Consider the following 72089-nt stretch of genomic DNA (forward strand, 5'->3'; position numbering starts at 1 on the left):
ACTCACAAGGGGAACCCCTGGGAAAGCAGTGGGAAGAACGATCATAAACCTGTACAGGACTGGGCCCTACATCTAGACCATGGGGTCAGATTCTGTGTTTCCCCTTTAGGAAATACAGCCCTGGGTAGTGGGGTGGGCATGTTAGCTTTAAGCTGCCTGTGTGCTCACCGAGTTGCTCCAAGCACCAAACAGGCCCCAGTGTAATCTAGATGTTCCAGAGGCTGCTCTGAGTTATGGTAGCCTGTCACTGGTGATGATGTTGGCTTGTGGTACAGTCCTGTTCCCCTCCTGCCCACTCTTGTCTGAGCACACCCCTATGCCAGGGCCATTATAGCCAGTGCCAGCGCCAGGGTAAAAAGGTATCATCTCTCAACCCATACATGCCATATATAGACAAAAAATGGCAGGTAGGAGAATCTCCTTGGCAAGAAATGGTTGCACATCTAAAGTAGTATTTGTGAAAGCTTTTCTTTGAAGGAGTCATACAGTTCACACATCAGCCTTTGGGCCTGGGTGCTTTCCCATTTTCACAGATCTTTCCTCTATATGGCCACATGTCGTGATTCAGACACCCACTGAGTGGTAACTGTTGGCAAATGCTATAATGGTGACCACTGCATATCATTTAACCCCGTTATTCAGTGTTACTAGCAGCATCACCAAATTGTGTGAGATGCAATCAAGAAGAGGTAATGAACCCATAATGAGCTACATTTGCCATCCACTACCCAATGTCAGCTAGCACTTCAGATCCCTACTATGTGCTTCCAGTGGTGAAGAAGTAGGTTGAAGGAACAATGAACCTCTAATGGTGCTAACTGCTGAACCTGGGTAGCTCATCAGCAGCTACTGGTTTATTAGATGGTCCCCCAGAGGCACAGGGCATACCCCAATAATTATCAAGTTAAGTTACCAATCATTCTGGCTACCATTTCCTCAGACCTCACACTAGCCAAAATACTAAAAAACATAAACTAGGTCATTTAACCCATTTCTTGGCATTGTGGCAGGCCTGATCTCATTATTCTTTAACAGATGGCTGTCTAGCCTTGAATATCTGCTCTGATGCTGATTCACATCCTCCCTTGGCGGCTAGCTCCATTGCCTCTTTTTTCTTACAAAGTTTTTCCTTAATATTTAACGTAATTTCTCCCTGCTGTCTTGGAAACTCGCTTCTTATTCTGTCCCTAACAACGAGAGGGAATAATTGATTCCTGTCTCCTTTATAACATCTTTAACCATTCCCAGATAATTGCCATCTCAGTTTTTCTCCAGATGCACACACACAGTTCTTTTAGGATTCACCTCATAGACCTCATTTTCCAAGGTTTTTATGCTAGTCACTCTCTACTGAACTCTCTCCATTCTGTCTGTCTTATTTGAAGGAAGAATGCAATGTTGTTTTTTTAAAAGAGCACCCCATAGATAACAGTCTGTAAGGTCCCCAAAGAAGAAGAAAGTATAAAGCTATTTTAAAAGGAATTCGTTTGGAGGTGTGTGTTAAAATCTGACAAGTCCCTTCATAATACCTTAAAGAATCTGAGCAGACAAAAAAAAAAAGCACCCAGCTTTACAAAGAAGTTTTCAGGGCAGAATTATAGGGTCCCTTGAAATATGGTGCCCAAAATTAAATGCTGTTCTCTTCCAGAGACCTAAGCCAGTATCAGGAGGCACTGTGTACTTCCACCATTAATATACCCGATAGATTTAGATGCAGTGTAAATGAGATCATATACCTCACAATGCAACTCTTAAATGCAGCTCTGCCTAAGAGATGCATGAGCTGTATGAGGAGTGTGTCTGTACTGAACTACAGCGGCTTTGAGTAGCATGGAAAAATACACTAGATACGTCTCATTTGAGGTTGTACTTCCTAGGTGTAGCTGAGGTGTAACAAAACCTACGGATGAGATGCATCTCAGCTGGGCTGTGTGCTTCAGAAAGAGCAAGGAAATGTGGGATAATGGCCTTGCTTACCTTTGATGCTTTGTCGTCCTCTGATCGGGGTAAAGATTCTAACATTGACTCTGTGACACTGGCAGTCTGCCCTGGGGTTGGTACTCGCATTCTTGAGTCACTTGAGCCAGCTTGACAGACTCAAAGTGAAAGGCCCCTCCTCCATGCAAAGCCTGGGTATGTAGGCCGCATATGGAGGAGAAATGCAGGGGCTGGAGGGAGGAACGGAGCACTTTGGGGCTTCCAGAGTAATGGGGTGGCTGGGAGGATGAAACCCTCCGTCTTGAAGGAGGGGAAATGAGACTTGTGACTCCTGGGACTGACTAATACAACGTTTCTCTCACTGACCCAGACTCAGCAGAGAATGAGGTTGCGGGCGTTATCTTGGCTTTGTGGTTTCCCCCTTTAGGGCTTGCTGTGCTCTTCCTTACAAAGACTAGAGGAGAGGCATGAGCTGTGCAGATGAGGACTTCACTAAGAAATGCAGCACAGGGAAAGGAAGCAGGTGACAAACTGACAGGAGAAGCAGAGAAGCAGCGAAACTGCTCACTCATTCTCTCATCAGAGAAAGGCGGTGGGAAGGGGAAAAACCCCTTGTCCCACTCACCACCTAGCACATTAGCATGCAAGTGTATTACAGAACAGCAATTCCAATCCAGGGTGGAGACAGAAACTAGTAGAGGGGGAAATAAAGTACAAACAAAGCAGCCTTCTAACCTCATCAGTCAAGCCCTGTCAGAGCCGGGAAAGCTGTTAGAAATCCTGCCCATTGCTGGGAAGTTCGTGTTATAAGGCATAGATATGGCAGCACTTGTGTGTCTCTTGGCCAGTCCAGGTTCTCTCCTTGCACATTCCTAGCGTATGAGTCAATAGGCCGGAAAACACCTCCGCTCATGTACATACTGCACAACACATTTTCAGATGGCATGTTTAGAAACTTCAGCTGTTCGTATTCAGCCTTGTGAAGCAGCAATAAACAGCATTTGGGATGGCTGAAAGTTGCAGCAGAGATGCATCGTTTTGTATTGAACTATGCAGAGAAACAGATTTCTCGTTTGCTTGATTCCATAGGTGTTGCTAGAGGAACCGGCTCTGCCTTCCAAGTTGATTCACCCATTTCTGGCAATGACATTGTCTCAATTCCCCATGGAAACTTCTACACTTCCTGCCCCCAAAACTACTGTGTAGTGTCGTTCTCCACCCCCAGAGGTGACTGTAATATGATGAGTGGAACTGGAGAAAGAGAATCAAGTTCCAGGAGGGACCTACTTCAGCGTGACACAGGTCATGAGGAGGTGTGGGGAGAGCCTGAGCGAGCATAAGTTGGGCCAGCTCTAAAACACAAGGGCCTTGGATAGGCAGGCTGGAGCAAGACTGATTACAAAACTCTAGAGGTTCAGCATGTCACACAGGCCTCTTAGCATATGTAGTAAAGATCTGTTTCCTACAACTCTGCCTGCTTGTCCCTTGTTGCTAATGAAACAGTCACCAAGCAGGAGTAGTGGAGGGAGCGATGCATGTATAGCTTGCAAATCACATTGTAAGTACTTTGAGTTCCTTCTCGAGGAAAGATCTGCTAGAAGTGGAAGACGTTTTCCTTTTTTACTAGGATTTATTTACTTTGCAGGGAACTCACAAGCATTTCTAAAAGGACGTGATGACATTGCTCATGCTCTCTATGAACATTGCCCCAACGGAAACAATTAATAATCCCTGACTCTTCTGTGGGCCACCTACCACAGGATATACAGTCTTGCATTGCTACATGCCGCTGGGCCAGTGGTGACTCATATGACCTCTCGGCTACTGCCCTGGCTGAGTGGGAGCTATATAATACTCTACAACTTCCTGAAATGTGGGGCCAGATTTCTGTATACTCTAGCAGCATAAAGGAGCCAGGATGCTGGCACCCCTGGGAGATGCCCCTCCCCGGATGTAAGGGGATACCTATCTAGCACAGACCTGTTGGAATGGCTCCAGGGCTCCACCCTTCAGATGTAGGGAGTGTGCCAGGGGCGGGTAGGGAAGAGAGGGTGGTGGCTGGGGTACTCTGCGCTCTGGCTGTTCTCAGCTTTGATGGGGTCAAGGGCAGCTCTAAGACTGGTCTAATTTTTCCATAGGCCCTGGCAGGGCTAGGAATATGGAATGCAATGGCACGGCAAAGCCACTCCCCCTTTGTTCTTGTGATAGATGTGGCACAAGATGAACTGAGCATCTGGCCCACTGCTATTTCTTTACCAGCCAGGCGCCCATTCTGCTTGGACCCCCGACAGGGAGAGGAAGGAGGGGATAGAAAGAATTGCCATAGAAGAGCAGTGACTCCGCAGTAATAAGAGAGTGAAAAGGAAGAGCTGTGAAGAAAGGGAGACAACTGTTTGTACCCTGGGGTTTACTACCGAGCTCCATTCAGGTCACATTGGTGCCCGGTCAGCCTTAAATGGAGTCCGGCCGGTTAAAAATCATATTTAAAAGAAACAACGTCCCCTTCGACGTTACTAATAAATCCTGAGATTGACTAACAGTAACTGAATGTAGGGGGGAGGTTTTTCTAAAAGCACCAAGGATAGTGAGGCCAACTACCCCTACTGATTTTCAGTGGAAATCGCACACATAAATTATCCTTGTGCCTTTGAAAAATCTCATTTACGTCCCACTGTTTTGTAAGTTTATTTCCCCTTTGCCTTCCTCTCAGTTTGGACGCTGAAAACAGCCTAGTCAGTTTCACTTTTCTTTATCTCCAGTTTTAAGCCAGTTTCCCTTTCTTGCTCTCCTACTCGAGTATAGCTCACTGGTGAATGTACTAACCAGTGCATCCCACCAGCGTGGTGCTGTGGTATTTGGGTTACAAACACATGGGGAGATTTGTCAACTGGGGGAGAAAAGGGCTAAAATGGTTTCCACTGGGACTGTTGAAAAACAAAAGCAGTTGAAAAACAGTTTATTAGTCTTAACTTCAGTAAAACCTTTTAAAAACAAACAAATAAAAAAGAAACCTGAAGCTGGGGCAAATTTCACCCAAGAGTGTCCCTTTAACAGGATAAGCATAATGTCTTTTGATTAAACTTCCACAAGATGTTGACCTGAATATCAACCCATAATGATAAAAACACCCCGTTAAAAAAACAAGGAAAGGAAATTTGTAGATTAAAAATAAATTTTAAGTAAACAGATCAAACTAGACTACATCAGGGAACTAATTTAAATCCATAAAATCAATGAGATCCCGAATTAAGATTGAAACTGCATTCTTAACCCTTCCTGTGCACCAACAGAGTCACTGAAATAATAAGAATAAAACACACATAAGCCCTTTACCAACATTAACTAATTAACTAATGCGCATGCCACTCCTGTGCTATAGGAGAGCAATACTATTGCCATTTTAATCCTTCAACATTTGTGCAGAGGTTGCTTTGTAAGTTCTAATTGCTGTACCACAGTGAGGTAGATATTCGCTCTTTTTCACACATGGGAAAGCTGAGACATTAAGGGTGAGATTTTTAAAAGTGCCTAAGTGAGTTAGGAGCATAAACCCTAATACCTTGTGCTCCTACCTCCTGTAAGTGCTTTTGAAAATCCCCCCCGATGCCAAAAGTTTCAAACCCGGCTACCTAATGGTATTTAGATTGGATATTCATGATCTGGAGTGGTCTGAGCAGTGGATACTCAGCACTTCTGAAAAATTTGTCATTTGTATTTAGCTACTCCTATATTGCCTGGCCTTAAATAGCTGGGATGGACAATGTTGGCCTAAGTGACTCACCCAGGGTCATACAAACAAGAAATTAGTGCCCGAGCCAGAAATGGAACTCAAGAGTCCTTATTCTAGTCCCATTTTCTAGCCATTAGATCACACTGGCTCCTTGAAAGCTAGGTTACCTGAAGTACGAAACAGGCTGCGATATCACAGCTACCACAGCGTGTGCTAAGCACAAATATTTCAGCTTTAGCTTGGGATGACTCAGCTTTTGTTGTGTTTAAGTTAAACTCTTATCATGAACTGAACGCGCCGCTTGACATATGTCTTGTAAGATAACATTTGCCTTGACATCACATGGGCACTTTGCGTCTCTGCTCTCTACCCTGGCAGGAAATGTCTTTATATACAACTTAAAACACTAAGATGAGGTATAAACCCAGGAGATGGAGAAGTGGCTGCAGGGTAAACAAAAGGGGCACACTAATCTGAGATGCACAAAATTCCCTAACCCTACCACCCTCTGAAACAATTGTAGGACACTGATCTGCTGTTCCATATATTTTTTTAAAATTAAAAAAATAGATACATATTCTTCTAAAATCCAGCTCCTTCCTCTTCCCAGCCACCCGTGCTAGAGAAACGCCCTTCCTCCTCAGTCTCTGCTGTTTACTGAATGGAAGCATCTTTGCTTTCCCTGTTTGGAATTGGGGAACGGGGTTGGGGAAAGGATCGACGGTTTGGACACTGCATTGATTTCAATATTCTGGAAAGTTGCTTGAGCCTCCTCTCTCTCTCTCTCTCACCTCATTCTGTCTTCTTCACTTGTTTGTGAGGCATTTTTAAAAGGCAAATGCGGCCCGCTTCACCGATTAGTAATGAGCAGAGGTTCTGAGCTACAAAGGGAAGTCAAGGGACACTTTTGAAAAGACCCAGGTTGGCTGCTGCTCTGGCTCAGGTGGGGGAAGGGCCAAACAGACAGCTCCATTTGGATGGTGCTCAGGGCATCCTGTGGGCGAGTTGAGGGTGCTCACTGCCTCCCAGGATCAGGCTCTAAAAGAGGAAGGAGGGGGAGAACTGAAGCGGAATCTTTTGTTCTAAGAATCTCTGCGTCACACTAGGAGATTTAAAACTGCACTTTGCCCTCCGTAAAAGTCAGGGGCCCAATTTCTCTGCAGGAGAAACTCCACTGACTTCAATGGAGTTATGCCAGTAGAGGATTCGACCCAGGGCTGGGCAATTTTCCTTTGGCTTGGCATGACTTATCGTTCACTTTCCAAGCCTTAGTAACAGAGACAAACAGAACTGTGTGTTTGACTGTCTTAAAAGGGCATTTCTTCTGTATCAGTGCACAGTGCGCTTGGCTCATCTCCTCTCTCCCACACGGTAAATAGGACACACTGCAGGCAGGTTCTCAGGGACTCAGATGCAGTGAAGGAGAAGGAAAGTCTCCTGTTGCCCCGATGCACTGCAACTGCAAATGCCAATTGCAGTTACAATGAACCTCTGCTCAGAGCAAAGCCACTCTGTGAAACAAACGATTAAACTATGCAGGCTGGTTATTCCCAATACCTCCCTGCTGCTTTCATTTTTCACACCCTTCCCCCTTATCATACTGGAGGCATATTTCAGTGGTTGTCATTTCCATTGCTCCTGTTTGCTCCGGCCCCAATTCAGCAAAGCGCTTAAGCACGTGTTTAACTTCCTCGATGTTAATGAAGCTCAGCTGGGGCCTGATTTGCAATGCCTGGAAATGATCATATCCAAGAGAGAGAGGCATATGGATTTCACTGCTGGAACAAAGGTTTGTTTTAGAATTTCTGCTCTATTTTTTTTTCTCTGAGTTGTTGGAGTAGGAAGCATCCGGGTGAAATGATGCTACAAGCAAGCAACAGCACATTCAGCAAATGTCATCCTTTTGCTCTCATCACAAATTGTCCACCAGCAGTATGATTTCATGCAAATTAGGCCTCAGTCCAGCTACAGAGTTCCCCCTGAAGGATTAGAGCTTTGTTCTCTCTTTGCACTTGAACAGCAAGTATGTTTATTCACAAACTGGGTTATTCACAAACTGTTCATTGCTACTATTCCATTGAGTATCCAGAATTCACTGCTTGCTAGTTGAGCTTTGCCATGGGACAGCTGAGCACATGTCCCGCTCCCATCTGTGGTTACTGATCTGATTGTCAAAGGTGCTGAGCAACCACAAGTCCCAGCGAGGTCAGTGGTTGCTGCTGATGACTAGCACCTCTGAAAAACAGGACACGTGTCTACTTTTTAATTTACTGCAAGGAACCCCGTTGCCATGGCAAAAGTTGCCATAGAAATGCATCAAATAATTAATGATAAAGAAAAGAATGAACTATAAAGCAGTCAAAATCTCTTTTTCATGTCAAGCCAACCAAAATAAATGAATATACCAAATTAAAAGAAAAATATGAGACCAGCTTCTGATTTCAGTTACATTCAATTCCAATTGCTCTACTGTGAACCCGGAGTAACCCTTTTGGGATTTACACCAGAGTAAGTGAGAGCAGAACCGGACCTATAACAAATAAATGAATATCTCAATTATAAATGGGATGGATTACATGTCTTTAAACAGCTCACATACAGCAGGCATGTATGGTGTCCTTATGCAATATGGTAAGTAGTAGTGGACGCTGTAAGATATTTGTAAAAATCATTTATCTTTACCTCCTAAGAGAAAAAAGAATACACTGCTAGGATTAGCAACTCAAATGGAGGCATTCATAAAAGATGTCAGTTGTTCGAAGAAAGAATGAGATGTAGACCAAAGCTGATGATTGAGGAGCTACTGATCCCTTTTCCTCAGCAAAAATTTTATTAAATGGCCACTAGAAAGATAATCAGTGGACTGATAGTTAAGTAAGAACAGATTTTTCCAATGCTATATTACTATTTTCAAGGGAAATGACTGAAAAAACCAGCAGTAATTCTCTGGGAGTGAAATTCGTTCCTGTGAGCTGACCCAGCTCAAGACCTATGCATCATCTAAACCTTAAAAATAGGGCTTTAATGGTGCACAGACATGGGGTGATTTTCACCTTGATGAGAGCTCCATAGCATTCCACTTGGTAATACCAAGGATTTGAGAAATCGGCAAAAAAGATTTGAAGATCAATGCTGGGCCTCTGTCACTTGTAGGATAATTACTACTGCTTGTCAAATGCATTTAAAGGAAGGCATATGCCATTAATTATATCAAACAGTTCATCAGTATAACAAGACACTGACTGGATCCAAGACGTTATTCCCACTGCCTCCTACTCCCAGCTGCTGCTCTTTCACCACTCCAACAGAATCCCACTGTAGAGTCCCCCTTTCCCAACTGCTGCTGCTGTCCTCTGCAGAGCTCCACCCTTAATTCCCCGCTGCTGCTTCCCTCCACATCCATACTCACGACTGGACTGTTACATGCTCCTCAATCCCACGGTGAGGTCTGCACTCGGCAACTTTGTTAGGCCGACACTTAAAAGCAAAGCATATGCTTCAGCGCTTCCCCGACTAGGCCTGTACTCAAGCTCATGGCAGAACTAGGATGTGAGAGGAGGTAGGTGTGAGAGGAGCAGACGGAGAAGTGGGGAGGGTATGAAGATAAACAAGGCTTGTGGTGTACACTGGAGTAAATACATGAAGTATTTTAAAAACAACAACAACAACAAAGAAGATGGTTTTGAATTGCAACCTGAAATGACTTGGGAGCCAGATGAGGTGTCTGAAGATGAGGGGTGAATGGCCACCCTGTTCTGCGTGTATGGAACAGTGGGGGGTGGCACTCGGCACTGGCTCTGAGGAGACAATAGCGAAAGGAGCCGTGATAACGACTATTAGAGGGAACCAAGGCACGGACAACCGGGCGAAACCCTGGCCCCATTCAAGTCAACAGGCATTTTGCCATTGACTTCAGCAGAGCCAGGGTTTCACCCGAAGATTTTAGCTGAGGTGGGATCAGGATAGTGATATATACAGGCGAAGCAGTGGAGGTGGATATAATCAAGTCTGGAGACAAAGGAAATGTGGGAGGAGAAGGTGACAAAATCAGTGGTGACACTTAGGTTCAGAGAGCAGAGGGAAATGAGGGTGGAAGGTAGGAACAGGAGTTGCAGCTGTGGTCAAGGACACTTCCCAGCAGAGGCACTTCTGCCTTTGGATCATTCAGCTGAAGAAAACTAATAGGGGAAAAAGCAGAATAACTCTTCCAAAGCATATAAAGGAATCAGAGAAGTCTCGCTCATTTTTCAATCCTTGATTCCAACACGCCACAGCTGCCTTATTTCCCACAGTGCAGGGCTGACCTTAAAACCTTAGCTAGCATTTCCTAAATGCAGCTCAGCTGCCTGTGCAGCTCCAGCTGCCTAATTCTATTTTAAAACCCCAGGTTGCTTGGTATTTTCTTTTACCGGCTTTCATCCAGTGAGAGCTGCAGAAGCAATAAGGTCCCATTTAACATTCACTTTAGTCTAAGAATCTAAATTGCAGCCAGCGAAGTCGTAGGACTGAGCTTCTGTGTAAATAGGGATGATAAATGCAGAACCCACTACAATGCAGTTCCGAACCTGGAAACCTTCAAGCAGCTTTTAGGTCGGGACAGGCTTAAAAAGAAAACATGTATATTAAAAAGCTAGTCGTTTTCTATATTCCTATCAGAGCTGGTTGCAAATTTTCCATTGATACTTTTTTCAATTAAAACTGGATTTTTGACAAAAAGGAATTTTTTGCCAATAAAAAAATAGGGTTTTTTATCAACATTTTTTCATGGGGGGAAGAGGGGCATCATTTCCCTACTAGCTCCAGTTACTATTAATATTTTGGCAGCTATTGGTGTGTGTGAGTAGGAGAGATTTCTCTCTCCCAAGCCAGACTTCCTTGTTCCTTGCTTAAATATAAATAATAATAGGAGGTATACCAATCTCCTAGAACTGGAAGGGACCTTGAAAGGTCATCTAGTCCAGCCCCCAGCCTTCACTAGCAGGACCAATTTTTGCCCCAGATCCCTAAGTGGCCTCCTCAAGGATTGAACTCACAACCCTGAGTTTAGCAGGCCAATGCTCAAACCACTGAGCTATCCCTCCCCTCACTGCCACATGTGTCTGACGAAGTGGGTATTCACCCACGAAAGCTCATGCTCCACTACATCTGTTGGTCTATAAGGTGCCACAGGACTCTTTGTCGCTTTTTACAGATCCAGACTAACATGGCTACCCCTCTGATACTTGCCTGATTTTGCATTTTGGGGCATTTGCCGTTCATTGTGGCCCTGAATTTTATTTTATTTTGGCAAGGGACTGGTTTTTCTTAGTTTTTCTGTTTGGTTTTTGCAAGGGAAAAACTGTCACTTTGGCCTGTGTATTTAATAACTAAAGTTTGACTGAGCTGTTAGGTGTAGCCCTAAGTATAAGGGGACAATGTTCAGTATTATCAGTTCTTATGACTGCATTGTGAGTCTCATCATTTTTGTGATTTTATTGAATGTCCAAGCTCCTGGATTCATGTGATTATATGTGACTCTCAACCCTTAATTTTTTTTAGGAAACTCTAGCCCTCATGGTTGTGGAGTAAAGCTTGAAAAGGTGACACTCCCAACTCCTATCCCCAAAGGATCCAAAATGAGAAGGAAAATAATAAAAAGACTCCCAACATTATTAAATATTGTGGGCATCCAGAGAGTAGGAGCTGTGTTCCAAACCATATCTGGATCCAAGATCGGTGTAAGCCTTACTTGACTGAGCAGAGGGATTGGAGAGAGTTTACTCCCCTCTATACTGAGTAAGACAAGGGCACAATCTAGCCTTGAGGCTGCAATTGCTAATTGCATATAGCTGTGACCCAAATCAAGTCCTCAGATGTGCGCATGCGCACACACACACACCCTCGCACACTCCCCATTGAGTTCAGAGCAGGTTGCACAGGTATCTAACCATGCAATTTGGACCTCTATGAACAACACTTTGAAAATGACAGGGTGTGTTTACACCTTCTTTATCATGCCATAGCCACTGGCTATTCACAGAAATTGCTTGTTCGGTTAAATGTTCCAGAAGTTGCAACACATTAGGTTCAGATCCTGTGTTCATTGTGCCTGCAAAACTCCCACTGAAGGCAATGGGATTTTTACTTGTTGCAGGGATTGGGACCTTTGTGGCAAAATCATTTCACGTGGCTTATGTTTGGAATAAATGTGTGCTGTTGAATGTCCACAGCATTGAAATGTAACAATGATTTCAATGTTTGAAATGAGACAGGAAACAACTATTATTATCATGAAACCAAAGTCAAGGCTCCTTAACAAGATAAGACATAAATGATTAACAGGACAAACAATTCTTTTAGGAAAGAAAAGGTTATTGTTAATATAAAGAAAATCCCACCACAATAATTAACCAGGATAAAGATTTGACTGAGATCTTTGAATTCCATTTCTGTTAGGCCAAGTATAGAATTTAGGAATTGACCCATTGGTGGCTTTTATTCCTTATTGAGAAGTCCTCCCAGTTTTGTAATATTCAAAATTTACCTGGAAAGCCTTGGTTTGTTTCAATTAATGAGTTAAAATAATACTCCTATAATACTCTTAAAGGGGATATTATTACAGAACAATTAAATTAGATATTCACACAATTAGAAATACGCAGGACTCAACAAATAAGGCATTGAAGGATTTGCAAGCTGAACATATTAGTTAGGACTTCCTTAGGATGTTCTATCTCTGATGGGGGACTGCAGCAAAAAGGCCTGGACTGATATGACAACCACTTGTTTTTACTTATATATGTATAAGCTTTTCTGTGGTGTTCATTCCTATAGCGTTTCAGCACCTCACAATCATTATTTAATGTATTGTCACAACATCCTTGTGAAGCAGCATTATTCCTGATCTCACAGCCTGGGAAATTAAGACAAGGGGTACATCGAGTGACTTGCCCAGTGCCACATTGGAATTCTGTGGCAGAGTTAAGTGTAGAATTCAGGTGTTCTGAACACCAGTCCAGTGCCTCATCCTTAAGAATATCCTTAATTGATGCAAGTTCCTATTGGGATCTGTGTTATGTTGATTTATTTTAAACCAGCAACAACTGAGTCTTTGAGACTTTACAGGGCAGGGCACTTTGACTCGCCTTTGGCTAATAACACTGTTCCCCTATGACACATTTAAATTATGACAGTTTATCACAAGACTAGACAATCACAAGACTAGGTAAGTTCTCAGATACAGTGGTTGCCTTTAGAAGCATGACATCGTTCTTACAAATCACACATATGACGGCATCCATCCAGGGTTCCTAAAGCGTTTGCCACTTTTAAAAATACAAAGGCATATACAAAAAGAAGTCAATCCATCGGCCCTCCAAAGCCATGAAAGAAAACAAAAACCACCCCAGTCCCCAAATCCCAGCCCTTGACACACGAATTCCAGCCCTCAACGTACCCCGTCAAAAGCCTAGGTGAAGAGGGAAACTTTGCAGCATGCCTTCAAAGAATACAGAACTGGCTGCTTTGAGGAGAGGATTCCAACAACCAAGGGGCCTGTCACATCCTGGGGTGCAACGCAGACCAGTGCGCAGTTGTGTTGCTGCCTGCCCTGTAACCCTGAATGCTTCAAATGCTATGCTGTTGTGGCTCACAGCATGGACCCCAAGAACCAGCAGACAAGCATCCAGTGAGTATCCGAGTCCTGAGCAGCTCTGGTTGAGCATGCTGATCAGGGCCGGCTCCAGACCCAGCGCGCCAAGCAGGCGCGTGGGGCAGCATTTCGTGGCAGGGCAGCATTTGGCTCCGGCGGACCTTCCGCAGTCATGCCTGCAGGAGGTCCACCGGAGCCCCGGGACGAGCGGACCTGCCGCAGGCATGACTGCGGAGGGTCCCCTCTTCCTGCGGCTCCGCTTGAACTCCCACCAGAGCCGCGGGACCATCCGCAGACACTTCTGCCCCGGCCGCGGGACCGGGGAAGGGCGGCGCGGTGCGCCGCCCTGCTTGGGGCGGCGTAATTTCTAGAGCCGCCCCTGATGCTGATCCAGCAGCCTGCTTGTTATACCCCAGAAGCACAGTGGTATCCACCAGCTTTGGTTACTACTTGCCAAGTGACCCCAACATGCACCCAGCCCTGAATTTTTCCAAAACTGCCTGCTCTGCAAAGTCCCACCCTTTCCTGGACCATGTGGCCTCCTCTACAGAGACAAAAAGCACATCTTATTCCTTTAACTGAGGTTAACAATAATTTTAATTCAAACACAGCCCTGGGTTGGTTTAGATTAAAAATAAAACAAGTTTCTTAACAAAGGGAGATAGGATTTTAACAGATTTTCAAGTATAAACCATTAGAAATGGTTACAAGAAAATAAAAGTGAAAAAACTTTCTAGAGACTAAGACTAAACAAAACGACAGTCTTGGTTCAACGTAAGGTTCTTACCACATTTCCTTCCAGCAAGATGGCTGACTCCTGCCTTGGTTAGGATCTCTCCCCAAAGACAAAGTGCTTGGTTCCTTTTCTTTTTAGGTGAAAGCTTACTTGGGATACTTTGCCCCTCTCTTTTATAATCTAGTGAATTTTTGACATGGGATTCTTCTGCAGGCAAGCCCCCAGAGTAAAGTTCATTCCAGCAGTGAGGAAGGAGACATGGAGACTGGAGGGGAAGGAAGTTCCATGCTGATTTACGCCTCCCCCCCCCACACACACACACTGGTGTTTGCTGAAATGTAAATTGACCCGCTGTGACGTTATTGATATAAATTGGGACCATATAGAACATGGGTTGCAACCAAGGTCCTGTAGTGGCACCAAATCTTAGGTAAAGGGGGTCATATGAGGTGTCTAAGACCAGGTTGTGGGTTGCTGGTTATGGTTATGCTGTCTGTGTGCATGTATCATTTTTAGTTGAAGTTATGTATATTGGCTCTATACTGTCTGTATTTCAAGTTGGTGATGTGCTTCTGGGTGATATCCCAGACAAGTTGGTGTTAGCTCTGCTTAGCCTGCTTGATGGCCCATTAAGGACCATCAGCTACACAATTGACCCATGGAGAGAAGGCAGACACGCCTTATGACTCAGCGAAGTATGCAGGGACTGGCCCATGTGACTCCAGACTCCATTTTGCTGTAATTTTCCACAGTAAGGACAAAGAGGTTCTTACACCTGGAAAAGCCTATATAAGGCTGATGCATCATCTCCATCTTGTCTTCAATCCTGCTTCTTACCTCTGGAGGGACTTTGCTACAAACTGAAGCTCTGCACAAGGGACTGAGGACCCATCCCAGCGGGGGATGTTCTCCAGAGACTTGATTTGAACCTGCAGTTTATGCCATCACTGCTGCAAGCCTGAACTAAGAACTTTGCCATTACTGTATGTAATTGATTCCATTTAACCAATTCTACCTCTCATCTCTACCTTTTTCCCTTTACGAATAAGCCTTTAGATTTTAGATTCTAAAGGATGGGCAACAGCGTGATTGGTGGGTAAGATCTGATGTGTATATTGACTTGGGTCTGGGGCTTGGTCCTTTGGGATCGAGAGAACCTTTTTCTTTTATTGGGGTGTTGGTTTTCATAACCATTCATCCCCAGGACGAGTGCACTGGTGGTGATACTGGGAGACTGGAGTGTCTAAGGAAATTGCTCCTGTGACTTGTGGTTAGCCAGTGGGGTGAGACCGAAGTCCTTTTCGTCTGGCTGGTTTGGTTTGCCTTAGAGGTGGAAAAACCCCAGCATAGGGCTGTGACTGCCCTGTTTGAGCAATTGGTCCTGATTTGGCACTCTCAGTTGGGTCCCGCCAGAACCGCACCGTCACACCCGCACCTGCCCTCTTCCATCTAAATGAATGGCCACTTGTCATGTGATTGCCAATCAACTCTGATGCCACATGGCTGGTGGCATCGGTTTGTCCTTTGTGTGGTATAACTGTGTTCATCCAATCTCCAGACGTGTCTCGTAAACACATTTCAGTTCCATGTTTCCTTTGTATGTGTATGGTCCCTTGGGCATTTCTCGTGCAGACACCGTGGGCGAATATTAATGATCAGCAGTGATCTAACTAGGGAGGTCCGGTCCGGTATGCCATGCCAGTAAGATATTTATAGCCGGTACACCATACCAGAAAGACACAGGATGAGCAGAAAATGGACCCACTGGGTGACCCCACGCCAATAGTTTCTCCAGCGCAGCTGTACTGCCTCCAGCCCCGCTCCCAGCCTTTCCACGCAGCTGTGTCTCCTGAGTCCTGTCTGGTCTCTGTAAAACATCCCCACAGGAGGACAGGGCAGAGGGCGGGTCTGGGGGTGGTACAGCCACACAGAAGGAGTCACGTGCTCTCCCCCCCTCCTTTTACCTGGTGCAGTGTACTGAAAAGAAATTAATTCAATTTGCACCACTGATTATCAGTGTGTTACTAGTTTTCTAGTGATGCCTTACATGACACATGTCAGATACAGTGGATGACATTAATGAATTGGGGTACACTGAACTGGTCAGGCCAGCTGAAACTCACTAGCCGATGCCAGTGAGCCTTGCACTGGGATGCTGCTAGGGTCACAAGCTCCCTGGCAGAACATGCTGCCAACAGTGATACTCAAGCATCTCCACTGAGGGCAGTTGGGGGTGGCATACCATGGGGACAGAGGCAGTCTCTCCAATAGGCATGTCCCAGGCCATTTAGGGTCTTATAGATCAAAATCAGTGCTTCAGATGCCACCTGGAGATCAACAGACAGACAGCGCCCAGCACAGAGCACTATCACAGCAGATATTAGAGAGCTGGGATCTGATTCTCATTGACAGTAAGAGTCCCTTTTCACCACTCCAGCATTGCAAAGAGGCTTTCAAGGGGGTGTGAATGTAATTTACTGTCACTTTAAGGCCCCTTTCGATTGCCAGAGCAGTGTTAAGGGGCGTTAGTATCAGGGCCGGCTCCAGCTTTTTTGCCGCCCCAAGTGGTGAAGGAAAAAAAAAAGATAAAATCGCTTCATTCTTCAGAGGCAATTCAGCGGCCGACCCTTTCCTCCAAGACCCGTCGCCAAAGACCCAGACATGCCACCCTTTTCCATTGGCCCCCCCAAGCACCTGCTTCCTGCGCTGGTGCCTGGAGCTGGCCCTGGTTAGTATAAGCATGAATCAGACCTCAAGCGATAAAAGATTGGCATATTGCAAGCAACCTCTCTTGCATGCAGTGATGACGTGAGACTTCCCCAACTTTGAATCGGGTACAAACAGCTTTATGTTCCTGCGATACAAATGTCCCCCTGCCTTCCACCATGCTCAGAGATGGTGAAATTCATTCCATTCCCTCCAGTGATTGAAATTTCACACACAATGTTAACAGGAGGCTGAAAGGTTCCACTTGGGTAATAAAGGCTGCAAGATGGAGTTGGTGGCCTGCCTGAATTGATCTCAGGCTGCTGTCTGATTAAACTCATAAAATGAAATGGCGCAACATTAAAAAGTCAGAGCTGCCCCAGGGCGAGCGCATGTGTGCTGCAGCCCGTTTATAGCAACATCCACTCAGTGGTCAGACTGCTACTTGCTAGGGCTCCAGAGACTCTTTCAGGAAAAAAAAAGCGTTAACACTTCCAGCAATTGGACTTAACGTCAGCCTCTTGGCCAAGTGCTGCTGCCCGCCCCCTTGATTATGAAGAAAAAAAATTGGTGTGTGTTTTCAATGGCAAAAACACATGAATCAGTTCTCCAATCCCCCTGCCCTTCACACACACCTTGGTACGGGGAGTTTATCACAGACAAGGGGGGGGGGCAATTTTGTGGGGCTCTCTTCTTTTAAATGTTAGCAACATATCTTGGGACAGTAGCCAGAAAGGAGGGAGTATGGGAAAAGAAGGGAACTGAAGAAGAGGCCTGAGAAAGGTGTGATATCAAAGAGGATAGATGGGATCACTGTGCTGATCAGTTTTCATGTGTCTCGTGACTCCTGCTTTCAGACAATAATAGAAACCGAACAATGGCAATGGTGGAATAAAAGTAATTCATGGCACATTTTTTAATCTGACCAACCAGGAAGTTGAGGAAATCTTACTATAAAATTGGTTTATTGGTTGTTGTTTCATTCTCTTCCCTCCCCTCCCCACCCCTGATTTCCAACATGATTTGGCAACCAAAGATCTCTCTGGATCATAGTGATATGCCAATTGAGCTCCTGGAGCCTATCTGTGTAACTTAACGAAGAAGTTTAAGGGGGGGACAAGATCACAGTCCGTATGTATCTACATGGGGAACAAGTATTTGATGATGGGCTCTTCAGTGTAGCAGACAAAGCTATGACATGATCCAATGGCTGAAAGTTGAAGCTAGACAAATTCAGACTGGAAATAAGGCATACATTTTTGGTAGTGAGGGTAACTAACCATTGGATCACTTTTCCAAGGGTCATGGCAGATTCTCCATCATTGGCAAGTTTTAAATGAAGATGGGATGGTTTACTAAAAGATCTGCTCTTGGAATTATTTTGGGGAAGTTCTCTGGCCTGTGTTACACAGGAGGTCGTAAGAACATAAGAACGACCAGGCCAATGGTCCATCTAGCCCAGTATATTGTCTTCCAACAATGGTCATTGCCAGGTGCTCCAGAGAGAATAAACAGAACAAGAATCATCAAGTGATCCATCCCCTGTCACCTATTCCCAGCTTCTGGCAAACAGAGGCGGGGGACTCCATCCCTGACCATCCTGACAAATAGACTAGAATAGGTCAGACTAGATGATCACAGTGGTCCCTTTGGGCCTTAGAATCTAGGAATCATAGTTCTTGAATCGCAGAATACAAGTTCTAATTCAAAGAGTCAAAATAGTCAACCCTTCTGAGGCCTGATTCTTTCCTGATTTTCATTGGTGTGACTCAGGAGCAGCTCCCTCAAAATCAATGGAGTTAAACCCAGTGAAGGTGAGAAGAGAATCAGGCCCTCAATACAATTGATATATTATTCAGTTGCTCTGTTTCTGTGGGCTTGTGGTCTACCTTGTGTAACCGTTTCATCTTAGTTACAGGACCAGATTCTTGGCTGTTGTTAATAGGTGTGGCTCTGAGTTACATCCCTTTACACCAGTTGAGGATTGGCCCTAGTATATTTAAGGGAGGATTGGGTACATAGACTCCATAAAAGTCCTTCTGCCCTAAAAGAGGTATCCAGCTCTAAAGAAAAAAAATCCACTGAGCTATGTCTAGTAGTTCTTGAGAAAAGACGCCTCTTTTATACAGCTAAGGCAGATCATTATAAGGCATGGACTGTATCTTCCTGAGCTTCACATTTGTAAAGTAACCCCAGGACACAAGTTCATCCCTTCTATTTATCAGCATCACAGAAAGTTTGTGGTTTATTTTCACCAACAATGTGCATGGAAGTTGTGGTTTTCACTGACTGCAAATGGTCTGCTTTCATTTTATAGGAGAATGAATGTTTGATCTTCTGTTTGCCCATGGCTGCGGTGAGGGAAATGGCAGGGGATTCGTTTTTAATGCTGCTTATACCTGAAAGCTCTTGAAATCAACTATGCGAGCTTTTTATGAACTCTGAATCTGAGCTAGTCACAAAATGTTCCTGTACCATCATTTTCATTGTATCCTCTGAGGATAGAACAAGGAGCAATGGGCTAAAGTTGCAGCAAGGGACATTTAAGTTGGACATCAGGGAAAACATTCTGTCAGGGTGGTTAAGCACTGGAACAAATTGCCTAGGAAGGTTGTGGAATCTGCACCATTTGAGGTTTTTAAGAACAGGTTCCAACACCTGTGAGGAATGGTCTAGTTATTACTTAGTCCTGCCTCGAGTGCAGAAGACTGGACTAGATGACCTATTGAGGTCCCTTCCAGTCCTACATTTCTATGAGATTTTGTACACATGAATGGGTGGAGAAGGACTGTTCTTCATATAAATGCCCAAGTTCTTGTGCAAACAAGAGTGTTTCCTAGTCTTTATTTGTTGTTCATAACAAACTATTCACTGTCTGTTGCTTGCTTTTCCTTATTTTCTTGTTTAAAAATTGTCAGTCCACCAGTCAAGAAGGATCAACAATACTATGTGATTTAAGTGTCATATCATCCCCCATGAACAGTGAATAGCAAATAGTCAATATGATCAGACAGCAAACATCCCATAGGTTGAAATGTGTTCAAATAACCTACTTTGACTAATATCTTTGCAGAAATAAGAGTTAGTTTGTGAATCATTCAAAATGAAACAGAAAAACTAAATCCAGTGGGACAACTTATCTAAAATAAGCAAAAGCACTGCTGCATTTAATTTTTATAGATACACACATACTTGTACCTCAATCAACCATCTTTATTCAAATTACTGTGCACCACCTTCTGCTCCCTAATATATATGAGAGAATAGAAGTCACGGGCTTTGCAGAGCAAAAGAGGAGTTTGCATGTGTAAAACAACGTAACTTGCTTCAGAAGAGTTGATACATTCTGTACGAAACTTGGGTTGAATTAAAATTGGCGCTAATACAAACTTTAGAGAAATTTGCCTGCCTACATCCATTGTGTGTGTGTGTCTGTTGTGAGGATAGCAGTGCACATTGCCATGGAATATTCTGTTGAGCGCTATATTTGCACATGGCTGTGTGGGAGAATGATAAGGTATTTCTATAAAATAATACAATAGTCTATTGAACCAGAAAGAAGAAAGGTGATACTGAAATACAAGTGAGACTAGATCATAATATTAAAACATTGGCTATCTCATTCCTTTGCCATGCCTGGGAGCAAGAAAGGGGATTTTATTTACAAGTATCTTATACTTACTGATGTGTGTTTGCTCTATGTACAATGATCCTTGATCTTTTTTAAAAGAGGAACAGGGCATCTCAGTAAGGGCATGATCCAAATTTAATTGAAGTTAAAGAGTATCCATTGGCCTCTCTGATTAGGAGCAGGCCCCAAAATCCTGAGAGAGTTGAGAATTTGTGTTTCAACTTTTTCTATACTGGCTGTTACAAAAAGTCTATGGTTTGGAGTTAAGACAAGTGCTGTGAGACTACAAATAGTCACATTACTGGTTTTATGGCTCATTCCAAAAAATGTCACCTATAGCACATGCCATCATGCTGTGGTGCTGATCCCGAAGGAAAAGTGGTACAAACTGAATCACCAACACCCTGTCCTGCAGCATGTTTAATTTCACTGGATGTTTCCATCCGATATGATGACATGGTTTTTATTGTTTGTATTACTGTAAGACCTCGAGGCCCCAATTGGTATCAGTGCTCCATTGTGCTAGATGCTGTATATACACATAGAAACAGACAGTCCTACCCTGAAGAACTTCCGTTTTACAGGTAAGAAACTGAGGCACAGAGCGTAAAATCTTGTCCTCAATGAAGTAAATAAACTCATAGAGGCTTCAGTTAGGCCAAGATTGCTTGCAGAGAGAGTAAGTGACTTGGCCAGGATCCTCCAGGAAGTCTATGACAGAGGCAAGAATTGAACCCACCCTTTCTGAGGCCTAGTCTACTGCCTTCACTACAGGACCATCTTCCTTAGCTTTGGGAAGCCCCCAGCCTCCGGTGGTATAATCCAGTGGTTCCCAAAGCCGGTCTGCCGCTTGTTCGGGGAAAGCCCCTGGCGGGCCGGACCAGTTTGTTTACCTGCCATGTCCGCAGGTTCGGCCAATCCCTTGGCCTGCGTTGCTTCCCGCCGCCCCCATTGGCCTGGAGTGGTGAACTGCGGCCAGTGAGAGCCGCGATTGGCCGAATCTGCGGACGCACGGCAGGTAAACAAAGCAGCCCGGCCCGCCAGGGGCTTTCCCTGAACAAGCGGCGGACCGGCTTTGAGAACCACTGGTGTAATCCACATTGAGCTAATTTTTACATATCAATCAATCTGTTAATATATAGGTTGCATTTTACAATTTGCCATTAGAAATTGTGTAAAAGACCTAATTCATCCCTGTCAGGGAGGATTCATATCCGAAGTAAATTCTTTCCATAACAGGAATCAATTTATTAATAAATAGGGCCCGGCCAACAAGGTCAGATGAAACAAAACCCAACTCAAATCTTCACAAAAAAACTTGAACCAAACCCAAACGTTGTTTAAGTCCAAAAGTTTGGGCTTTTATTGTCATTTTCCCATGTGTCTCTGTGCACTTCCCAGTTTCAGCTGGGACAGGAAGTACAAATGCCAAGCTACTTTGGGAGCTGATTACTAGCTTTGTTGTGGGTTTTTTTTTATTTTAAGAAAATACTTAATCCATGAATTGTAGTTGGTGGACAGCTGGTGCAGCTTGTGTATATGTGAATACAATGGCAATTTCCTGCCCTGTTGGCTTTCTTCATATTGTGTTTCAAACGCCTTTCTTTCCTTCGTGTATATGTTTTAAGTATATGTGAACCCAAGTGAATAAGAATCTAAATTTAACTTGCCGCAGGATTTAACAATGTGATTCAGATATGGTGATGGTAAGGTGCCGTCTCATAGCCTGAGCAGAGAACTAATCCCGGCTGCAGTAGAATGTGCTTTTTGAGAGACCCAGTAATAGACCCCACCAGGTTGGGTCTGGACATGGTTCATGCAGAATGATCTCTAAGCAATCTACAGTGAAGATCTGTTTATTAGCACCAGCTGGGTTGTGCCTGTGTAGGTGGCCATGTCTACTCAGGAAAGTTACAAAAGTTCAATTGAAGTCAGTTTTCAATCTGGTTTAGTTAAATGTTGCAAACCCCTTGTGTGGATGCTCCATTTTCAATTTATTTTGAATTAGTTTAAACCTTTTACCCCCATTGACTTAAGCTAACCTGAAAATGTTACTTTTAAACAGAAATAACGCGAACACAGGGGATTCCACTGGTTTAACTAGATTGGTTTAAATTCACATCTTAGGTCAAACTAGTGCAATTTTATCATGCAGACAAGGCCCATATTAGTTGTCTCTGTGTCCAATACCAATCTGGGGATTTCACACTGGCTCTGCCACTGATTTTCCCTCTAGCCTTAGTCAAGACAGTTAATGACAGCATGCCTCTGGTTTACCATTTTATAAAATGTGGATAACAATGTTTACCTCCATGATAAGGGTGTTGTGTGGGTTAACTAGCTAAGGCTTATAAAGCACTTTGAAGATAAAGAGCTATAAAAGCACTAAATTAGGAGGATAATACAGGAGTACCTAGACTGTACAGAGAAGAATGAATGGCAGCTGTATTTCTCTGAAAGGTGAGTAATAGAAAGGCATTATTTTCTGGGAGAGAGTGAACAGCTCACTAAAAATATCATACAGGTTCTTGATTCTGATACAGTATAACAATGGGAACGAGGAGTAAAGGAGAATTCTCCAAGGCTATGTTGATGGTCTGGTTCAGTGTTTCTTAATGAGTGAGTCACAACCTCCAGGGGTCATGAAAGGCCATCGGAGGGCTGTGAGGTGTTAAAATGTTATTACAATGTAAAGCAAAGAAAATCTCACTCCCCTATTCCCCACACGCCCGTAACCTTCCAGGTCAAATTTTCTCTATCAGCCTCTCAAAACACACGGACACATACATCAGTTATATCGGCATTTTAAACTCTTATGGCTGGCGTACACTGGGAACTTGCATCGTCACAGCTATGTTGCTCAGAGCTGAGAAAAATCCACACCCCTGTGCAGAGTAGTTAAACTGACCTAATCCCCGGTGTAGACAACACTAGGTCGATGGAAGAATTCTTCCATTGACCTAGCTACCACTTCTCTGGGAGGTGGATTAACTATAACAATGGGAGAACCCCTCTCATCAGTTTAGGTAGTGTCTACACTGAAGCACAAACACTGTAGCTTTTGAGGTGTAGACAAGCCCTCACTTTTAGAATAAATGTAAAGGGGGGTTGAAAAATGTTGGACTTCGAATAAGGCGTCACCAACCTGAAAAGGTTGAGAAACACTGGTTTAGATGACTACCCAGTTTGGGGAGGGACTGGCAGACACCCTTTGGGGTCAGGTATCCGCTGCAGTCCTAATCGTTACGGGAGGTTTCTAAACTTGTCCAATTCATTTCCATTTGAGAGCTATTACATGCAGAGCAGAAAGATGGTTTATCAACAGCTTCTCTTTTAGAACTTGAGCCACCACCAACCATGGGAATCTGACTATTGATTTCAATGGACATTGGTACCCTCATGACTGTGTGTTTGTGTACCTGACATTTGTCCGTGTACCCAGTACCTACTACTGCATGTCAGATTTGAATCTGTTTACTGTGCACCCTCCTAATATTTCATTTTAATTGGAATACTGAGTACTATAAGGGTCTTTGGCAGCACAGTCCAAACTACTTGTACTATGAACAGAACGGGAAATTATTAGTAATTATAGCCTTGACTTGCATTGTTTAGAAACGGCCGTTCCCAGTGGGGGTTCCAAGTATTTTGAATTCATCGTTAAGCTTTTCCGTTTCCACAACGTGGAACTCTGGTGCTTTATTTAGCTATTTAGATCCACAAATAAATATAGGCATGGCCGAGCTCAGCATCACCACGCCTGATTTTAGGCGCCTAGAAAATCACCCAAGTCTGAGTTCCGCACCTGTGCTTCCTATGCAAGGAACGGGGAAAGACAGGCGTCGCAGAATGGGATTCACAAAAGTCAGCACATTAGGCAGCTCCTTGCCTACGCTAGCCAATGGGAGATGCCAAGGAGAGGAGTGTGTCCTATGCCCTTCCCTTCTCACAGAGATAGGTGCCAAGTTCCCAGCTGCAGGAAAACACCTCCCTCTGTTTGGCATTCCCAGCTGCAAACCCTTTCCTGTTAGGTGCCTGTGCCATTTTTTTTTGCAGGAAGTGGCAGGAGGTGGAGCAGCTGCCTTATAACTTTTAGTCCAGTGGTTAGGGTCCTCAGCTGAGATGTGGGAGACTCCTGGTTCAAGTCCCCCTCCCACCCAGGTGGAGGGACTTGAAGGGATTCGAATAGGGCTCTTCCACTTTGCAGGTGCATGCCTTACGAGAGGGCTTTGGCAGACTCAGCTGTGGGGGCTCTCACATTCCCAGCTGTTGCACTGGGGGGTGAATCATTGGACCCGAGAGAAAGAATGACCTTGTAGCCTGGTGGTTAGAGCTCTCACCAGGTCCACCCGCTCCAATGACTTTTTTTAAATTATTTCTCCACAGAGGAAGAGCTTCAATGGGAGAGATAGAGGGAGCCTCCCTACCTTCATCAGAATATCCCATAGCCCAGTGGCAAGGGTACCCATCAGAGATGTGGCAGATCTCACCTCAAATCCCTTTTCCCCTACAGATGGAGGAGGAATTTGAAGCAGGGGTGTCCTACATCCCAGCTGAGCACCTTCACCACTGGGCTTAATGTTGTGAGGGAGGGCGCCTCCTGCTGTCCTTTTGTGTCAGCTTACCTAAGAGACCCCAGTCTGCTAAGTGACGTCTGATCGTGCTCATGGGATCAGGCCCCATAGGCGAATTGGGCTGAGGAACGCCTATGTTCCACTCATTTGTGCATCTTTCTGGAGCTTAGTAGTGTTGCTTCCTCTGAGAAGCAGAAAAAGCAGCCATTGTACCAGCAGCAGCAGCCTGACCCTCTTCTTCCTCGCTCAGGTGTCCCCCAGCAGCCTGACCGACCCTCCAACGCAGACAGCGGCGCACGTGGGGAGCTGGGGGTGGCTCAAGACCGCTTTGCCTCTTATCTTCTTCACTCGTCATTGCATTCCGGGCCCCTGTCAAACTCACCAGCAGCTAGCAACATGGGTGGCCTCATAACAACAAACCTACCCACCTGCTGCCAACAGAGTGACTAAAGAGCCTGCCTGGGAAGGAAGGGAAGGCAGCCAGGTTCTCCAAAGTAGGCCGGGGTCTTGAGTATTTCTTTCCCTACTTCACCCTCAGAGAGGCAAAGGGCAAAAAAATCTCTTTAACCAACAAGGCAGTACAAAAACCAGCCACCTAACAACCCATGTCCTGCAGAGCCAGAATCATAGGTGCCTATGGCACTTTTACTGCAGAAATTTAGGCACCGAGAAAGTTTAGGTGCTACAGAACTCAGGGGCAGCTAAGCAGCCGTTTTGTGAATCTCGGTGGGGCCTGATTTGGGGATTTAGGTGCCTAACGTGGCAGTTAATCACCGAAGTCGTTCAGTGAATGTAGCCCACAATTTCCAAGGGGCTGTACTGGGGATTTGCAATAAGTGCAAATTCTGTTGCACTGAATAAAGACATTCATAACAATAGTAATAATAATAGAAAAAAACCCACGCTGTAATTCATTTACGTTGATGTGCCAGCAATGAACCCTTTGCAAGGAAAACGATCATGGTAATGTGCCAAGATTTGCACTGGGGAAGTGGTTATTTTCATATTTTTTACTACTAAAAACATCTTTTATTAATATGATTGTATTAAGAATCATTACCGACGTACAGCGGCCGATGTGTGCTAGGCTCACTACACAACAAATAGAAGGGTAATGTCCTGGTCTCAAAGAGGAGAGGCCCAGTGGGAGTTAGGCATCTAAATATCTGTGAGGATCTGGGGTTCACAGCCCCGTTTTACATGTTCAGGGCCCACGAGCCGCTTTACATTCTGGGCTGAGCCAGGGGCGGACCAGAAAACAAATTGTCACTCCTGGAGTCAGAATTCTTCTCTACTACCCCTTGCTTTGAGCAATGAGTAAGTTACATCAATCCTGTTGGAGAAGCTTATCCCACCGCTGTGTACCTACCCCACTACGCTGGCCAGTGTGTCGGGGTGAATAAAGCCAAAACTGCTCTTACTTCCTGCTTCTCTCTACCCTATTCCCGACAGACGCCTCTAACAATGAATGCCTTTCTCCCTCTGATACTACATGTGACATTTTATAATATTTAATTCAGACAGATGCTTATTTATAATAAAACAGTAATAATAAAATAATAGTAATTATAATAATAATAAATTATTAATTTTATTATTATTATTTATCATTTATTATTCAGTAACACATAAGGCCCCAATCAAACTCGTAGCCCCCCTGTCCTAGGTGCAGTACAAATTCAGAATAAGAGACGATCCCTGCTCCCAAAAGCTCACAATTTAAACTGGGCCTCCAAGGGCAGGAGAACAGAACTATCATCCTCACTTTATGGGGTTGTGGGGAGGAGAACTGAATGACGCCATACACAATGACGTTGCACTGTATTGGATGGCAGGTTAAAATCAAGAATCGTGATCAGTTAGTGTGTTAGTACAACTGCTTTTGTTTATTTCTAAACTGATCCAAAATCCGGCCATGCCATATTTACATAGATAATACATGGGATAATATACCAAATGTGAATGCAAGAAAGAAAAATGTATTCCACGTTTGCTTATTTTTTTAAAATTTTATGTGCTGTACATGTACTGAGCTGCCTGCAACTTTCATATCCATTGGAATCTTGTTTTGGCTCTATGATCAAAACTGCTTCATTAACATGAGAACGGATCAATGGTGATATCGAGTGATTGGTTGGGTGAATTGGAAGTGTGCAGTTTTTCATATAGATACACCCCAGGCCTCATTTCTTATTTCAAGGTGATAGTCTAAGTATGGAACAGGTATATTAGTACGTATCTGCTTCAAATATATTCTGCAGTTAGGATACACAACCATCTACAATTGTGTATTACTTAGGCAATACAAAGTAGCACAAAAATAAAAACAGAAAATAGTCTTACATATTTTTGTGTTAGTTTTCTCTCCATTTCCAGTGCCATTTATTTTGCCTAACATTTACCGCAATCCTTTTCCTTTGTTTTCTTCTTCTATTTTCTTACAAAACAGTTTATTAGTCTCTTAATATAAAACATATATATATAAATCCAGGAAATGACCCCAAAAATATGTTTAGGTTCAAAAATTTATTTTTGCCCATTTAGAATATACTCATATACTGAGTATTTGCATATTCTGTGTTACATTGTCCCTGAATTTCCCAGTATTAGCTACTCAAACAAAGTGTGGTGGGATTTATTTTTTGCCATTTTGTTTTAAGATGCACAGTTGTATATGCAAGATTAACAAAAGCAGCTGAGTCACAGGACTAGGCAAATCCTGTTTACATGCTAACGAGGTGTTGTTCTCATTGCCATTGTTATAGCTGCATTCCAATTTGACTTCTAGTTATTAGTTCCCTGGAATCCGAAAATTCAGATTTCGTTTTATATCTGCTGGTTGCATCGAGGTTGTGCAGGGAGAACAAAAGATTGGAAGATGCAAACATTTCTGGCGCTTGCAGATTTGATGCTTGCTGAGAGCATTGGTGGTGCAGTGATTTGGGGCTCGCATGCAGTCTAGCAAGCTCAGACATGTTCCATATCACAATTTAGGTGCATTTATTTCTAAAGGATTCTTTTGTGCCAACAACTGGAGAGAATATTTTCATGTGCTTATTATGCGTCGTATTTTAAGTTAAAACTTTCTGTCTAGTAAAATCCCCATTATGGGTACAGACAGATCATGTGTCCTAGCATTCCACTGTCACAGCACTTACACTGGTGATTTGAATGTCATGATCATATATGGAGACATTGAGGGAACGATTCCTTCCCATACAGTGCCATAAACCTGGGGTTTCAGAATTTTAACTTCACCCGCTAGCTCATGCACAAGTGTCTAGTGATTTTGGCCTCAAGCCCATTGTACTTAAGAGCCAGATAGTAAAGGCTAGGGTGAAAGGGGGCAAGGAAATGGAAAACCTGAATTAAAAACCTTCTGGAAATACTGCTTGTGTGTTTACAAAGAGTCTATAATAGTGATAACATCTTCAGAAATCGATGTGTTTCTTTTCCTGAATTCTTCTTTATTTTGGCTTCATCTCCACCCTTGTGTTAATGTCTTCCCCATCCAGATCGTATTCTTCCACTTGGCCACTGGTCCACACCTTCACACGGTCAGTCAGGTCACTGCTTCTGGGGGCCAGGATGAAGTCGTAGATCAGGGCGGCACTTGCACCTCCCAGCATTGGGCCCACCCAGAAGATCTGAAATACAACATCAAACTCAGGTATTTCTTTCAGTGCTTTCCAAAATACTCATTCACTTTAGAGCCATTCTTGGAAACATCCGATGTTAGTCATGCACTTTGACATTGGATTAGACCTAGAGGTGGTCACCTAATGGATTATGCATTGAGGTGGGAGCCAAGAACTCCACAGTTCTAATCCTGGTTCTGAGTTGCTATGCATCTTTGAGCAGATCACTTAGGCCAATATTACCAAAGTTGTTGGGTGTCTAAAGTTAGGCACTTACAGGGAAAACATTTTGCATGTTCCTAAGTACACGTGGTCTGATTTTCACTGAAAATATGGGAACTGCATATGCTCTGTGCCTCTGAAAATCAGGCACATTCATTTTGGGGTAAAATTTTTAAAAGTGCCTGAGTGACTTAAGCTCCCAAATCTCTTGGATTTTCAATGGGATTTAAGCTCTTAAATTGCTTAGGTGACTTTGAAAATTGTACCTTAAGTGTCTCTTCTGGATTTAGGTGCCTACTTTTAGCTACACAAGTTTGAAAATGTTAAGCTAAACTACTTTTCCTTTATAACCAAAGTTACATTTTTGTAAATGGGAGATGGATGGCATGGTAAGCAGATTTATACAAGTTTTCTCAACTCTGTCTTTTATCCTTCAGTTTGGAATTTATTGCATGCCCCAAATGCTAAGATTAGCCCTACTCGCTAATGTGCAGCATAGTGATCAGTAAAGAGATGGGAGAATACTGCATAAATAAGAGTCTTTATTTGTCAGAAGATGGTGATGGACGGCAGGAGAGAGATCACTTGATCATTACCTGTTAGGTTCACTCCCTCTGGGGCACCTAGCATTGGTCACTGTCGGTAGACAGGATACTGGGCTGGATGGACCTTTGGTCTGACTCAGTACAGCCGTTCTTATGTTCTTAAATTCACATTGCATGAGGATTTGTGCAATCAAATTGTACAGGCATAAATATTCATTCAAAGTGATTTTGAAAGTCATGTGCAATTGTACTGGTGGAAACCACATTTAAAATTCTCATGCATGACTATTCAATTCAATAATATGTGTACATTTATCTAATCAGGAAACAGACACTGTATCATGTGATTTTAAATGGACACTCTTCAAGACTTTATTCAAGTTCTAGACACAGTAGTAGTTCTAGTGGCATTCCCCGTTTTAAGCATAGGGAACAGCTCTGAAATCTGTAGTATTTCCAATGCCCTGATCCAGGACAGCATGTAAGCAGATGCTAAATTTTTACCACAGGAATAGTCCCATTGACTTGAAAGCAACTACTCACATGCTTAACATTATTCATAAAGTAACATGCTTTCCTGAATTGGGGTCAAAGGCTCCATATATTCAAAGGTATTTAGGCAACTAATTCTCATTTATTTCAACGGGACTTAGGCACATAAATACTTTGAAGGATCGAAGCCTAAATGCCCCCACTGTAATTGACCAATCACAGCTTACAAACACAGCTTGACTATCGAGTACTTGGCTGGAACTCTGCAATAAGTCAGTTTATAGTTAAAAGAATGTGCAAAATAAGATAAATGGGATAATACTGAATAAGAAACAAAGCTGCGGAGTTTGTGATCTGCATGCAGTTATTTTGTGGGCTGAAAAAATGCTGTGTTTATTGAATGAAATATTAAATTATCAGCTCTGATGATAATATATCTTTTAATGTTTGTATTTTTGAACTGCAATCATACTTTTATAATGCTTCTTATCCAAGGATCTTAAAGTAGTAGGTATACATGGCAATGCTTAATAATTATCATGAACTCCATCTTAGGTTTTTGTTACTAAAATAAATTCCTGTAGAATGAATGATTTGAACTTACCCAGTGATTAGTAAAGTTTCTGGCAACCAAAGCTGAACCCAAAGACCTGGCTGGGTTAATTCCACAACCGGTGTAATCAATCTGTGGGAAAGAAAGAGAAGTGATGTTAGGGAAGTGATTCAGAATGTAACATGTTGCACAACAGCAAAATATATATGTCTGATATACAGTAAAATCCTTTCTTAGTGATCACTTAGCAGGTTTGTGACCGACCAAATATGATTCTGAATGGAATCATCTATGGAGTCTTCTAGGGAATAGAATGGACAAGAATAAGAATGGAGACTTCTATGGAAGGTGGAGCAGAATTGTGCTCAAGGGCCCAAGGGTGGAAATCCCGGCCCCATTTAAATTAATGGGAGCTTTGCCATTGACTTTAATGGGACCAAGATCTCACTTCAGGTTCAGAGCAGCTGTGAATCAATGTAGCTTCAATTTTAATGGAATTATGCCAGTCTATATCCTGTGAGGACCTTGCCTGGTGCATCTGGGTATTCTTTGGAATCATTTCTTAAAACCTGAGGTTGTCTAGTTTGGGTAGTCTCTCTTAGTGTCATTATTGAATATTTGCATATGCCATAGGAGTCCATGCCACCTTACAAAGGTCACAAAGACATGGTTCATATCCCAAAGAGCTTAACATTGAGGTTATATGAGACACACAAGAGATGGCATCAGGCCAGGCTGGAGAATGGGAGACGTTTACAAAACAAGGTTAGGATGTTACTTGTCTTCAAAAAAGCTAATTCCTTGTTTTATATTATTTTGTTATAATTTTATTATAAAATATAGAATATTGAGTGTTGATGACTCAAGGCAAGTCACTGTGGGGAAGGAGTGGGGTTTGGAGGAAGGGCTTGAAGGAGAAAAGGGCTGCATGGTGTACAGGACTTGGAAGATATTCCAGGAGCAGCAGGGGAGGAGTGCAGAGGTGGTCAGGGAAAAAGGAGACAAATGAGTCTGGTGAATAGCAGAACTAGTTTAGTGCAGTTCCTGGTGGGCATACTGTGTCTTTCACCTCTGAGGTTTCTGAAGTCTAAGTGATGTCTGTTGCATTTGGAAATGAAGGTATTGTTTGACCTATGACTTTATAATTGTATAACAATATCCCAAAGTACTGTATTAAGACATAATGCCATATAAGCTGTAGAGTTCGGGATCGTACTTTATATTAATGTAGAATCTTTATAAGGGTGGGTCACAAAGATGTCTTCAATTGGCCGGGCTAGTGAGCATTTTAGGGTGATGTACCAGCAGGATAACAGATATTTAAGGGGAAGATAGGGACCATGAAAGGTATTTTGGCCGGCAGGCCATGAACAGAATAAGCTAGCCACTCCTGGAAAAATCCTTCTAAGGACCATTCCGTGGGAAATTGCAGAGTATCTACAATGAGAGTTAAAACTTACAGCAAGAAGATGTCCTAAGGCAACAGAGAGCCCGATGGCCAGAGGTGCTGATCCTGAGATATCATTTCTTCTCCTGTCTGTGGTGGCAAGGACACACAGCACCAGTTGGAAGGTGGCAATTATTTCAATGCCCAGCCCTTGGCCCGAATTGATTCCATCTGCAAGCTGTATGGAGACAAGGGGAATAATTTCATCTGACATTCTGAGCCACATGCAGGTGAGACTTGAGGTTGAATGTTCATACTGTATTAGTTCTTCAGTGAGAAATTCGAGGCCAGGCAGGCAATTTCATCCCTCGGGTTGCTTTTAACTGACCAAAAAGAGAAAATCTAGAGTTGAAATACCAGCCACTGTACTCATCAAATGCCCCTGGAACTGTTATTAGATGATATTGTAAAACTATAAACTCTTCCAGCCACAAGTTAAAACTGAGCTCCTAGACACAGTGGCTTTTGGTAACGCAGCCAATTGCAAGTTTCTGCAATAAGAACATAATTTGTATGTATATGAGAGACAGAGAGAACCCCAAATCTGCCATCTATAAGTTTAAGGTTACACACATCCTATCCACTGAATTGAGTGTTCAGTGTACATATTAATTTCTTCCCAAAACCTAGACATTGTAGAAACAGATTGTGCATTGCTCTGTTGTCGTACAGCAGCAAATGCCAAATAAATGCAAGGGGAAGAAATAAGACAAGGAGAAAGGGAGGTGGTGTGGTCCACTGGGTAGAGCACTGGTCTGGAGGCTAAGAGACCTGACTCTGTTCTTTACTCTGCCACTAGTTTACTGTGGGACTTTGGGCAAGTCACATCATTTCTCTGTGCATTACTTTCCCCACCCTTTATCTCTCATCCGCTTGAGTTGTAATTTCCGCAGGAAAAGGACTATCTATTACTACCAGCTTGTACAATGCCTGGTTTTCTGGAGGCCCCTGATCTCTGTTGGGGCCTCTCAGTGCTACCTGAAAAAAAGAGAACACTCACAAGACAAAAATGCCACACAGTTGCTGCTGAACCCTTCTGAAGGAAAGCAAGTTCTGGGGGATGGACCAGCTATGACAGGCATAGACACAACAATCTTGCTTCCACAGATGTCAGAACTAACTATTGACATCAACAGTGTTACATCCCCACAACATTGGCATGCATCAGATCAGGGCCACAATATCTAGCACATCATTGAGCAGCAAAATGAGTAGGTTTGCTTAGAAAAAAATGAAATTTGCTCATTTTTTGGAAGTTCCATGGAAAACTTGTGCTCAGGAAACACGCATAGATCATGCAGAGTACATGTAGAATGCTATTTGTCCTAGTTCTGTCCATTGCTCACTAAACATGGGCCTGTTTCTGATCTCAGCTACACCGGTTTAAATGAGGAGGAACTCCACTGAACTCAATGTTAAGTGACACTGTGAAACTGGAATCAGGCCAGTGTAACTGAGAAACAAGCCTGCTCTGCAAAGTTTAAACCCAATGTCACTGTTATCAGTAGGTTATCCCATTTGTCATAGTATCTGTATTAAAAAGTGCAAGGCCATACATGACAGTAACATATTATAATTATATTGTGACCCATCTGGAACAAGGAAAGTACAGGAAATCATGTTTGAAAATCTGTTCTCATGAGTTTTCCAGCCTAATTTCCTTAGGAGAAACATTTGGATAACTTCAGAAAAGTACCCAAACTTTTGGATGCTTAACAAAATCCTTTGACTTTCACCCCTCACTAGTCACTTTCCTGAAAGAGCAAAATGACTGGGCTGGAGTCTCATCTGGCATAAACCAGCACAACCCCATTAAAATCAATTTGTACTAGCTGAGGATCTGGCTTATGAATAACACACTTTTTTACATGCGACAAAGAGTCCTGGGGCACCTTATAGACTAACAGACTATCGGAGCATAAGCTTTTGTGGGTGAATACCCACTTCATCAGATGCATGTGGTGGAAATTTCCAGAAACAGGTACAAATATACAGATCCAAACTAACATGGCTATCCCTCTGATACATTTTTACATGCTACTCATGACAAGAGCTGGATTAATAGCCCTACAGTTAGAAGCCATCTGTTTCTCCACTGGTGCCGAGTAGTGTCCACTGCAATGACGTTATTGTACGATGTGGACACCCATTCTCTAGGAAGTGGACTGAGACAACCAAACATCCATCTGAAGAGTAATAGCATTTGGGAGCTACTAGTCTTAACTTAATAAGAATTGATTGCTTGGAGATGAAAACCTCCACTACCCAAGCATCCATACTAAACCCTTGAGCCACACCACCCCGCTCATCTATTGGTTATCCACCCATTGCATCTGCTGCTTCCCACCCAGCAATTCCAAAAAGGCCGTTTATTTATTCCATCTCACCTGGCCCATCAGCCCTCTCTTCAAAAACGAAATCACTTTATTTATTGCAAATCAATGGGGCTTGTGCTCCTAAGTCACTCTGGGTAAGTCTACGCTGCAGCTGGGCAGGGTAATTCCCAGCTCGGATAGATGTGCACATGCTAGCTTTACTTGAACTAGTGCACTAACAATAGTAGAGTGGCTATGGTGCCACAACCAGCAGCTCAGACTGTCTGAGTACATACTGAGGGTCTTGTTACGGGGTTATACTCAACTGCAGCCACACTGCTATTATTGGGTGCTAGCTTGAGCAGAGATAACATGTGCACATCTACCCACGCTGGGAATTATCCCTCCCTCAGGCCGTGGAGATGTACCCTTAGGTATTTTTGAATATCCCACCTTGGAACTTGGAAGGCCAAATGTTGAAATGTAGAAGCCAATTGCAGGTGCAGACTATGAAAATCAGGACAATGAGACAAAGGTCCCCCAATACAACTATGGAGTCAAATTCTCTGCTGTTGTATCATTGAAGTCCTTAATAGCAGAGCGACAACTAGATTTGCCCTTCACATCAAAAGATATATTTTAAAATAAATTGCACCTTGAAAAACAGCTTTAATTCTTATCTATGGGAGGCAGAAATCAAATTCTTCCTCCTCCCCCGCCCCAAAAAAGAGGCCCATGTTCAAAGGTCATTCTCAGTGTTAATCAACACTTATTGATGGGCTCTGAGGAATCAAAGAAAACCTGGAAAGGTCATAGGAAACCTTTACCAATGTCATAGGAAAGCTTTTTCCTTTTGCATGGGCTTGTCAGATGTAATCACATCTGGCCTGAGAGGCACATCAATTGTCATTGGAATAGGAAGGAGTGTGGGCCATGTTCCAAAACACTACAAACCAGGACTAAACATTGGATGCTCTGCCCTGTTTTGTTCTCTATTCCTTTGGCCGGATGTCAATAAACATGGTGCTATGGAGGTCTGTCTGCCTTGTCCTAGAGGGTCACTATAGTAATGTACAAAGCTGTATTGAGGCAATCTGGGCCCCTGGGTGCACCACAACATGGGGCACTCTGTGGTTCCATCCCCACAACCATGCCATACATTTGGAGTGGAGACGGCAGGCAGCCCACTTTTTCCCCGAAAAGTGGAGCAGGGTAACTTCTCCCCATACTTACCTCAGCAGCTGGGGTGTATCTGCCGGGATGAGTAGGCCGGGCCTGCTGAAATCCTTTATCCCTTCCAAATACATAGCCCCCTTGCCAGGATGGTGCAACCCCTGTCACACCCCTTTGAGATGCATGAGGCAGTTTACACCTCTCAGAGATGTCATTTCAGGCTTTCTACAGACTCAGGCAGACATAACTATATTGGTTACACGTGGGTCATGTTTGCAAGGTTTTCTTCACAACCATAGGGCTAAAAACATCTTTTTTTTTTAAATGAAAGCTTATTTTTTATCTAATCATCTAACTCCAGGATCTGAGGCCCTAGGCATGAACGGAGGTTGCCTATGCCTTAATCTGAACCTAGTAGCATACAGTATTACAGGATGACAACCATTCTACTGGCTTTAACCATCAGAATGTATGTAATGAGAAACATCATTGTTTTCATAGGAACATGGGGTTCTGATAGTAAATTATTCCACTGGTCCGACATGTCTGCTATCCCACATCTAGCACCATCTACCACACACCTGACCAAGGTGCTTGTCCTGCAATTGGACCAGCATGGGATTTCTACAGGATCGGAGCCCAGGTATTCAATGTTTTTATTAGGAAATATTCCTTCCTGGCCTTTCTAGTGGTCAGCTAATGCTCTGAAACATGAGATTTGATCACCTCTCTAGTGGGGTGAGGAGAAGCCCATGTGTCCCCTTTAACTATGTTTTTTGTGGTTTCAATTCAAACCCTTGACAGTTTTTGGCAGGTGAGTTTCCTTTGGTCTTTTTTTAAAGCTAATATGCTAAAAAGAAAATTAGGAAGAAAGGAGACCAGATGGTTCTGAGGAGGTGGTGGTAAAGTGCAGGGCTTGTCACTTGTGCATTTTAAGCTCAGTCATAGAACTGTTTGGCATTCAGCAAAAGTCAGTCCCACCTGCTAGCTGTTTGGTAGCTTATGTGAAAGCATTAGATGGTCCTTGTCCAGTTCCTAATGTCCACTTCGCAAAACCCACCAGCCCAGTCCCAACTCTAGATTGACAGTTTCAGCAGAGACTGAGGGAGGATGGAAATGAAACTAACCCCTTAAGTTTACAGGTAGCGCCTCAAAGTTGTGGTAAGTCATATGGGGCCTTGTGGTGCCATTGCCTATGCTGTTCTCAATGGTACCAGATGACAGAACAAGGAGTAATGGTCTCAAGTTGCAGTGGGGGAGCTTTAGGTTGGCTATTAGGAAAAACTTTTTCTCTAGGAGGGTGGTGAAGCACTGGAATGGGTTATCTAGGGAGGTGGTGGAATCTCCTTCCTTAGAGTTTTTAAGGTCAGGCTTGACAAAGCCCTGGCTGGGATGATTTAGTTGGGAATTGGTCCTGCTTTGAGCAGGGGATTGGACTAGATGACCTCCTAAGGTCCCCACCAACCCTGAGATTCTATGATTCTATGATTCAATGTATCTGACGGGAAGTCTTTGGCTCTCATGGATTCCAGGCCTATAGTCATCCTGAGCTCTACATTTTAGTGTATACTTGTTAAAACAATGGACTCAATCTGCTGAACAGGTGGGGAGAGGCAAAGGTTGCTATAAGCCCCCTTTACACCTCATGCTGCTGGGCCCTGATGGCCTCTGGCACAAGCTGTAGCAGCCACAGAACTGCTCTAACTCACAGTGACTAGAACATCCCAGGGTGGCTCCAACACACCCCGTGTCACAGGGAGGGGGGACGGGATTCCCCCACATTCAAGGAATCCTCCATTGCCTCTTTAGGGCAGCTTTACGGTCACTTGGTGCCATTCTGGCAGCACCAGCTGACCTTTCTGGGGACAAGGATCATTCCCAATAAACGTACAGTATGATTTTAATAATTGCAGCTTTTGGATGTTATACAATGGAAGTGGTGGCTTGGGTTATACTGGTGCATTTCCGTGTTCTCTTTGTTATTGCCTTATCTAAATGAACAAAAATAAACAAAGAATGGCAGAAAGGTAATGGGAAATGGGAAAGAGCATACACCACTGTCCGTGTTATACCAGGTGGTGTATAACAACAAAGAACGACCACTCGAAATGCAAATTTGAAGGATACCCAGTCTAAGAAGAGAGAGGAAATGTTTCGTGTTGGAAACGGAGTATCACTGCTTGTAGAGAACCTTGCACAACAGGGTCCTTCTCCTTGACTCAGGTTTCTAGGGTATGTCTATATTGCCCACTAAGCCTGGGCTCTGACTCCGGTTTAAGCCCAAGCCCATCTTCTGTCCAGAAACTGAGTAGGTTCAGCAAACATTCAGGAAGGTCCTCTTGATTTTGTTATAGAGTGATATCCAGGGGAAAGGACAGTATCACTCAGACACAGCACATCTACCTCTTCCAAAGATAATCTTCATCTGTAAGGAGCTTTGAAATTGCCCATTTACCCAATGGCATGGTTAAAAACCCTGAGCTTCATTACTTGAGCATTGATTATTAAGCATTGCTCAGGGACAGCACACTGCTCCCTTTCTGGGATGATTTTTATCTATATAACACTGGCAACCATTCATTGACTCCATGGCCATGTAGAAGAGTGAGGTCTATAAGTAAATCTGTCTTGGCGTTTGCATGCAGAACTGCAGGTAGTTCTGCCACAGCGCACTCCTGACTTAAAGTAGATAATGTCCAGAAACAGCTGTTTATTTTTGCTGATCTGTTTTAATGCACACTTGGAATTACATCACCCACTGTTCAGTTCACAAGACCCATCTCAAGCCTTGGTAAAGGCAAGCAGGTGATGTAATCTGATGGGATGGTTCAACAGCCTGCAAGATTCAAGGTACATTTATTGTTCAAACAGTGATCACTAGAGCTGCTCATGGAGTGAGCAGATTTCCTTCTCTATGCAATTGTGGGAAACATATGGCAACCACATTGCAAATCGCTCTTACAAGTGACAAAATGCTTCGCTCTTTGATTTGTCCATGAGTGGAGCTATTCAAACTACCTTCTTGCTGTTGCTCTTCATGGACATATTTAGCTGACCCATTTCTACCACTTTGAGCAGGAATGTGGGCAATTAATGGCATGTTTTCTTTCCTTTTGTTTTATCAGAGCAGGACATTTCTTAGTAGTCTGACTTCAAAACAGAAACAGGGAACAGGAAATTAAACTGGCCCAAGGTGAACATGACTATGTACTTTTCTGGGGGCATCATATTTTTTGCATTAGGGACAAAAATACATCAAGTCAAAACATGGTTCCAATTACATGGACAAGACAATGGAAAGGACATTATTATTTGTTACCCAAGGTGGTTTTATCACGTGGAACTATGTGCCATATCATCCAGCACCCTTCTAGCAATGTAGCATATATTCCAGGGTTCAATTCACTTTTATATATCAGGGAATTGGTTAGTTTCTCATTATTCCTTTAAAATATGGAACTTTTTGCAAATGAGTACATCAACCTTGCATAGACATCTTTGTATCTTCCAAACACTTCTCTATGTGCCATACTGATATGTTTTCTCCTAGAGTGAAAATTAAGCAATATGGAATGTAGAATTTCATTGACAATAACCGCCGGAGTTACTTTTAGTGCCATTCAGTTCTAGAAATTACAGTTGGAAAAGACCTGTTAGGTCTTCCCTTTAGCAGTACTGGAATGTTCCCTATAGTATGGCTTACCTAGTCTGATTTTAAGGAATGGGATTTTCATCACCTCTCTTGGGAATCTATTGCATAGTTTCACAGAGTTTAAGGCTCGAAAGCACCATTAGATCATGCAGTCTGACCTCCTGTGTTTAACAGGTAATTATCTTTTATCTATATACCCAGGGGCGGCTCTAGACATTTCACCGCCCCAAGCAGAGCAGCGTGCCGTGGGAGGCGCTCTGCCGGTCGCCGGTCCCGGGGCTCCGGTGGACCTCCCGCAGGCATGCCGCAGGAGGTGGCCTGCCTGCCGCCCTCCCGGCAACCGGCAGAGTGCCCCCCGCGGCATGCCGCCCCAAGCATGCACTTGGGGTGCTGGGGTCTGGAGCTGCCCCTGTATATACCCCTATATGATGCCCAAAGATTTTAGTTGGGCCAAAGCATTGTAGACCTAGGAGACTAAACTGTGTGCTGCAATTTACTTTCCTGTTCTCCCATCTCCACTGCTAGTTAGTCCCCCTAAACCATCCTAAATAATTATTCTCCCTTCTTCCACTAACAGGTAATGCATATTCATGCATTAACCCTGAAGAACCCCACATAAGACATAGCTTGCAAAATAACTATATAGGACTGTGAGAGTTAAAAGATTCTTCCATTGTGCTGGTCTCACTGAAATCCTTAATTCCCCCAAACTTTCTTTTAATATGTTTAGAGTGTAAATGCAGTGTGCACAGAACCTAGCATCTGTGGGGCATTACTGTAATACAGATAATAATCAATAATAATAATTAATAATAATAATAAATAAATAGTATATTTTCCCTATAGTGAACTCATTCTTTAGTATGTTACTTTCAAGGAGCTTCTAATAACTAGCACTAGACATCCCCATATTTCCCACCATAGAAATTAGCTCACCCAGTCCATCTCCCTCTCAGTGCAGGTCTGTTCCCTAAAGAACATTTCCTGCTGCTTTCCCCAGCCCAGTTTGAAGTATCCTAAGTGATGCAGCTCTCCCCACTTCTTTCAGGAGGCTGTTTCACAGACATGCACTCTCTGAAAGTGTTCCTTACTATTTAACCTAAACACTCCCCTGCTTCATCTTACCCTGTTCTTTCTAAAGATAATTCACTGTACAACCTGAAATGATTAATCTCCTTCTTTTCTATTCATACCCTACCAATATCAATACACTGTTATCATACCCGTTAGTCATTGTTTAGCCAACCTACAGAGATTCATATTAAACTCTATGAATCTTATCTCATAAATCAATATCTGCAGTCTACCCACACAACCACTTTGTTCTACTCCAAAGTCCCTCAGTTATTCTGTTGGTACAGGACACCTTTCCTCAGACTGGCTCATCTGTTGTCTCCATTAACTCAGGTAACTATGTCCCGACCACCACAATTCATGCTGCTGTTCCAATTGGATATGAGCAGCATCACTTCCTGTCCTAGCCTGTACTTAGGGGTTTTATGCACCGTGGAACTGTGGAAGCATTTAATCCCAGTGATGGTGGCAATTCAATGGGGGACCAAAACAATCCCTCTATGTCACGTGGGTATTTTTTAAAGGACTTTGAGATACTGTAGGATCACAGCACTGAAGTCAGTGGGACTGCTCACACAACTGAAGTTAGTAAAAGCTGTTATCCAGCACTTTACCAACCGGAAGGCTCTATAAACCGGCATTTCTGATCTTCACTGAAAGTCCGATTTATAGTCCAGTTGGTGTGGGGCCAGCAGGCTCCCTACCTGGCTCTGCGAGGCTCCCAAGAAGCGGCGACATGTCCCTCCTGCTGCTAGGCGGAGGAACGGCCACAAGGGGTTCGGAGTGCGGGATGGGGTGCAGGGCTGGGGGTTGGAGTGTGGAATGGGGTTTGGGGTGAAGACTTTGGGAGGGAGTTTGGGTGAGGGAGGGGGCTTGGGGGAGGGGGTTGCGGCACAGGAGGGGTTTCAGGGTGCTGGATCCAGGTGGCACTCACCTCAAGTGGCTCCCCACAAGCAGTGACTTGTCCCTGTTGCTCCTAGGTGGAGGCGTGGCTAGGTGGCTCTGTGCACTGCCTCTGCCCTGCCCTGACCACTGGCTCTGCAGTTCCCATTGGCTGCGGTTCCTGGCCAATGGGAGCTGCGGGGGCAGCGCCTGTGGATGGAGGCAGCATGTAAAGCCGCCTAGCCGCACCTCCAACTAGGAGCATTAGAGACAGGTCACAGCTTGTGGGGAGCTGCCCGAGGTGAGCACTGCCCAGATCTGGCACTCCACACCCCCTCCTGCACCCCATCCCCCTGCCCATAGACCTCTCCTGCACCCAAACTCCCCCCCAGAGCCCATACCCTGTACCTCTTCCCACTCCCCAACCCCCACCCCGCACCCCCTCCTGCACCCAAACTCCCTCCCTCTTAGTTAACTAGAATTTTTCCCTTACTGGCACCCCCATTCCCCCAACATGCTGGATAAAAGAGCTTTTACTATATGGGCTTTGTTGCATACTGTTTTGTTGAGTCGGGGTCAAAATGTGCTATGGCCACGATCTGGCAAAGCACAGAAGTATGTGCATAACTTCAGTTGGGATTAATATTCCACGTGCTTAAGTGCTTTGTCAAATCAGGGCCCAGATTCTGTGAGTTATTATACAGTTATTAATATTGCAATGAAGTTGTCCTCTTCATAACTTTGCAAAGGCTTTGACATTCAGATTTACCTTTGTTTGTTACACAGCAGGTAAAGCATTGAGAGTTCTCCCTGAGTTGACTATTTAATGATGTTAAATCCTCAGTAGTTGGGTAATTGATTAATCATAACATGTTAATAATTGTTCTTCTCTGTGGAAGAGCTCAAACCACTTTCGTGGAAGAGCTCAAACCACTTGACAAGCAATAATTAATTAACAACATGCCTGTGAGACAGGCATCATTACACCCATTATTTAGCTGGTTTTGATTTATATAGTGCAACTTATCAGAAATCTCTGGGACACAGAGAGGTTTAAGTGGTTTTTTTTTGGTCTCAGGCCACACAACAGGGGCATGCTCCAAAGCTCATTGAAGTTAATGGAAATGTTTGGAAAGACTTCATCAGCCTGTTGGTCAGTGATAGAACCTGCAGTAGACTATGGGGGCATAACTTCCTGTCCTCTGCCAGACTCTCCCTCCCAACAAATACAGATGAGAGAATTCTAGATGCCAGCCCAGGCATTTCTCTAAGAACAACAGCTGTCTTCCACTCTTTGGACAGTAGACAACTTCAAATAATAAGACCCAACCACCATCCTCCAACCCTCTCCACTACATGGTGAGAAACTAGTCATTCCTTTTGTGTTACAGGGCCCAATGTGCTATAAAGAGAAGAATGATGGCTTCATTTATATTAAACCAATGTATATAAATCTAATATATGTGTCCAGTGGCAGACAGTAAATGTCAATATATCTACAGGTCTTTCATTAAACATCGCCAGTGTGAGGCAAAGCATTTGTGGAAGAGTCTCATTACATTTTCCTTTTGTATATTCCCCGTGGGAAAGTTTCCTTGTGAAATGATTTTTTATTTTAATGTTTGGAAATAAACTAGGCGGTTTTTTTTTTCTAAACTGAATTAAAACTGAGTAAACAAATCCTTTTTAGAAGCATGTTTGGATCACTTAATTATACAGATGAACTATTTGTTACCTCCTTCACTGGCAACTTGTAATGGGAATTGGGTGCCTACCTGCTCTTTATGCCTATGACAATCTCCCCCAGTATGTGGACACTGGAACAACTATCTGGCTTTGTACAAACACCACAGTGTGGGCACTTGCTGATTGCCTTGAAGTAGCATTAGTTTTATATTTCTAAACCCAAACTCCAGTGAAACTGAAATCTTCCTTGGAATTAAGAGGATATCCAGAGACTTCTCAAACCCGAGGTGGTTTATACCTTTAAACTCTCCTTTCTAAAGGTAAAAAATGGCCATTAATATTCAGAATAGGCGTCTGGAGTGAAGGCAGCAACTCCTGCTCTCTCATTTCTCTGCCCTGGTCATCAATATAGAAGCAACATCAGAAAAAGGGTTAAGGGCCAAATTCTGTCTCCATTACATCCATGTCACCTCTGTCTATTCTATTCAGGTTCTCAGATGGCCCACATCACCATATATTGTCTTTAGAAAAGGGATCAGGGAGAGAACATGGGAGTGAGAGTGAATAGCAGTAATAAGGGAACTGTGCTGCTAGTTGGAAGGGTCTAAGAATCGGAGAAAGACTGGCTGTCTGAGGTATAGATTGCTTTCCCAGTGGAGCCCAGGATACAGCAGGATTTCTAGGCCACATCCCCTAACCCAAGTGGTGGATTAGAGACCTCCACCTCTTTGGGGAGAATAACTTTGTTGAGCTATTCAGACACTTTTCACCTCTCATTTATTTATGTGTCTATTTATTTTCCTGTCCAAGATAGAGGACAGGCCTTGTGTAATTGATTTAATGGAATAATATGCTGTCCTAAACTCAGATTTCATTGTCTTCTGTGGAGCTCTACCCACTTACCATCAGCTGTGAATACAGTTCTGAATATCAATGTAATTATGTATTTTTCACTGGGATTTTCCTTTTAGAGCACGTAGTATCAGGTTCTGCTCCCATTCCCACTTATGTAAATCCAGAGGGGATTTACTGAGTTCTTGTTGTTATTGCTGTTATATTATTATTCCTATTTGTATTGGGGCAGCACCTAGGAGCCCTTGTCATAAACCCAGCCCTGCATTGTGCTAGGTGCTGTACAAACACACAACCAAAATTATAAAAGCACAAAGACAAGCTCTGTATATACGGCAAGAGCCAACAGGTGCAGACAGACCAACAGGGGAGCACAAAGAAACAATGAGACAATTTGGATGTACAAAATAAATGTCATTTCTCACAAATGAAATTTGCATCATAATACCTATTTTTTTTTAAATCCTGGGATGACAGATTCCTAAAATGGCTAATGAAAGTCACGTTTACATTTTGAATTTTTATCAGCCTTTGTCTGTTAGTGTGACCTATGGTTATCTAGTGTTTCCAGTTAAACGAGGGAGCGGGAAAGCAAACACTCATTGACTATAAATCACCGTGAAAAAAGCAGGAAACTTGTATATGAGAACAGGAAATTTTCTAGAGCTGTTTTTTCCTCCTTTAAAATTTGTGAACTAATCTTGTGCTCAGAGAGGGAAAAAAAGGGGTTGTCATAGATTTGTCTTTATACAATTCTGATTCCTACATTTTCTAGGATTCTCTTATCCTTTAAATGGCAGCCATCTTCCATCCACCCGGAGAGCCACATTTTTGGCTGGCATAAGTGGACACAGCTCCATTGACTTCCATAAAGTTTTACCCATTTACACAAATGGAGAATTGGCCCCAGAGACTCCCACAAGCTATTTTCATTACCTCATTCCGTCCCTCCATCCTGCCTCTCACCAGAAAGACCTCTTCCCCTCCCCATTAATTCCCAGATTACTACCTCATGTGCCAGATTCCCAGTCTGGATCGATACAGATAGCTACTTTTTTCATGCCTAGTGAATCTCAACTGGATTTGTCTCAAGCCTTGAAATGAAGGCTTGGTACCCCTGCATGGCCTGGAGCAACTTCCTCCTACACACAGCTCTGCCAGGGCATCTCTTCCCGTGAAATCTGTGATGCTTTTCCTAGGCCTGCCCTGAGCCTAAAGTGAAAGATGCCAAATCAAAGATTCTAAAAAGTAACGTTCACTGATTGGTCACAAAACAGTCAGGGTGATGGCAGAGAGAGTTTCCTACAAATCGTAGCCAACACGTCTCAACTTTAGAACTGAAAACTCTAGAACGCAAAACAAATTTCACCAAAGATTTTCAGGAGGGGAGGAAGTTCTGGTTTTTCACCGAGGAAAAAAAAAATCAAATATGTTCCGGACAGTTCTACTCACTCTTAAATTGCTGGAACCTCCTCAAGAGGTTAAAAAGATTACACGTTTCCTTTTAGTAGCTTGAACAAAACTAATAGATATGATTAGGTCTATTGTATCCCATTCTTATGCAAGTCTATAGATTTTCTCCCACAATCTGAAGTCACAGAATGATATTTCGTATTTAAATGGCACATTTATTCCAAGGATTTCACAGCGCTTTCCAAACAGGAATGTTTAACTCTTCCTAATACTCTAGCCACCATCCGGGGCCCACTTCTGGGCATAAAACATGCTCAGGAGGGCTCTATTCTAAGCCTAGGGACTGGACTGGTGGGTGGATGGTTCCAAAGCGATTCTAGAAGCCAGGGATTGCTACGCCCCTTTCTCCCATCCCCACCCACTGTACTATGAGCCAGGGTACGGTTTAGCTGCTGCAGCTCTGTGCTATTTAAGGAGCTCCCACACTGAGGAATCTTCACGTGGCCAATTCAGCTGGTTTTATGGCTGCTTCACTCCATTGGATAGGAGCATTATCTTACTGTAGGTTCAGGGCCATCATGTCAATTATATTTTCTTAGGAAGGGGTCAGGAGGGGATAGTTCCATGCATTAAGCAGATGTGTTGATTTGAGTGGATAGTCTAAGTTGTTTTATAGCCTTACGAGATGTGCTAGGCCTAATTAACACCTCCAGAGAAACCGTATTCCCTAGACACTATGCGTGTTGTGCAAGGATCTCATTTACTTAGTGATAAGGCTATCTCATAAGTATAGTAGAGAAAAACGCTGGGTGAGGTAATATCTTTTACTGAATCAACTTCTGCTGGTGAAAGACACAAGCTTTTGAGCTAACACAGAGCTCTTTTTCAGGTCTGGGAAAGATATTCAAAGTGTTACAGCTAAATCCAATGCCTTGTATTTAGCTGTGACACTCTGAGGAGCTTTGCCAGAGGCAGACCTGAAGAAGAGCTCTGTGTAAGCTCGAAAGCTTGTCTCTTTCACCAACAGAAGTTAGTCCGGTAAAAGATATTACCTCACCTACTTTGTTTCTCTAATATCCTGGGAACAACACAGCCACAACAGCACTGCAAATGTCTTTTACCGAAAGGGGTTTCAAAATGCATATATTGGGTGTGACTCACCCATCACAGAGAACACAGGACTTTTCTGGGGTGGTAGAGAGCAGCTATGTTGCATCAAAAACACTAGTCACTAATTTTTAGGTGGGGAAGGAAAGAATAACTTCTCCAAGTAAAACTGCATCAATACTCTAAAGAGGTAACACAGCCAGGAAATAATGGCTAACTCTTCTGTTCTTCCTAAATTAACTATAACATTTACATCAGGGCGCTAGTTGTATGTCTCATTCAGAAGATGGATCTTCTCTCACTATGGAAACAAGTTACTAACATAGCAACACCACTGCAGTTTTCAAACAAGTGATTTTCTTGTGCTCTGTATCTTATCAAAGTCACCCATCTCCCTGGCCGAATGCTGTTAGCTACTACTCTAGTATGAAGTTCAGCTAAAAGACTGAAATATGATAAGGATAATTCTATAGTTCTCTCCATCCCCCCGAAAATCTCAAAGAGCTCTACAAATTAGCTATTGTATGCAGGGATCATTTTGCCCACCACTGAAATGCAGCCACCTCTGGAGCGCACTACAGCAGCTATAGTGCGTGTTTAATAGTGTAGAACGTAACAACACAACAGTTAGGCCAGCAGGAGAGAGAGAATACGGTGTTTAATTGAAACCACAGGGGAAATTTAGTTATGCAGAATGTAATTTCTTATGTTGAAATTTGACCAGGGTGCAAGGACTTAAGTCTTTGTCTTATAAAGGGTGCCATGCCCTCTATAATGTCTGTAAGAAGTCCAGGCCTCAGATTTATGTCTCATCTGTCCAGTGGCACCTCCAAGAGTCCAATACTCCATAACACAAGGCTGGCTCAGAGGAAAAAATGCTGCCTACTCATTCACCATCCTTGACTTTCTAAAACACTGGGGTTTTCTTTGTAAGTCCCACCAGCCAACTCCTGACCCAATCTGATTTTGTTTAGTTTAAGATTGGATGAGATCACAGTCTGAGGGCGCAGTCATAATGAAAGAGGGAAACAGGAAAAACTGAATCACCACAGCAAAACATACGCAGAAGCCACACCACTCTGGTCTTTCTGAGGCTTTCTCTAATCTGTGATAAGAGCTGTGTGAATAATCAATTCTTTGGTTTGGCGGCAGAATCAAAAAAATTTTGTTTCAGGTCCACCCAACACTAAAATGTTTTCAATTTTTCAATGAACAAAAGTTTTAGCCAAATCCAAAACATTTCATTTCATTTTCAGGGAGGTTTTTGAAGTCCTTTCAAAAAGACAACAGAAGTAAAATTCAAAACAAAAAGTCATTTGACATTGAAAAATTGAAACAATTTGTTTAGAAAATATCAAAACAACTTCTTGGGCTGATAAATCAGTCCTGGTGCTGAACAACATTCAAAGACCACTGCTTGTTCTCCTCAGAGAGTTATTTGCATTGAGCACATGTGGAGGGATTTGTCCTATAATGGCAAAGTGCTGAGGCATGAAAGTAGTGGTTACTGCCAAGCACTGATCCTGCTGTGGTAAAGAGCTAATGCGATGATGAAGCACCCTCCTTCCTCTTTTGGGCAAGACTTTTGAGTCATCTCCAAGCCTGGTTAACAAGACAATATAAAACCATTTTGCATCCCAGCTTGTACATTCATGCGTCTGTCACCGTTGATTCATCTGTGGAACACAGCCTACTTGACTATGGGTGTGGCAGAGGGACTATCCATTAGAGAGACAGTCCAAAGCACACTCGAGGAACAACATGCCGTGAAACCCATACAGAAATACACCTTTATTAGTGTGATCTATTGGGAGATGGCTCCAAAATATCTCCGAACGTACTGAATCCAATTGTGTTCTGGCTTTGTTCGAAAGACATCTCCTTTATGTAACCAATTTCTGTCAGACCACTGCATGCTCCCTTAAAACAGAGTTGGTTGTATTTATTCTTCTTGTTTTTCCTCCTCTGTCTAGATTAATCTCCTCTACTACTCATATTTATTTTCCTACTTTTAAATTCTTTTTCATTTAATTTAAGGCAGAATTATCATTAGTTTTCCAAACTTGAAGAAAGCAAACTTTTAGAACAAGCAAGGAGCTTGCTTGCTAAGCTTCTCAGTGGGGTTCTCAGCAGCTTTAATAAGTATACAAAGCCACATGAAGTGCAGTAAGTTGTGAACCCATGAAGCAGTGCATACATTTTTCACAATCTTATAATTTCAGCTATAGGGGAAACTGACTTAAAATTGGCATCACATATTTTACGGCACTCTGGTAAAAGTGTTGAGATAATCATTGATGGGCAGCAAATATCTTTACTACAGCAGTTATCTGACCACATATCAGTTGCCTCTTGCCTACTTTTCATTAACTTAAGCACGCTGTTGACCATTAATAGTCTGTTTAGTGTAAGTAAATTATGCGTTAACAATCCTTAGCTTACAGATCTGTCTCAGACATAGAATAGTCAGCTACATTCAAAAGCCAAGGCTTTGGGTCTTGGATTTACTCTGCTCTTACAGTTCTAACATGTGGAAACTAGTCTGGGGTGAGAAGCCGAAATTATCCAAAAAAAAAAAAGCAAGATGATGGAAAGAGATGCCTCCTCTGAACTGCAAGCAGATACCTTTCCTGTGTTAACACTGTGTCATAGTTAAAGACTGACAATTGGGAAGGCCAGATTTTTAGAATTGCACATACCCAGCTTGTCTCTTACTGTCCCTCAGCATTAGTGTCTGATTCAAAGCCTGCTGAACAAAATACATGTATTTTCCTTAATGTCAGTGGCATTTGGATCAGGCCCTTTTAATGTGGTCATCTTAGTGTAACAGCGACAGACCCTGGTCATCGGTGGGCAGGATTGAACCTGGTACTTCTGGAGTTAAATGCATGAGCCTCAAGACATACGGCTTTTGGCTAAGCCTGTAGAGCAAACTCATTAATTGCCTAGTGGTCTGGGTGCTATTAGAGGGGACAGAAGACCACACCCATCAGGTGTGTGGGTTACATTAGCGCCAGATAGTCCCTAAAAATAAACCCTTTAAAGGAGTTCAGTACCTTTCCCTGCTCCCTCCACCCTCTTTCTCTGCACCCTTGCGTCTCTCTTGGTGTGTTTTGTTATAACTGCTGTCATTTTGCTTAGCTTGCTTGCATTGCTTTCTGGTTGGTTTGCTGTTGGTAGGCAGGGAGGCTCACTATTACCACGATGCATACATGCAAGTCTGAGACCGCGTGTGCACAGCAGGTTTTCTGTTCACTCACACTGGTCATGTGCAAATGTGCTTGCACTTTTTTTTTTTTTTTTGGCTCATAAAACATGAAAATTTGACCCTAATAAAATCGGATGATGTTACAACAGAAACCACTCCTCTAGGAACCGTAGCCCAACCTAAAAGCCCCTTCTTTTTTTCCACACATTCAGATTAATGCACCCTCTCATTCCCACTGAAAGCACAAGCCGCTGAAGCTGTTGGCAATAATGTAGGTTCTATCCCTTCCCTATTGTACTCTAGTTAAAGGGGGCGGCACTGTACAAAGGCAGATCTACATTGTTTCTGCTTATCTTCTAAGGACGGATCCAGCCTGCTCTGAGGCTTGACCTGTGGTTTTTTCCCATGTGACCTATCGTGACAGGTTCTGAAAAACCTTGTCAGGGCAGCTGCTGTGCTGTTTTCCCCCTGCACTGAACTTAGCCACCCAGCCAATCTGGACTTGCCAGTGGGAAGTGAATAAACTTGTTTTCCTCTCTATTTCTCTCACAGGGAAAACAACAGCTGCTGCTCTCCCCATCTCCAGGGAGATCCCCCCACCGAGAGTCCAGCCAGAACATTTAGCACTGAATGAAAAATCATTTCTTCTGAATATTTAACAATGCAGACCATTGACACCCATGCTTCGGATGATAGGCGTCACCTTAGAGAGCTACATTAACTGCATGATTAGGGTGCTGACCAGTGTCCTGGACAAATTCCGATGTGGGGATAGGGTCACATATGGTGCTAGATCAGGGATGGGCAAACTTTTGGCCTGAGGGCCACATCTAGGTGGGGAAATTGCATGCAGGGCCATGAATGTAGGGCTGGGGCACGGGGTTGGGGTGTGGGAGGGAGCGCGGAGGGTAGGCGGGGGTGCGGTGTGCAGGAAGGGGCTCATGGCAAGGGGTTAGGGTGAAGGAGGGGTTGTGGAGTGTGGGAGGAGGCTCAGGGCAGCGGAGTGGGGAGCAGGAGGCATGTGGAGTGTGGCAGGGGGCTCAAGGCAGGGGGTTAGGTGCGGGGTGTAGGAGAGGTTCTGGGTGTGGTCTCTGGCCCGGCGCCACTTACCTTGAGTGGCTCCGGGGTGTCAGTGGCACGCAGCAGGGCTAAGGCAGGCTCCCTGCCTGCCCTGGCCCCATGCTGCTCCCGGAAGCAGCTGGCACCATGTCCCTGCAGCCCCTGAGGGAGTGGAGGGGGGGAAGAGGGCTCCACATGCTGCCCTCGCCTGCGGGCACTTCCCCTGAAGCTCCCATTGGCCGCGGTTCTCTGTTCCCAGCCAATGGGAGCTGTGGGAGGCGGTACCTGCAGGGGAGGGCAGCGTGCGGAGCCCTCTCCCCACTTCCCCCTTCCCCCAGGGGCCGCAGGGACGTGATGCCGTCCGCTTCTGGGAGCGGCATGGGGCTAGCAATCCCGCGGGCTGGATCCGAAGCCCTGACGGGCCGGATCTGGAGTTTGCCCACCTCTGTGCTAGAGCCATAAAAGACCATGTTTTTTTCCCTGCAGGGTATTCTCTTCCCCTAAAAGCACAAATTCCATTGAATTCCGCTGAGTTCCTGTAAAGACTCAGAGGCTTCCTTCCTGCATGTCAGGTGGAATTTTTAAGTCTCCTGGGGTAAAATTGAGTCCCATTGAAGCCAATGGCAAAATTACCACTGATTCCACCCTGACACTTCGCACATGCCATTAGATTTAGTAGACACATTGGCTGGCTGGGAGGGCACTAAGAGTAAAATATTGGTTCATCTGGGGGAAAAAATGGGGAATGACCCATTACACAAAGTAAAACTATTTCCCCATGTTTATTCCCCCCTCCCCACACACACACACTGTTCCTCACAGCTTCTTGTCAACGGTTGCAAAAATGGGCCATTTTGAGTACCACTACAAAAAGTTTTTTTCTCTCCTGCTGGTAATAGCTCACCTGAACTGATCACTCTTGTTAGAGTGTGTATGGTAACACCCATTGTTTCATGTTCTCTGTGTATATACACCTCCCTTGTGCTCAAATAAATGTGTTAGTCTCTAAGGTGCCACAAGTACTCCTGTTCTTTTTTCTCAAGGAATGGTGTTTTCCCTCTCACAGCCAGCCTGTATTTGCTTTATTATCCCCGTAGACTTTTCTCCCTGCCTTCTTGTCATTCCAGCTCTATCTTCCCAGTCTTTCCCCCTGCCTCCCAAGCTCTTCTCTTTGGGGCTCCCTTCTCCCAGCCCCCCTGCCTGTGCAGTGTGTGTAGCGCCCTCATAACTTGAGGGTTAGCCAGAGAAACAAAAGGGGTTTTGTCTGGTGTCACATATCCACCCAGCAATGGTCCAGGTTCACTCAGCTTTAGGGAGAACCAGTGCACGAGAGTTTCATGACTGGCCAGGGTGCAGACTGGGAAATCCAAATGCTAACACTCTGGGAAACAGACCACCTGCATTTAATGGCAGGTGGCAGTGAGGTGTTTGCAGGAGACCTCTTTGGTTACATCATGTCCCATGTGCTTCACTCCTGCGTGGGCTGTTCCCTCCGGCTCTGGTTTCAGAGGGAAAGAGTACATACCACTTTTAGACTCTGATCCAAAGCCTATCGAAGTCAGTGGAAAGACACTCACTGATTCCCATGGGCTTTGGGTCAGGGCCATAATTATTATCAAAATTTTTAAGCTGAGTGGATAGATGGATCATCAGATCCCCTGTATCCACAGATTCCAGAGAGGTAAACAAGCAACTAATATTGCAATGGAGCATGAAGACCAGTGACACCCACTTGTTACTCTGGAGTAACTTATTAAGTACCAACTTTTACTAGATTTCTCATAATTTTCATTGTAGTTGCCTATGACACCTCAGCATGTTAAACCATATTACATTATTTGTTCATTTAATACTCTTTGACTTGTTCTGTTTGTTTTCTCTTGCCTATAAAGGGATTACCTGTAGCAAAAGACACATTCTGATCAAAACCTTTGCTTGCAAATATGCCCAGCGATTTAAACTGGGTGCTGAATATTGATGTCAAAAACTGCAACCTTAAATTCTTTATATGGGAGGGAGTGTCCAGAAGATTTATAATAAGTGCACTTTGCAGAATCAGATGAGGTAACTAGCCATAAGGGAAATCCCAGTTTTAATATTCCTATAGGTAACACTAACGGGGTGTTTGTGGCTATGTGACTGACATTGAAAATAGGCTCATTCTACGCCAAACAAATGCTTAAAGATATGTGTATCCATTTAGTTGCCACTCTGGTCAAATGCCAGTATCTTAAGGAGGGACAGCTGCACTGAAATGAGCTGAGCAGCTTTAATGAAATTACTGTCCACAGTCACACAGCCACAAACATCTGGCTGTAAAAGTACTGAAACCAGGGCTTCTATTATAGACAGTTGCCTCACCTCCTCTTGGACAGAGCAATGCAGAATTCAACATTTCCGTAAGTGTATTTATAAACAAACAAAAACACAATAAGTGGCAACCGTGACTCAATGTCAGAGAGCAATTCAGCTCTCAGTGTAATGCAACAAGTACATTTCATTGTAGATTTTTGACCACAGGATTTCCTTTGCTAGAGATCTCCATCCCCCCACCTTTTTCTCTCTGTGTTTAGTTAGGTACCTATGTTCTTAGCATCCATCCTGGGGCTACCGGAGCCCCTAATTAGGTAGCCTATACAGAATAACTTGAAAACAATACAAATATATATTCATCTATGCACATTAAATGGCATCACCAGAAAAGATATGTAGACTGAGATTTTCAAAGTCTGCTAAGGGATTTGAATACCCAATTGCCAATAATTTTAATGGGAATTGGGCATCTAAATCCTTTAGGCAACTTTGAATATCTCATGCTGACATACAAAAGCAAACACCAACATAATGTGATTCAAGTAACTACCAGCATATGACCTTGTTTCAGGAAAAAGAGGACCTCCTCTTTGATCTCTGATTTATAGAAGATGGTTTATATATCCTTAATCTCACAGTGGTCGCTGTACTAGCAAGTGACAGCACGAGCCCTAAAAACTTTATCCTATGGCAACTGAAGTCAAGGCAAAAGCTCCCGTTGACTTCAGTGGGCTTTGGACGAAGCCCTATTTTAAACACAGTTTCTTGCATTCTGACTGCCTGCCTCAAACAATCCCCAGGCACCAGATTGCCCTCCTCAGTAGGTTATTGGTCTTACATTAAAACTTCTGCTTGAAAGTGGGAAAGAAAAGCTGATCGGCTTACCGCATTGAGCCCAAGGGAGTTGTTCGGAAGAGATGAAGTGACTCCAGAAAGAATCGCCGTGGCTACCACAGCTCCTAGGCACTGGGCAACGATGTACATGAAAGCCTTCAAGAGGCTGATCTGACAGCTCAGCAGAAGACCCAGGGTCACCGCTGGGTTCAGGTGGGCACCGCTGATGTGGCCCACGCTTTGTGCCATGGTTGCAATCGCGATCCCAAAAGCCAGCGAGACCTTCACGTTGTCTTGAGTGGCTGTGGCTGTCTTGTTGCCGACTACAGGGAAATTGTAGCCCAGTGCAGAGCCGATGCTGATAAAAATAAAGAGGCTCATGGCTAAGAACTCAGCCACTATTGCCCTCCAAAACATTTTCTTTTTGAATTCACTAGCCATCTTTTCTCTCTCTCTCTCTCTCTCCCTCTGCTTGATATTTCTCTTTTAAGGTCTGAGGAGAAAGCTGAAGAAAAAACAGAGTTCTTGGATTATTTATAGGGCTTTGGGTGGTCTGTAGGAGGAAAGGGGTGTTACACAAAAGGAGGAAAGAACATCTACATAGATTGATGTAAGGCACTACATGCGTGCCAAAGTTTTTTCTTCTCTTTTTTTTTCCCCTCTCTTCCCCTCCCCTCAGAGACTCTGATCTCTGCTGCCGTTTTTAAGAGGCTTTTTAAAATCCTTATAAAGGAGTGCTTAGGGGTGCCTCAGGAGTTTTACCATCATTCGGTTACCCTCTCTGTGGTCATTCAGCATGCAAGTTGGGCTGCAAGGTTTTACAGGATTTCTCTCTCTTTGGACTCAACCAAAAAACAAGGTATCCGTGCAGGCTTGTGTTTTAATCGGTCTCAGTTTTAGCAGAGGCTGGCTGTGACAACTGAAAGTGAGTAAATGAAACTGACAGCTAAAAGTGCACTCTAGAGACTGTAAAGATCACATTGTATCGCATTTTAAACCAAGCAGGCAGTGTCAATTTTGCTATCCCAGTGTCAATCTAAAATAACTCTACTGAAGTAATTTGGAGGCTTTATACATGTGCAACTATGATCAGATATAATTCAATTGCAGACAATGGAGTTATTCTGTTTTTTATTGGTGTAATTGAGATCAGAATCTGGCACAATGTGTGTGTGTGTGTGTTGCACTTGTCACTTATGTGCTTGTAATATATATATATAACAAATAGCCTATATTCTATGCACCCATATTATGTCCTTGCAAGGACTGTTGGGGTCTCTCAAATCTTCCCCTGTTGACACCCCTATTAGCAGTAAATAAGCCACTTTGGGATCTACTTGCCGAAGTCCTGCAAAGAAAGTGGTATACACACTTTTCTTTAACCCTTCTCTTCCAGAGGGCAGCTGTCCTGGCTGTCTCCAGGGAGACTGGCTTCTGCTGCTGCAGATAAACAGTACTGGCCAGAGAGGGAGACGAAATCGATGTGCTTTATTTTGCATACAAAATTAATCTTCCAATGATGCCAAAACATCTTTAAGTGCAAAAGGTCTAAGAGCTCAGCTGTTACCGCTTTAAGACCCATGTAATTCCATTGGTTTAACTCCCTGCGTTATCAGATCTATGAGCAGTTTAAAGTCTGGCAATTCGCTGTTCTCTAAGTCAAAGTCTCTTCGTTTTTCAGATACTGGCTTCAAAGTTTTTATGTGAATTGATCCTGATTCAGGGGGTAGGAAAACAGTTCTTAGAGCAGGAACAAATTTAAAACCAGCCTCATTTTTTCCTTCTTCTTAAAAAAGAGGGAAAAAAGCTTACTATTAATATGTATTGCTGTAAATTTCTAAATCATACCTACACGCCATTTGAGACTTTTAAACTGGCACAGCACGTACTAGGTATATGAAAAAATAGAAGAAAAATAAACCCACTGATGACAGATACGCACACAGATAATGTTATACAGTCAAGGAGATTTTGTATAAAGCTCTTTTAAATCTTATTTAATGTCAAATGCTGACTTTTTGAAAAAATCTAAATCCAGATGCTAAACTGTTTGCAATCTATTGTACTGTGGTCTCATACCTTCTGTTCAGCAGATGTGCTTGGTTCTCTTTATGACAGGCTTTATTTCCTGGTGTTATATAACACGTCTATACACCAGACCTGCACCAATGAAACAAAAACACAACAACAAAGAAAAAATTAGAAATGAATCCTTGGTGTTATCTTTCTGATTGCAGTAAGGGTTAATATGACCCACAAACAAAACAGACACCAAATTAAGCCACCCACGTGCAGCAAGGGCAATACAGTACAGAAAACAAATTCAGTATTAGCGACAGTTTAAGCAATGGACTTTCTCATGTATAGCATCTTTCTCACAAACTGCCTCCCAAACCAATTTAAAGTGAGATAAGGCATTTAGAGTTATTGTCTCATTGTTTCCTTGAGCTCCCCCTCTGTCCACTTGCATCCACCTGTCTCTTGTCTTTTACTTAGGTTGTAAGCTCTTTGGGTCTGTTTTTGTTCTGCGTTTGTACAATGCCTAACACTGGGGTTCTGGCTCATAACCGGAGTTCCTACATGCTATCCCAGTGCAAACAAACAACAAGCAAACAAATAAATAAATAATACAGAGCTAGAGTACAAAAACTGGTAGGCGTTGGAGAAAGAATTTATGAGATGCAGGCAGGGGAAGAAATCTATATTTTCAGATGATACCTCTGGAGTATTATGATATACCATTCAAAGCTACGATCCTATCTTATCTGCCTCAAATCCCACATGCATAAAAGTCATCTCATTTAAGGCCAGAAGGGACCAGCACATCAGCCTGACTTCCTGTGTACAACAGGCCACTAAACCTCACCCACAACCCCTGCAGTGAACCCAACAACCAGAATCAGATCAAAGTATTACAGCCCTCGGAAGACTAAAATATTGTGTGCCACAAGTAGAGAACAGAAAGCACTGCAGTGTACCAGTGCCCAAGGCCCCTGCAATGGCAGGGAATTGATTTGCTCTGATATACCCAGATCCTAGCAAGCAACCCCACGACTCCTGCTAAAGGATTAATGTAGCATGGTGTTAAAGCACACTAGGGAACCTTCTGTGCACACAAGCAGGATCTACACAGACCAATTAAATATGGTTTAGAAATCACAGCCCGTAGTCCGCATTACTGCTCCAAGCGGACAAACCCTCAGAAAACAAATTAGTTCATTTGCTTCATGCAAGAGTCTGTTCTTATCATCCCTGATATGCCTAATTGCTCAGATATCCCTACCATTTGAATGAGAAACATGATACTGGGCTCTCATTTAACATGTGTTTTCGTCTGTCCACAAAGCGAACATTGCATCTCAAAGGGCAGGGGGGATGCACACTGTCCCGGAGGCCCCGGTGATCAGCGTAAAAAGACACACTTCGTTCAGCAAGCCACAGTTATTCTTTAGAAGGAGTAGAATGATCCTGTGACTTTACCAGCCAAACATTTTCAGGGGTGTCGTGGTGTGACTGGCCCTTCAATGGGAGGTGGGTCCACCCCACCTGACGCGTTTAGCTCACCTCCCCAGATGGAGATGCACGTGGAGAAAATGAGCAATATCACTACAGCTCATGTGGCTTCATCGGGCCTCCAGGGCATAGATAAGAGGATCCTATAGAGAGTCAGAGAGAGAGAGGGGAGATACCAGATAGGAAGCCGTGGGAGTTGCTGCTTGATAGAGAGCAAACCTGCTAGTGGAAAGCCTCAAGAGCGACAAGACTAAGGAACCCTACGGCCAGGGTTCTGGCTGGGAGTTCTCAAGTTTCCTTGTGAACTTTGTTAATAAACCTAGACCCCACATGCTAAGACAACCCTGGTGCAGCTGCCGATGACCCACCTGGGCTTGCACCCCATCTCTTCCCCTCCCTGCTCCGCCCCTTTCCCGACACCCCCACCACGTGCCACTGCCTGGTGGTTCCCTCCTCTCCTCCACTCCACCCCCCTCATCTCCAGAGGTCCCTGCCGCTCACCACGTCCCTCCTCTCCTCCACCCTTTTCCCCGTGAACCCCCACCCCGCCACGGCCCTTCTCTCCTCCACCCCCCACCCCTATGAGACACCCTCACCACCCGACGCTTGCTGTGTCCCTCCTCAACCCCCACACCCTATGGGGGAGGGGGTGGAAGAGAGGAGGGATTCAGTGAGCAGCAGCGGTGGGGGCTGAGCAGGGAGGGGGCTGAGCAGGGGAGAGGGTGGGGGCTGGGGCAGAGAGGGTGTGAGGAGTGGGGTGTGGGCAGGGCCATGGGTGAAAGAGGTGGGACAGGAAACTAGTCTCCCTCAGGGGAAGCTTCACCTGCCGCCCATGCTAGACCCCAAGAAAGGGTGTTTCTTGACAAATTAAAGCCTATGTTTAAATTATTGGGGAGCTCATGGGGGGAAACTGAGGCAGTGGTCTGCCCCCAAGCCAGACCTGATAGGCGATGTGGCTATAGTGGGTAATTGGCAATTGCTCTGGTGATTTTACCACACACAGCGCTGGAGCCACTTACAACTCCTCCCATCTGTCCAAAGTCAGTGGCAGCAGAGTTGGGCCTTCAGTATGGGAGTTCACGCTATGCTTTTTATTATAAATCCAAGCTGTGCTTTGGAGCAGATGCTTTGGCCCAGATTCTGCTCGCAATTACACCAGTGTTTAGCTAGAGTAAATCCACCGATTACAGTGTTAATCCAGATTTACACCACTGGGACTGAAATCAGGTTGCTGGCCCTAATAAGATATGAAGGCACCCAGCCAGGTTTCTTGTCAGATGAAACACAGTCTCTAGCTCCCTGGATCAGATGTCTACAGTTCTGCTAGTACATATGTGCTCCCTGACAATGGACCTGCTCAGTCAATGGTGGGATTTACCACTGCCCTCTAGGCCAGACAAAGACGTCCACTCAGGGATGCATTCTTATATGCAGGTACAAACAGGTTACACATCATTGAACGGACTGAGGTACAGCCCCTCTATGCATTAGGGTGTTGCCTTTCTCCTGGTTGGTTCAAACAAACAAGTCTAGCCATCATACTGTCTATCCATCATATTGTCCTTTCATACTATCTATCCATTGTATTGTCCTTTCATATTGTCTATCCATCATATTGTCTATCAATGATATTGTCCCTTTATAGTGTCTTTAGACTGGGTCTGCCTGTTCCTTGTTATCTGTGTGGGATGTGTTTGTACCAGGCTGTTCTGGTGCCATCCTGGCATACGTTCATCTTATTAGTGCTTACGTGTGTATATGTGCTTTTCGCAGCCTTCCTCTTGCCAACTTCTGTGAGTAGGGCCTGCCACTGGCTCACAGCTTAACTTTGCTTTATGTTAGCAACGTCTTGACCATTACTTCAGTTCAGGCCTCAGGCCTCATACCAGGCCTCTGATACCAAGGACTTATGTCTCAGGGCCTCATCTTACTACATTCCCCCACATTTTGTCTTTTTGTGTGGAGGATGTTTACCCATCATCCCAGAAAAGCATAATGCATGGACTGAAGATAACCCAGTGGGTTAAACACTGTTATGTGGTCACCTCATTTTACCATCCATATAATCATGCCCCATCTGTCCTTAGTCTGCACATTCCCTTGTACGACTGGTAGACAGATTTTATTATCCAATTATTTTTTAGTCCCTTATGGTGGCCTGGGAATGTTAGGTCCGGGACCATGACTGGGGAATGTAATATTATGATTGAGCCTTAGAGGCACTCCCAAATAATATACACCTCTACCCCTATATAACGCGGTCCTCAGGAGCCAAAAAATCTTACCATGTTATAGGTGAAACCGCGTTATATCGAACTTGCTTTGGCCTCGAGCATTTCCGTTATTAATAGCAAACATGCCCGTCCTGCCCCCTATCCGACCCCCACCTACTTCCTGCCCCCTGACTGACCCCTCAGAACCTCCGACCCATCCAACCCCCCCGCTCCCTGTCTTATGACTAACCCCTCCAGAGAGCTCCTGTCCCAACCATCCCTCCCAAGACCCCACGCCCTATCTAAGCCCCCCGCTCCTTCTCCCCTCACCACCCTCTCCCAGGACTCCCACACTCTATCCAATGCCCCATTCTCTGTCCGCTGACCGCCCCACCCCCAGAACCTCTGAACCCCCTGAGACCCTCTGCCCCTTATCCAACCCCTCACCCCAGCCCAGCACCCTTAATACGCCGTTCAGAGCAGCATGTCGGAGCCAGACACGCTGACGCACTGATCCGCCAGAGCGCGCAGCCCCGCCCCCCAGAGCGCTGCTTTACTGCATTACACATCATTGAACGCACTGAAATACAGCCCCTCTATGCATTAGGGTGTTGCCTTTCTCCTGGTACAGGTTGGTTCGAACAAACAAGTCTAGCCATCATACTGTCTATCTATTGTATTATCCTTTCATACTATCTATCCATCATATTGTCCTTTCATGTTGTCTTTAGGCTGGGTCTGCCTGTTCCTTGTTACCTGTGTGGGATGTGTTCAGACCAGGCTGTTCTGGTGCCATCCTGGCATACGTTCATCTTATTAGTGCTTACGTGTGTATACGTGCTTTTAGCAGCCTTCTTCTTGCCAACTTCTGTGAGCAGGGCCTGCCTCTGGCTCACAGCCTAACTTTGTTAGCAACGTCTTGACCATTACTTCAGTTCAGGCCTCAGGCCTCATAACGGGCCTCTGTAATGAAGGGTTTATGTCTCAGGTCTTCATCTTAACTACAGACATAAAGCTAAATTCACTGGGGAAAAGTAGCAGAGACTTTGGTTCTGGTTTGCTTTTCAGGTTGTATCTCTGCAGTTCTGAGAATACAGGTCTGTCTCATCTTACGCTGGGGTTACATTCCGCAGTCAGCGCATAAAGCGAAAATTGCGTATAGTTAAAATTACATTGAGTGTAATGGCAGGCGTAATTGCCCGCACTACAGAAACAGTATTTAAATTGTTATTTTTCTCTTTCATTGTTTTGTTTTTCTTGTTTTTGCAGACCACGTAAAGCTGAAATCACGGATGTTAAATGCACCTAAGATATGACAGACCTGTATGGCCACAGTGTCCATCCCGGTGAAATATAAAATACAGTAGGACACAATAACACTGGAGAATTTCTTACTCCAAAATGTCTTCTCATGACTAGCCTGACACAGCCACCGGAATCCGGATGTAAGAGCAGATAGGAGCTGCACTGCCAGGATTTAATAGAGCAGGAAGTACTATATGATCCCTTCGTTTTTCTCCTCTCATGTGACATGAAATAGCAGGAGTTATTGTCTTCAAACTGATACAGTAGCACAAGTGCCTTGTGAATCAGTCCATGCTAGGCATCAACACCGACTTGCATCTTCCATTAAGGCACATGTGACATGTCTCTTGGAAACCCAGGGAAGGAGCTTGTGTCAGCCAGGAGGTCTTCAGCACTCAGCCTGCTCTCCTAACAGACACCTCTTCACCTAAGGGAATGGAGTAGATTGCAGCAGAGAAAGGCTATAGCTGCCCGTACTGCACCTGGATATCTGTCCTTTGTCTGGGGGCAGATCCTTGCCTCCACTCAGGAAAATTCAGGGAGTGGAAAAGCCCAGGGGAGAAACCTCTTGCATGGGGAAAGTGGGCCACATGACCTGCTGCCTGCCTGTAGAGTACAGGGAACTGACAGGAATGCCAATGTCCTGACCAATATCCACTGGTATGTCCACTGCCAGGATTAACAAAACACATGTTGGCAGGCTTCAGTGGTAAGCAATTTTGGCGAGAGATAGTGAGTGGGAACAAGAACCTCCTAGCCTCATCCATGAGAAGAGTTAGGAAACAGCCTGATTTGCCTCCCCATGGGCCCCTCCAGAGGAGTTATTATTATTTATTAGCACCTAAGAGTCCCAATCATGGACCAGGACACCATTGTGCAAGGTGCTGTACAAACACAGAACAAAAAGACAGTCCCTGCAGGTATATGTATTATTTTTATAGAGATGACTTCCACGGCATTCCATTTCTCCAGCAAGCTGGAAAATGCCAGCATTCTAAAGGTCAAATGCTTTTTTTCTAAAAGCAATTATATTTTGCAACAGTGATCCTTGAGAATTTCCTGTGTGTAGTTCATTGTAGGGAAGCTGACCAATTTCTCCTGCTCATTGTGTTGTGTAAGATGACACAACACTGCCAGGAATGCTGGGCATGACAAACCAGTGACCAGGCTAATGAAACCCTAGTTCATTCATTGTAAAAAACCCGGGAGGTGAATAAGCCATTGTTATTTTCTTTAGGAGACTTTTAAATAGAGATTTAATGTTTTCTTTACCCATTTCACCCATGAACAGATGAAGGGCCGATGCTCGCCAGTTGTAAACCCTCCTCAATATCTCCACTGAGGTTATTAGAACGATGCTGATTTCCACAGGTTTTGTCACCCAGATTTCAAACAGCCCTGATTTGGAGCATCTATTTGAAGCAGCCTGAGTGCAGAACTCTGGCATGGTCCAAAGATATCAGCTAGAACTCAGCTGGCTGGAGCTTCTTCCTCATACCAGTGAGTTTGTTCTAAAATGTAAGTTGTTGGCCGATGCTGGAATTCATACCAAGATCAAAATATAATTGATGCCACAGAATTAAGCCTTTGGTTTCCATTTTCCACTGCAACTCCTGTGTGGCACTAGAATGTGGCAGCATTCTTTCAATCTCAATTTGACATGTCAGGTACACGGAGTAGCACTGCTGGTGCATTTTGACCAACCTAATCCATGCAGCAGCAATGAAGCAGTTATAACAAGCTGCCAGTTAAATGGTAAAAGAAAACAAATGATCCCCATGCAATGACTGTTATGCATTGTGGATGGTTGTGATAACTAGGCCCACAAATGTTCCCTAATTGTGAGTTCAACTGTACAAAGCATGTGAAAGTTCGTAAGATAACCCACAACAGCAAAAGTTGATGGGGGAAAGGTGCAAAAATGAGACAGAAGGATTGAATTAGCCCGCACAAAAAGGCCTCCTGATATAACTCAAGGACTATGTGAAGATCATGCTTGGTAAAGAACAGAACAGTGTGGAACCAGAAATCAGTGAACCAACACTGGTGTGTCAGAAACTAGGCCTAATTGGTGGAGAAAATAATGAAAGGATAGGCTTTTTCACCTATCGCTCCCTTTTGGGGTCCTTAAAGTAAGAGACTTCGGGGAGAAAAATTGATCACTGGAATGAGGTTCACCATCATGGCTGCCCACCCCACCATCTCCTGTGACCCCAGGCCTTCATCATTCTAATCGTGAAAAGATGTCCTGGTCAGACTGGGCCAGAGAGAGGCAGCTAAAAGCAATGCCCTAAACAACCCAATGCTGGTACAAGTTTGCCAGATCTCAGAGTGGCTGATAAGTGCTGTGGTTCTCCGGCAATGAGGCTGTAACGTGCAAGCTGCATTTTCTATCTTTGCTAGTCTTTTCTTTCCCCTTTTGTGTGTGTGTTTGTCTTCTAGGAAATGGGATCAGACTTTAACAAGAGCAGGAAGGACAGCTCCAGCCCATCTTCAGTAACTTCTTTTCTTTTCCCCCAAAAGGACAGGTATTACTGTCTTTGGGGCTATGTAAATGACTGTCAGACAAGGGTGATTTTCCTTCTAAAAACTCTCTCCAGCTAAAGGGAAGTTGTTAAAAGGAAAGCCTTGTCTTATGCTTTACATTTCAAATGCTTTAATTGTTGCCCCTTCTTTGCTGTATCTTTCCTACAAGGTTCTAAAGGAATTTTAAAGGTGTATTTGCCATGGTACTAGGCAGGCAGAAGTGTCTGTGTATCAAACCCCGATCCTTGTTTAAATCTGTTTAATGCTGGACAGTGACAGGGTTATGTTAACAGCTTTGATTCTTTGGACCCATTTACCCCATCTAAAGTAATACATCAGGGCCCATTCTTCGGTGGGCGTTAATCAGCATAGCTCCACTCAAGATAATGGAGTTGAGTCAATTTACACCAGCTACAGATTTACCCCTGTATCTTTAGGTAGAGTAGTGGCACTTTTCAACAACTCTGAAACTAGGCTTTTGTACACATCTGTGATTTGAAAGATTGGTAAAATCTTGTCATGTTTCCCCCGGCAACATGACAACATGAGGGAACTGGGGAGGGGGAAAGGGAGGAGGGGAAGTGGTAACAAAGTGAGCCAACGTTGCACCTTCCGGATGTGACAAAGGCATATTTTGAGATTGGGTGTTGGTTACTGTCCTGTGGGTATGAGCTATTGCCTGGTTTCCTGGCAACGGCACTTCAATAGCACGCACTATGCTTCGCCACAGGATTAACCAAGACCTGCACGCACATATGTGCACACACACACACACAAATGCACATGCACACACAAACACACACATTTCTGTTGCACTGTATGAATGTGATTGTTCCATCAGTTGCGCAAGCAAGGATGAATGCAGCCAAAGCTGCTTGTATATGGACAAAGACAGGCAAATACACCCAAATCCTTCAGCCTGTGCTGATTGCCCTTGGTTCCCATGATGCAGGCTCAGCTTCACACCAGCTGCACTCCCTGGTCTTGCAGCGTGCAGAAAAAGGGGCATGGCCAAAAAGGGGCATGCCCCAAAAAGGGGCATGGCCCTTTGCCAAAAGTCCCGCACCCTCTGATTTCCTCAAATGGTGCCTGTGTGCAACCGTGCACTGAGGGCTCAGTTGCCCTGGCAATGAATGTATTAGAACAGATTTGAGTAAGACAAGCATCTTGCAATGCAGAGCTGCATGCAGCTGTGTGTCTCCAGGTGATACAACTGCACAGGGGCTTTGTGCAGGGGATTCAAGCTGCAGCTAGGGTGACCAGATGTCCCAATTTTATAGGGACAGTCCTGATTTTTGGGTCTTTTTCTTATATAGGCTTCTATTACCCCTCACCCCCATCCCAATTTTTCACACTTGCTGTCTGGTCACCCTAGCCGCAGAGCCCCAGTAGCACATTCCATAAGGACAAATGGCAGGGAAATGCGGTGATTTTCAAGGGAAAGGTTGGCTTGGGAAGGGAAAACAGAGTGTGGTGTAACAATAAGGACAAGAGACCTGTAGTGTGGTTAACGTTACTTTGGGGCGGAGGTCAGAGTGGAACTAAAAAGGTGGTGCTACTATCCCAAGCTCCACCCACAAAACAAAGTGAAAAATTAGTTCAGGCTGCGGGAAGGGGCCCCGGGGCGGGGGGTGTGAGGGCTCTGGGGTTGAGGTGGGGATGAGGAGTTTGGGGTGCAGGAGGGGGCTCCAGGCTGGGACCAATGGGTTCAGAGGTGGGAGGGGGATCCGGGATGGGGCAGGCTGTTGGGGCACAGGGGGGCTGAGGGCTCTGGTCGGGGTGCAGGCTCTGGTGTGTGGCTGGGGATGAGGGGTTTGGGGTACAAGACAGGGCTCAGGGCTGGGATCGAGGGGTTCGGAGGACAGGAGGGGGATCAGGGCTGTGGCAAGTGATTGGGATCCGGGGGAGGGGGCCTCAGGAGTGCAGGCTCCAGGCGGCGCTTACTGCAAGCAGCTCCCGGAAGCATGTCCCTCCTCCAGCTCCCAGGCACGGCCAGACGGCTCTGCACACTGCACATAACCGTGGCCAATGGGAGCTGCAAGGGCAGCGCCTGCAGACGGGGCAGCATGCAGAACCGTCTGGATAAACCTCCACGTACTGCGTAAGGGCCGGCGGAGGGTCATGCCAGCTGCTTTCTGGAATCCGCACAAAGCGGGGCAAACCGCCGACCCTGCTTCCCGGCTGGAGCGCCTGAGTAGGGCAAAGCGCCGACCCTGCTCCCCGGCTGGAGCGCCTGAGTAGGGCAAAGCGCCGACCCTGCTCCCTGGCTGGAGCGCCTGAGTAGGGCAAAGCGCCGACCCTGCTCCCCGGCTGGAGCGTTATAGCAGGGCAAACCGCCAATCCCACTCCCCATCTGGAGCTGAGGACCAGATTAAATGGTCTGACAGGCCGGATGTGGCCCACGGGCCATAGTTTGCCAACCTCTGTGCTAGAAGCTGTACAAAGGCATAGTCAGAGACAGAGCTTGCCTGAAGGAGCTTGCAATCTCAATGGACAAGACAGACAAAGGGTGTGAGATTTTGATCTGATTTTGCAAACTGGGAACTGAGGCATAGTGAGGTTCATTGACTTGCCAAGTATCACACGGTGAGTATGTAGCAGAGCTGGGAACTGAGCCCAGCTCCATTCAGTCCCTAGTTCAGCGCTCTCCTTCTCCAGGCAGAGGTTAAAGGGATGGCTACAGCAAAGTCATCACACAGCACCACACATGCCATATGCTCCATGGGACCACTTCCAGGACCCACTGCAGCCTGTGCACAGTCATGCTGTCCCAGGTTCCGCAGATCTCCTGGTGCTCTGCCGCCTTGTCACGCCTGCGGGAGGTCCGCCGAAGCCGCGGGACCAGCGGACCCTCCACAGGCAAGCCGCCGAAGGCAGCCTGCCTGCCGTGCTTGGGGCAGCAAAATTCCTAGAGCCGCCCCTGCCGGTTGCTTCCCTTCGCTGTTGCTCTTGCTTGTGCAGCACTTTTGTGAGCAGCAACGATCCCAGTCACGGCTATTTGTGGCCATTCTTACAGTTCCCCAGATCTCTCATCCTCCCTCTTTCCCCACTCATCCCTCAGTCTCAGTCTTCCTCCTTTGCCTCTGACAGCTCCTTCTCTCTCTCTTTCTCAATCCCCTTCATGTCCTCAGAGTCCTATTCATTAGAAGCCAATAGCACATTCCAGGAGTGAGAGGTGCACTTTAATATTGGTTTTCTGCGTCTCCTAATGAGAATGCGATGACACCAGGAAAGCCACGAGCAGAGGAGCCAATTCATTAAAAGTGGGATAAACATTGTAACCAGCTCCCCCTCACTAGATGACACTGATCGACACAAACTCTCCAGAGGCCATTGCAGCTTGAGATACCAACAAACAATATCCTTTTGGGAGGAGAGCAGTTACTCTCTACAGGCTCGAGCAGCGGTGACACCACTTGAATGCCCCCGGGGCTGTTTGTCGGACCACAAGTTATCATAGTCCTTCATCCCCACAGAAACAGCAGCACGGAGAACCACAGGATCCATAACAAGACCTTGCCAAAGTGAAAGGATTCACTTGGGCCTCAGATGCACGGCTTTAAATCACTTAATTGTACTAGATCCCAACTTTCCCTCTGGGAAATAGAGCTGAGAGCCAGGGGCAAAAATAAAAGTTTCAATCTTTCCCATATGATCTCATTTGTCCATTTTGCAGCCTGCTCTCTCACTAAACCGGATCTCAAAATGGTGGATGAAATTGAGTGTTGACATTCAAAGTAATGCACCACAGAAAAATAATTCCAACTATACATATGAAACAGTGGGGTCAAAATTAGCTGTTACTACCCAAGAAAGAGATCTTGGAGTTATCATGGATAGTTCCCTGGAAATATCCACTCAGTGTTCAGTGGCAGTCAAGAAAGCTAATATGCCACTGTATAAGTCCACGGTACGCCAACACGTTCAATACTGAGTGCAGTTCTGGCGCCTGATCTCAAAAAAAGATATAATAGAATTGGAAAAGGTGCAGAGAAGGGTAATAAGAATGGCTAGGGGTATGGAACAGCTTCCATAGGAGGAGAGATTAAAAAGACTGGGAATTACCTTAAAAGGGAGATCCATTCCGAAAAATAAGCCTAGGCCGAGCAAATCTGGACTAAAATCAACAGACAGCAATGCAAGTTGTCTTAAAATATCAATATCTAGCAACATGTAGATTGAGTTAAAGAAGCAGCTGGTGGGATGAGAGGGAGCCAGGAAGTGGTGGAATTGAAGCCCAGCACTGACACACTATGTGGCACATAAGTTAAAGGACAGTGGACGACATTTTGTGGGTGATCTAAATGAGAGGGCACCAGAAGGAGTTTCCTGTTCAAATGGCATATAAAATCCAAACAATGAGGCAGATCACTGATGGCTTTAGGATAAAAGTCAGCCCCAGGACTGCCCCCCCCCCGTTACCCCCATCAGCCACACCGCTGACAAGATTATTACCATGTATAACAGGAGAGAGAGCAAAGCGAGAAGAATGTGTAAATAGGGATTGCTCTAGCTCCCGTTGGTGTAAATGAAGACACTGCCATTGGCTTCCAGGAGGGACGGATCAGGCCCATGATGAGCAGCACGACTAATGCTGCACTCCAGCGGACAGCCACTGAACCCACACCCTACTTTCACAGCTAGTGAGAAGGGAGGGAAATCTCACTGACTCCCCTCTGCTGCCCTGTGTGGAGGGGAGCGAAGGTCTCCAGGGGAGGGGATGGCAGAGCAGCATGGGGGCAGGGGGCAAAGGAAAATTATGCACCTCCTCATCCTGTGGCTGTGAGAGATGAGCTCACACAGCCCCCTCACTCTGTGAAGAGAAAGAAGGAGCTGGCAGAGGTGGGCTTACAGACACTAAGTAGGGGCTTCAGGGTTTGTTCCTGTAAGCATGAGCCCTACTTTAGCTAGGCTTGTTGTCTGAGATGCAGCTCATCACCCGAGGTTAAGCCGTGCTCTGCAAACACCCAACATAATGGAGTCTGTCCCCATAATGAATGTGCCTCACAATAATGCCTGGATTGTCAGTGGGAAGAGAAGATGAAGTGCTGCTGGATGACTGACTGTATTCAGAAAGACGATCCAGATAATAGGATTTAGTGGACTTGAACAAACTCCAACTGATACCTCAAAGAAGCATGTCAGCTCTCTGAACGCAAACATTGGCTCAGCCTGCTTCTCAGATTCCTCAGTGGGCAGCAGAGTGCATCTCAAGCTGCGAACCACAGGGACAGGTGTTTATTATTATAATTATTATATAACATTTCTATTAGCATATTTCCCAGGCAGGGGCAGGGTCCCATTGTGCTATGCATTACACAAATGCTGATAAGGACATGGGCCCAGTATTTAGGCACTGGATTCATGGCAGAGGGGCTCCTAGCTACCTTTGAGGACCTGGGCCACAATCCCTGCTTCAGGGATCTTCACCATCTGAAAGACACAAGAGGAGACAAAGGGACAAGGACGGGAAAATAACACCCAAGCAAATGTATGTGGTGATGATTGGCACAGCTGAGCTAGTTGTGTGTTTTGTGGTTGCTGATGTTGGGATAGGAACAGGGAGAGGGGGAAATGGGAGGAATGAGGGGGGAGCTGGTATGAGAAAGGAAGTTTAAAAGGAAGCAAGGGGAAAGAGAACATCGGAGCTTGCCACCTGCTTAGTCGCTGGTCAGCAGCCAAGGTTTTGCTTGGGATCTGAGAGGCAAACATTTACTGGATCTCTGTGTTTACTTTCACCAGGTGTTTTCATCCTCCTAAGGGCCACTTGCTGAGCCCTCTACATGAACTGACAGACCCATGCTGAAAAGGGGGAAGTGGTTCGAGGTAGAACCACTGGAATAGGTTGCCAAGGGATGTGGTAAATTAATTGTCCAGCACTTGGTGTCTCTAAATCAAGACTACGAGACTAAGAGCTATATTTTAGCTTAACCACAAGTGATATGGTTTGAGGCAGGAATCACTGATTGGGATTCTATGGTCTGTGCTGTGCAGGCGATCAGCCTAGTTGATCATAATGGTCTGTTGTGGCCTTAAAATCTATGAAACAAAGACCGATGAACATAAAGTGCCAGCTGATTAATAATAATGTGCACGGTCAGCCTGGGCAGCTGAAGGCATAGTTTGGTCTAAGTTGCACAGCCAGCATTTATGCAGCCTATTCCTACGTTCTCAGTATCTTTGACAGGAGTAGGTGGGTATTATCTGCACTAGAATAAAATGTTCTTGAACAGTGTCCCCAGTGTATTTTGCCACACGTCTGTCCCGTCAATAGTAGGTGTGGAAGTCTTACACTATAGCATGTATTTTTCCAGTTTACAGAGGCCAATACAAAGAAAACCATGTGCTTTTGTTCTGGCTTGGTACCTTTCTGTCCCTCTCATGGTAAATCAGGGCTGTGTGTGTTGCACAGTAGATAAAGCTCCTGTCTATATAGTGACATAAGGCAACTACCAATGTTTGAGATTCCTGTAAACCAGGTATCTCTGCCTGCTGGAAATGGGAAGGATTTTTTAAAAAACTTATCATAATGGAAAGTAACAGACTCTGGGGTGACCTTGCCCAGCTAACCAAAGTGTGCAGTGATTCCAGCCACAGGGAATATGAAGGTAGCAACTTTTATGGCAGTGGAATTGGCAGCATCATGTCAGTGACACATTATGTCTTGTTCTATGAAACACGCCCACTTGCTCCTCCATTAATGGCTCGGGGTGCAATTCTGCCCTGCACAGAGGCCTAACCCAAAGCTTATGCATCATTTAAGTCCCACTAAGTCCCAGTTGGGGTCTCAAATGGGATTTCAGTGGTGTGTAGGCTTGTGCTGGCCCTCTGCACACCGCGGGGGTAAATTCCATCTTGAAAGAACCTGCAGAGTTTAACATCTACCCCTTAATGCTGGTAGGGTTTGCACAGTTATCCTTCATTGCTGATAACGGGGGGCTAGCTGCACAAGGCTGAGATTCATGCTCAGTTACTGTCTATGGGGGACTAATATCCCCTATATTATTTTTACTCGGCTACACATTTCAAAGGTTCAGTGCTGGCAACAGCATAGGGAAAATGAGCCCATTGAGGCTCATTAATGTCCATCTGATATGATTTCGTTATATGGGATATGTTTCCCAGAAAGGGAGAGAGTACACAGCGGCCATTTGGGGGACAGGACCAAGCATACCGTGATTGTGTGTGAGATTTCACTGCTTCCTTAAGCTCGCTTCTTAACTTATTTCCTTTTGCCCTTGAGAGGCTCTTTTGTTGCTAGCAGTGGCCGAGAGTATTTCACTGTTTTCCTTCATATGGGGGTTTTCTTCCTCCACTCTCTGAGTCTTTGAAATCTTTATGCCTCTGCAGAGAGCACCAAAAAATAAAGATGCACCATGGGCTGCTGTATTGTCCATGAAAACATCCCACCCGGGTATATTTCCAAGGGAGCCCCACCAACTCTACAAAGCTTAGCTCATTAATTGGATTCTCAGACTACTCCAACTGGGGACATTCTCACAGGCCCTGAGATGACTTTGAAATGAGTTTTTTCCTGTTCTGAGAACTCCAGGAGCAAAATTAGGCTCACTTCCAGTTCTGCTGGCAGCGGGGAGATAAATACATTAGAACAGATCTGTAGTGAGATGAGGGTCATGTCAGGAGAGTGGAAGCTCAACAGAATGCTCCCTTTCTCCCAGTAGAAACTTATTTGCAGGTAAACCATAGAATTGGGGTCCCCTGGTTTGATGGGAAACTTGGGGGATCATAGGTGGTAAAATCACTATTTCCTGCAGCATAGACCCTTCCCTTCTTCAGTAATCTAAGGCTATTTCAGCATAAAAATGCTTGACATACCTGTATTAATGTCCTCTGGAAGGTAGAATCTATTGCCATCACTAGTGGAAACCTAGCAGGATCATGGTTTCTCATCGGGGAAGACCAGTTAGCGAAACCTAAGCTTCACTGGATGGCTTGAGAATCATAGGAAATTCACACAGATCTTGGACTATCAGCAGGTTGGGAGGGAAAAAGTCTTTGCCATTCTGCTGAGAATTAACTCACCTGCCACAGAACAATGTACAGAATATCCTATAAGTTCAAACTTCAGGAGTTTTCTGCCTGGCTTCTGCATGTTGTTGTTTTTTTCCCTCTGGGGATATGAAGATAAGTTCCTAGATCCCCATGCCCCAAAGTGACGTCTGAATCCTGTTATGTCCTGTGACGGGAAGCAGTTGCAAATCATGACTAAAAAACCAAGATGTTTCTCAAAGTGAATTGGAAAATGCTAACTGTTTGCCTCTCACGCTTGCGCAAGGAAATTTTATTTTCGTCAAAAGAGTGAAAGATTTGGAGACTATCCAGAGGAAGTGTAATTCACGTATTTTGGTTTTTGTTCAACGGCCTAATGTTAGTCAGGATCCTGATTATTTATGAACCTTAATGTAGTCAGACTGGGAGAGGTCCGTCTGTAGAAGTGCATAAATCTGAAAGAATGTTTGGACAAAAGCATCAAAGAAGCAAATACGTTGGTTCTAGTTCATATATGCACCCACTTTACTTGTGTCGTTTAAACATTGCAGGATTGTTTCCTACAATACATTTTCTGTTGATGGGCCTTCCACTACTTCCCGTGAAAGACGATTCCACAGCCTGATAGAGCTAACTGTTATATGGAGTTGTTAATGATTTCTAAATGAAAGTTTGTTTTTCCCTCAGGTTCATTCCATGTTCCTAGTCTTACCCTCCTCTCCCCCAACCCCTTATATAAACATATACAATCCCTTTCCGTTGGTGATATATAAACCTTTCATTACTTGAAGTTGGTTGTCATGTCCCTATCTTAGGTGATATTCAGACATGCTTTATATAATTCAACTCTTTCATCCTAAACCTTAGCCCTTAGTTCTTTGCTCTTCCTCTCTGAATGCCTTCGAGTTTGTCTACATCTTTCCGGTGCTCTTACTTTAGAAGCCTGGATTTTAAAACAGTGGACGCGTACTCTCCCACATGCCATATTTAGACATGAATTCCTTTTCTGCTGAGTCATCAGTCTGCACGCTAACATCACAGCAATGCTGCTTCCTGAACTTTTAGATCCACCTAATTCCTAAACACGGAAAGCCAAGTGCGTCGGCATCAGG

The 72089-nt window shown here is 44.4% G+C and overlaps 1 protein-coding gene across 1 annotated transcript; it reads right to left on the bottom strand.

Moving 5' to 3' along the window:
* Nucleotides 1-26810: 26810 nt before the first annotated feature.
* On the bottom strand, nt 26811-53915 carry AQP1 (aquaporin 1 (Colton blood group)). The gene is made up of 4 exons (XM_039523209.1): nt 53462-53915; nt 31856-32020; nt 30447-30527; nt 26811-28592 (listed from the first exon to the last, which is right to left on the bottom strand). Exons 1-4 carry the CDS (start codon nt 53849-53851, stop codon nt 28413-28415), a joined length of 816 nt encoding a protein of 271 aa, XP_039379143.1. The 5' UTR covers nt 53852-53915; the 3' UTR covers nt 26811-28412.
* Nucleotides 53916-72089: the final 18174 nt, after the last annotated feature.

This window comes from Mauremys reevesii, linkage group 2 (assembly GCF_016161935.1).
Source record: "Mauremys reevesii isolate NIE-2019 linkage group 2, ASM1616193v1, whole genome shotgun sequence".
Taxonomy (NCBI): domain Eukaryota; kingdom Metazoa; phylum Chordata; order Testudines; family Geoemydidae; genus Mauremys; species Mauremys reevesii.

Excerpts from the sequence above, each read along its gene's own strand:
- AQP1 (XM_039523209.1), bottom strand. The coding sequence starts at position 53,851 with ATGGCTAGTGAATTCAAAAAGAAAATGTTTTGGAGGGCAATAGTGGCT. Across the intron at positions 30,528-31,855 it reads CCTTAGGACATCTTCTTGCT|ATTGATTACACCGGTTGTGG; the intron begins GTAAGTTTTAAC and ends TCTTTCCCACAG. Across the intron at positions 28,593-30,446 it reads GAAACTTTACTAATCACTGG|ATCTTCTGGGTGGGCCCAAT; the intron begins GTAAGTTCAAAT and ends GTTGTATTTCAG.